Source organism: Schistocerca serialis, chromosome 2, assembly GCF_023864345.2.
Source record: "Schistocerca serialis cubense isolate TAMUIC-IGC-003099 chromosome 2, iqSchSeri2.2, whole genome shotgun sequence".
Lineage (NCBI taxonomy): Eukaryota > Metazoa > Arthropoda > Insecta > Orthoptera > Acrididae > Schistocerca > Schistocerca serialis.
Window position 1 is genome coordinate 315,050,093 of NC_064639.1, and position 72,089 is coordinate 315,122,181.

At 39.3% G+C, this 72,089-nt stretch overlaps 1 pseudogene; it reads left to right on the top strand.

Annotated features, from left to right (window-relative positions):
* The first annotated feature begins 31,276 nt into the window (after positions 1-31,276).
* Positions 31,277-31,394, top strand: LOC126458878 (5S ribosomal RNA; annotated as a pseudogene).
* Positions 31,395-72,089: the final 40,695 nt, after the last annotated feature.

Sequence of the window (72,089 nt, forward strand, 5' to 3'; positions counted from 1 at the left end):
AAATGTTTGGCGTTTAGGGATCTGCTTGATCATTGTACCCAATTCTTTTAAGTCTCCTCACACAGTTATTGTGGTAGTTAGACTGCTAGTAGCACTCTGAAACTCAAAAGTGAATCCTTCTTCTGATTTCATGAGATTTTCTACAATCACTCATGATCCTTGACAGTCCCTGTCCATCAGTACATGAGGTCTGCCTGGTCTTGATTTAGCTATGGTTGCTCCTTTGCTTTTCCACATCACATCATATCATGAACAGTCAACATTGGCTGTCCTGGATGGATTTGTTGCTCAGGTAACATTCAAACACTAGTACACATTTGAGTCAGTGAGCTCTTCTGACCAATCCATTCTGCTGTTATTGCTTCTCTACTGCCGGGTCTGTGTCTTGTAGCACCAAGTGGTCAATTCTGCATTACATAGGAGTGTCTGGATACCTTTGATCAGATAGTGTATATGGCCATCAGTAAGTTGGAGTACAGTCAAAGCTTTATGGATATACTTGGAGAGTAATTCCCATAAAAACATCTTTTCCATTTCGTTGGCTGACTGGCACAGAATCTGTTACAAGCTACTTCTAAAACAAAACATTCTTGACAGGAAAATAATGATTATTTAATAATGTGTTTCACTCTCTTGGAGTATCAGTAGATTATCTGCAATGAATGGTAAAAAGGAAGATATTAATAATGAATGGAGCATCATCCTATCATGCACCTCTACTATCTATCTACCTAATTATCGCTTGAGCCTTGTCCCATGGTTATGCAGGCTCGGCCATGGTTAATTGGATTCAGCATGTTAATGTTAAGGGGTGGCCGGATGCCCTTCCTGCCACCACCGCGTACTCCCTGGTACGGAAGTATTGTACCCCAACTGTCTGCGTCTAGTGTAATCCGTGGAATAGTGCGAATGTGTTCAGATGTCAGCGAGCCATGTAACTGAGGCAGAATGTGCGGACCAGCCTGGTATTCACCTAGTAGGTTGTGGAAAACTGCCTAAAAACCACACTGAGGCTAGCCGGCACACCGGCCCTTATCGTCCACCGGGCAGATTTGATCGGGGCCAGTGCACCTACCCGAGTCCAGGAAGCACTGCAGGTATCATGCACCTCTGCAAGGAGGAAATAAGTAATTGAAATAAATGTTGTAAAGGAAAATTTAGGTAGTATTCTGCAAATAAGCAGCCATGCAAGATAGGGCATGGACCTGTGGGATGAATGTAGTAGTAAGAAAGTGTGAAAGTAATAGGTAAAATGGGCAAAGAGTACAAAGAAGCCAGAGCACCAACTGTAAGCTTTACTTTAAATACACCAGTAGCCACAGATGTAGAACTGCAGAAATAGGACCATGCTTACGTATCTATACAAATGTGGCATCATCTGTAGATTAGTAGTTTCATCTAAGCAGACATGTAAACATATCCACTGAACTGGAGGAGAGACTGTACACCATGTGAAGTTTAGTAAGGGAAAACTTCACTTAGGTGGCACAGATATATGTAACATAGAAATTACAGCTTTTAACATACAGTCAACCGTTATAATAAAGAACAACAATGAAAATCATAAATTTTTAAAAGAATTTTCTAACAATTTAAAGGAATTACAAATATACTGAAGGGCAATTTGGATACATAGAAAGAGTGTTGATGTAGAATTAGTAATGGACAGTGCATGTACTGACATGAACCATCAGATAAGATAGGTATAATTATCTGGTAGGAAAATAATTGTAATTAGGATTACAGTAAATAAAAAAAGTGCAAAATTCAGAATTAAAATACAAAGCCCACAACATGGGTGGACAAGTAAGCAAGAAAACAGCACTCAGCCAAGTTGCTAATAATATAAATCCGTACCACTTCAGGCAGGGGAGTTACCTTCATAGTCTTGGATGTCATTGAATTTTTAAAAATGATGTATCTCTGGAACAGTTCTAGGTATTTTGTTGGTTTTTTTATCTGAAAGATAGTTGCTTTATGATTACAAAGAAATCCTCCATTTGAACTTATTCATTAAAGTCCTTTTACCATAGCAATCTGAACTTTTTTTTATAATTTATGGAATTTTCTTTTCTTTTTTTTTAAAAAAATACCTATCCATAAAATTTGGATTTTTTTTCTGTTGATTAATACCATATAGTTCCACATTCCCTGAAAAGGAGAGCTTCCACTTTTAAGTTGGACAGGTTTTATTTTAAAAATAATTTTTTTAACTCTCAAGGGTAATGTATGTCTTCACTGAAGTTGTTTCGTACTAATTTCTTTGTTATAATGTGTATCCTATTGTCTTTGTTGCAGTTGTTTTTTTTTCACTTTCATTGTTGTAGATATTTCGTACACTTTGATGTAGTTTCTTGGTAGTTTCTTTGTCGTGGTTGTTCATTGCAGGTTTCTGTATTGTAGTTGTTCAGTGCTAATTTGTTTACTGAAGAGGCTTCTAAGAAATCTGAGACCATCCAGGGAGTTCTGTGTTTTCATGAGAAATTTGCCAGTTGACACAGGTGTAGTGTGTTTTGCAAAAAGATCTATTTGAAATGTCTTCTGACTGGGGCCACAGGAGAGTGAAACGTGCTGACTATTTGCATATCCAAAAAAGAGTGATATATAAGACAAACAAAAAAACAGACTTCGTACATGTTGGGAGTAAGTGTTCCCATTTGAAGACTCTGTTTGAAAGTGAAGATGTTTCCAATGACGACTTTTTGTGTTTTGATACAATAACAACAATGATAGTATCTGAACAAGGTGAGGCCTCCCATGGTGCAGATAATGCAGATTTTGCATCAATAGAGGAAAAATTAAATACCCTGAATCAGCCACCTACTGGGGTAGGCGTTGGTCCTGTTAAGAAACCATGGTCAGTGAAGTCGAGTCATAAGCTCTATGCATCAAGAAAGCACAGAGAAATTGCTAAAGCTATGTATGAATACACTACAGAAAAACTGATCACACTATTCAAAGTAGAAATTCCATCTTCAGAAGAAAATGAACCAAAGCACTCTTGCACCTCTTGCCAGGAATTTTTCACAGATATCAATTCAGATGTTTAATATTGTACATCCTACAGCGAAAATGTGCAAGTTTTAACTACTATTCAAGAGACATTTTCAAAGAAAACAATTTTGAACCATTTTCCATCAGTGTCAAAGTACATGGTAGACAAATCAAGAAATGTGAGGTCTGTAAAAGGACTCTTTAGAAGACCAGATCCCTATTATGGCCATGATGTAGAAGCAGCTCAAGTTCAAATAGTGCAGTCATTTTATCTAGAAGATAAATGGGACTGTTCTTGCCAGAGTGCCAGCAAAAAAGACACTATAACTGTAATAGTTGAATGTCAAAAAGTTGTGAAAGTGAAGAGGTACACGAATCGCAGTATCAATGAAATTTTTGCAATTTATAAGAGCAACTATACAACTTCACATATTGGAAAATCAAAATTTTATGCACTACGAACTAAGTGGGTAGCTTCACACCCACCTAGAGATGTCTGTTTATGTGTGTACTGTGCGAATTGTGAACTTTGTGTGGTAACTCTGAAGAACTTATTGGAGCACGTGACATATGACACCTTGGTTGGGCATCTGAAGTCGTTAGTAGTCTGTGACATAAAGCAAGAGACTTGTTTGTCTCAAGAATGTGGTGACTGCCCAGGAAAGGGAGGACTGTCTTTACAGACACTTGGCCTGGAAGACATAGCAGATAACTCTGCAGAAATTACATATGTGACATGGGAGGAAAATAAACTAATTAAGAAAATTGTTGTCATTGACAGCTTCCTTAATGAACTTGGTAAATGGTCGGTGAAAGCAGTAACACACCAGCATCTGAAGAAATTGCAACAGCAACACATTGCAGAAGTGAAATGTTGTGTACAGGCTGAAGAACTATGTTTAGTGTTTCACTGTGATTTTGCTGAGAACTGCTCTGTAATTCTCCCACAAGAAGGAGAAGGGCATCATTGGAGTAATGACCAGGCTTCAATTTTTACAGGAGTGGCATATTTTCAAATCAAGACCATAAGTGCTGCAGTTATAAGTGATTACACAGGGCATGACCCAGCACATGCTTTGCTAGCAATGCGCAAAATTCTTCAACTGCAAACAAGGACAGAGAAGGTCATCATTATTTCTGATAGTGCTCCTAGTCATTTTAAAAATCGTTACCAGCTGTTTGAATTGAGTAAGTTGCTTGTGCCAACTGACTGGGCATACAGCGTTACTGATCACAGGAAGCGACCTTGTGATGATGTAGGTGGCCTGCTGAAGCACCATGCTATAAAACATAATCTTTCCAGACCAAAAACAGCTGCAATTCAGAATGCTGAGGATTTTATGAGAGTTGTGAAATCTTACACATCCACAGCCCTCATTCTTTTGTCCAAAGAGGAAATCGAAGAATTCCATGAGCAAGAAAAAGAAGAATGGTCCAAACAAACTACTCCTGTTAATGGATTTCAGAAGACACATTTTTTGACTCAGAGTGATGGGTGATCTCATATTGCATGCACTTTAAAGAGCAAGAAAGAAGAAATTTCATTTGTTCGGCCAACACCTCAGAAACAACAGGATAATATTCAGATTCACAGCCTGAGAAGGGGGATGTTTGTGGTTTGTGTGTATGACTGTGACTGGTGGATTGCTGAGGTTATAACACCAGTTATGAGTTAAACGAAATTGTAGTGAACTTTGTGCTACCACATGGACCAGCTGCTGGATATAAATTTCTGGCTGAAGGACAGAAACAACATCATCAGTGCTCACTTCCTGTTCATAATGTTTTGAAGATTGTGCTCCAGTTCCTATTGGTTGAACAGGAAGGCATCACTCTATATCAAAGGAAGATAATGAAGCAGTGGAACAAATTTTTAGTTCACTAACTGGCTAATTTCAGTACAAAACAGAGTGCACAGAAGTTTTATAAATGGAAAACTTTAAGTCTTTGGACCTTTCATATACATTTTGGAACCATTTAAAATGCTTGAAAAATGAGTTTCTTACTCATCTTGCAAAACTAAAATTATGTTAAGTAAGTCTAAGTTTTGATTTTCGTTTGCCTGTTATGTGATAATGTGGTAATGAAACAGTTTTTATGTATAGCAAAAATTTCAATTGTTTATAAAACCTGTTTAACCTAAAAGTGGAAGCCCTCCTTTCCAGGTAATGTAGAACTATAGGTTGCCAATCAGTAGAAAAAAAAATCAAAATTTTATGGATTGGCATTTTTGCAAAAAAATTTTTTTCCATACATTATAAAAAAAATTCTGAATGCTATAGTAAAAGTACTTCGACAGGCAAGTCCAAATGTAGGATTTCTTTGTAATCATAAAGCAACTATCTTTCAAATAAAAATACCCCAAAAAATCTAGAACGGTTCCAGAGATACAGCATTTTAAAATTTTTTTCAAAATTCGCATCTTCAAAATGTTATGGGCAGTCATCTTTGGAGGGCTATATCTCAGAACAGAAATTATTTTAGAGAAAACAAAAAGATACATGTTCCTTACTTAGTCCTTGATTTTAACATATGCTAAATTCAATAACATCCGAGACTATGAAGGTACGATTTTTTTCCTAGCCTGCCTGAATAGATGTGTACTATGCCTATACTAAACGAAAAATTTAAGAAAAACAACAGTAAAAAACAGAAGTTCATTGTGGCAATCAAAGAGTAGTCAAAAGCCATAAAATAAAAGGAAGGCAAATGTAGCTAAGTGAACATTTTAAAAACTGACAATATTGAGTGATGGTGGGATTCACTTTTCCTGATCAACTGATTGTTGAAAAGCAGTTCTTTTATGGTATGTGAATGTTTAACTACTTTAATTTCTTCAAGGAAACTTAGTTTTTTGTCTTTATGAGTGTAGTGTAAGATCCACAGATTGTCAAGTGTAATAGGTTAATGCCCATCAATCTTGAGGTGCTCAGCAAAAGCAAACTGCCATTGGACCTGAGCTATCCTTGTTAGTAAATGTTCATAAAACCTAGTTCTGAATATTCTACTGGTTTGTTCATATGAGTCATTTGACCATCATTACATCCTAATTTATAGACACCAGGACACACATGTTCCCGTGTCTGAGAAAGACATTCCCAAGATGGCAATAATTACACCTTTTGGCAATAATTACACCTTTTGGTTTATGTGAGAGACCTTTGATCTCAGGAATTCTGCACAAACCTGGCAGAGATTCACTGATGCTGTACTATGAGGATTGCCACATTGCTTCATTTACCTTGATGGTATCCTCATCTTCTCAGAAATGCCAGTATTACACCAGCAGCACCTTACTCAGGTTTTTGAACATCTTGCTACTTATGGCATCATCCTAAACATGTCAAAGGACATGTTTGGACAACTGGAGGTGACTTTCTTGTAAGACATCACATTTCATTAGAAGGCTCTTGCCCACTACTGAAGAAAGCTGAGGCCATGTTAAACATCCCATGATCAGCTACAGCAAAAGAGTTGTGCAGATTCCTTCACATGCTCAATTTTTATTGATGCCATCCACAACATGCCGCTGAAGTTCAGGAACAACTCACAGCTGTGCTGTCAGGTCCCAAGCTGAAGGGCAAAGCATTACTGCAAAGGACCCCAACAATGAGAAACACATCTGAGGAAGCCAAGAAGACTCTTGCCGATGCTGCACTCCTCGCACACACTACCACATATGTGCCCCTGGCATTAGTTGTAGACGCCAGTCAAACAGAAATAGGAGCAGCACTTCAGCAAGATGTCAGTGACAAATGGCAACCTCTTGCCTTCTTTATGCATAAACTGGCACCAGCACAGCGAAGATAGAGTGTATATAATTGTGAGCTGTTAACCATGTATGCAACAGTACGGGACTTCCACACCCAATTGGAAGCAAGAACCTTCACCATGTACAGGGTGTTACAAAAAGGTATGGCCAAACTTTCAGGAAACATTCCTCACACACAAAGAAAGAAAATATGTTATGTGGACATGTGTCCGGAAACGCTTACTTTCCATGTTAGAGCTCCTTTTATTACTTCTCTTCAAATCACATTAATCATGGAATGGAAACACACAGCAACAGAATGTACCAGCGTGACTTCAAACACTTTGTTAAAGGAAATGTTCAAAATGTCCTCCGTTAGCGAGGATACATGCATCCACCCTCCGTCGCATGGAATCCCTGATGCGCTGATGCAGCCCTGGAGAATGGCGTACTGTATCGCAGCCATCCACAATACGAGCACAAAGAGTCTCTACATTTGGTACCGGGGTTGCGTAGACAAGAGCTTTCAAATGCCCCCATAAATGAAAGTCAAGAGGGTTGAGGTCAGGAGAGCGTGGAGGTCATGGAATTGGTCCGCCTCTACCAATCCATCGGCCACCGAATCTGTTGTTGAGAAGCGTACGAACACTTCGACTGAAATGTGCAGGAACTCCATTGCGCATGAACCACATGTTGTGTTGTACTTGTAAAGGCACGTGTTCCAGCAGCACAGGTAGAGTATCCCGTATCAAATCATGGCAGTGAATCGAGGAAGTACAGTACATATTGACAAAACTAAAATGAGCTCTAACATGGAAATTAAGCGTTTCCAGACACATGTCCACATAACATCTTTTCTTTATTTGTGTGTGAGGAATGTTTCCTGAAGTTTTGCCGTACCTTTTTGTAACACCCTGTATACTAATCAGAAGCTGCTCACATATGCCTTCTGGTAAAACAATGACAAGTGTTCACCAAGGCAATTTAGCCAGCTGGAATACGTAACACAATTCTTGACCAACATGCAATATGTCACAGGCCTCAATAATGTGGTGACTGACTCCTTGAACAGGTTAATGCAGTCACAGAGACTGTTGATCTTTCACACCTATGCGACATTCAACATACCGATCAGGAGCTCTGTAAGCTTCTGCATGTTTCATAGACTGGCCTGCAGCTCAAACTTGTCACTGTACCTGAAGCAAACAAGAGACTATTGTGAGACTTCTGTGGGAAGGAACCACCCATATGTGCCAGCGGGACAACACAAATTGATTCTCCATGGCCTACACGGCCTCTGCCACCCAGGCATCAGAGCATCGATGAAACTCATTGCCTCCTGTTATGTTTGGCCAGGTATCCAAATGGACTGACAGCAGTGAGCCTGCTCTCGCATAGCATGCCAATGAAGCAAGGTTGTTACACGTCACATGCATGTGCCCTTTGGCAACTTTGTGTAGGTCACTGAGAGATTTGCGCACATTCAGTTGGACGTTGTGGGACCCCTGCCACCATAAGGAGGACAGTGATACCTATTAACAATTACTGATAAACTCACGCATGGGCCTGAAGCAATCTTGGTTAATAATACCTCTGCTGAGACACTGGCAGCAGCATTTATGGCACAATGAATTGCACAATTTGATTGTCCACTACACATAATAAGTGATAGAGGGCAATAGTTTGAATCTGAACTCTTTGAGCAGGTAGGCAAATTATGTGATGCAAGACAGCATCTGACTACAAGCTAGCACCCAATGAGCAATGGGATGGTGGAGCACTGGCACTGCTCCTTCAAAGCAGCACTCATGTGCTAGGATATGAATTGGACCACAACCTTACCCTTTGTACTTCTCGGCCTACGAACAATACACAAGCCAGAACTGGATGCATCACTGGTGGAGCTTGGTTATGGAGAGACATTGTGTCTATCAGGGGAAATTGTTGAGCCAAGAGCATCGTCAGGAGACCTTTTCCATCAACCAGAATTAATAACTCGACTCAGAGAATGCGACCTCAACCAGCATCACACCATGAGTCACGTCCTCTATTTGTGCATGAAGAATTAACAGACAGCACTCACGTCATACTTCGACAAGATGGAGTTGAAGCACATCTCGCACTGCCATATACCAGACCTCATCATGTACCTCCCTCTACAGCTAAAACAATGGACATCCTTCTAAAGAACAAATGTAGTGCCATCTCCATTGATAGTGTCAAGCCCGTATTCGTGTTTGATGACTCTTTTGACACAGCTGTGCCTTCTACAACCAGCCAACCACCTTCCTTGTCTTCTACGATCAAACCACAATCTGTTGAACCACCAGTGCCTCAGCTGTCTCGCCACATGTGGTCGGGCCAGCACATCAATTTTTCATCGAGATTTCTTGACAGTATCGGGGCTGATGGAGGCAGACTATGCCCTGCTTCTGTGAAGGGGGCTGATGTGGTGATGATGGAGATCACATGTTCTGCAGTGCGATCAGCTGATCACCAAATTACGTCAAAGAAGTTGGCATGCTCACTGCCTGGGGTACTGATGTGTGTGCTTATTCCATGCCCAAGAAGAGAGACTATTGAACTTTTTTATACTATTATTCCATTGTTATCTGTGTTAGTGACAAGGTTACTTATCCTTTCCTTATCAGTTCCAATAACTGTTCCTGTTCTCAACGTAGCGACTTTCTTTTACGTAGTTGAGAGTGGAGAGTTTTTTAAACATGGAAGAAAGAATAACGTGCCCATTTGCTGCGTGCTATACCATGGCATCTTGTAGCCCTACAAGATAAGCTTAAGGTATTATTCAATTGATATTTAAGCAGTATAATGCTCCTCCTTTTATGCTCCAGTTGTTTACAGTGCTGGAGAATTGCAGAGCAAACCCGTTCATTGCTCAAATTAGGTTTGTGTCTTCATTTTTACTAAGAAATGAGTTGTAGTAGCAGTGAAGCAGGAAGCATTGGAAGCATACAGATCAATCCTATGTGTTGTTCTGTCCCATTTCACAGAACAAATATTTGTTCAATGCAGGATTTTCCATTTTGGAAGCCAGCCTGTTCTTCTCATAGCCAACAGTCTGCTGCTTCTTATATCCTTTTAAGAATAACAAGGCAAAATACCTTGTCTGACACTGAGAGAAGCATGATACCTCTCCAGTTTGTACATTTGGTTATATTTCCTTTCCTTGGTAGTTTAACAATGATACCATGTCTCCAGTCTTCTGAAACTTCCCTTGTTCGCCAACACATATTGCTCAGCTTAGTAAAAAGGTGATGAATTAAGTCCGGATCTCAATGTTTCAGAATTTTGGTTGAGATTTCATCCAAACCACGCTACTTAAATATTTTAAGTGTTATGATTGCTGTGCCCGTTGCTGCTTTTGCGATATGACCTGTTTTTATGATAGCTTTTGTGTTTTTGGTTCTCTTGTTGTAAGCATTGTGTGGGTTGAGCAGGTTTAAGGTTTCTTTAAAGTACATCAGGTAACTTGTTCATCTCTTTTTGTGAGCAAAAGTGTACCATTTTTATCCTTCATGAGGCCTTAAGAAAAACTAGTTCTCAAACAACATGGTATAATTTCATAGTGTCATTTTGAGAGACAGCATTGTGCAGCTCTCTGGTAGAACTGTTGTACTCCGTATTTCAAGTGAGTAGGTTCCAAAATGTGCTTCACTCATCATTTAAATGTAAAAATCAGCATAAATGTGCACTTTTACTGCATATGTGGATTTTAGCTACTGATAAGCATCAAAGGAGTGCTACATATGTAGACATCTAAAATACCACAAGGTGCAGCTTAGATGTGCACATTTTTACTTGGAACAAACCTGTTTGTAATTTTATTTTTGGCAAACCTGTGTGGAATGCACATCATACTCTCCACTAAGATGTTAACATGGGATAAGTAATAAATACACAATGGAACATGATATACAACCAAAAAAGTTTTCAAAGATTTGAAGAAGATAGTCTTATCTGTTGAAATCAGTCAATAAAAACAATTTTGGACACAATCTTGGATATAAAAATTTCTTTAGAGAAAATAGATGAAAGCTGATTTAAATAAATTTTTTTTCATAAAAGATGAGTAGAAATGGAGTGCTACATTCTCTAACCAACAATTTGTAGTGTTTATCATTGACATCTAAAAAGCATTAGCATAATCATACCTTCTTTCATAAGGGAAAAAATGGATACTGTACTCACTTGTGTCTACAAGCACAATTTCCACAAGGTCACCCAAATCAAATTCGATAACATATGGGCAGTTACAGAATTCATCATAACAGTCACTACTCTCAGCTTGTATATTTGGGCAGAACATTTCAGAAGATATCAAGTTTCTCTGGGTCAGCAAAGGCACTGATGGATATTTGAATGTAACGTTGTTTACTTGAGGATATGGGCCTGGTATTTCCAATGAATCTGTAAAATTAAGTAATATAAATAATGGCAATTCCATGGCACAAAATATACATTTACATAATACATCCACAGTTTAATGAGGTGGATTTAAGTTGCTCAACAGTCAACAGAAGCATAGTACCTTATGCCCACAAGTGTAAAATAGGCAACAGTGAGTAAGTTTCATAATGGATTTGAAGTTTTAGGCAACCAAAGCACAAAAAGTAGAATTATTATTACCTCAAAATTAAACAATAAGTATAATGTTACATTATTTATATTTTGATTAATAACAATATAATAATTTCAGTACTAAATATGAAAACATGTATATTCCAGTTGGTTGATCCAGCTTTCCCAGTCAGTGACATAAGGCAAAATAATTTCTTAATATGTGATCCACTGTTCAGTTTCCCTCAGATATTTTGTAAATCCTGTCTCTGTTTATCAGACTAGTACTCTGTCATTCATTGATTATTGGCATGGTGCTCCTGTGAGAGAGATACCAGAGCATGTTTTTAATACTTATAAATTAAAAGATCAATGTAGAACAATAATGGGAATTCCTGGAAATATTCGAAAGAGGGTGTTGCCGCAAGTGCAGGGAGTAGCACAGCACTACGTAGTGTGGTGGGAATATTAAGGAATAAGGAATGGACAATGGGTTCTAGATAAGTAAAAAGAGACCAAAAGTAAAAGGGTATGGGAGACCCAAAATATTGAAAAAGGAGGTGTCACTGCAAGAGCAGGGAAATGTAGCGCAGCCCTGTTTAGTGTGTTGGACCATTACTACAGCTGATATTCAAATTGCACAAGGATCAATGTAGATTGTAATGATCCTGATCCATTTGAGAAGTGAAGAATATTTTTCTTAATTTTGTATGTATGATGAACGATTGCACCATATGGTGATACTAAGGATAATCTTTGTTGTGACAGTGGAAAGCCAAAGAGGGAAAACATTTTGAGGAAGCCCAATGATTGGTGCAAGTGGTGAATAGGGGAACTCAAGCTTTAGAAGTCAAGTTCACACAAATTACAAAAAGGGTATGAAAGAATCAAACCAAAAAGACATTTAGAAAGATATGGTAAAATTAGCCCAAATAAGTGTTTGTAAAGAGATTTCAACAGTACAGAACAAAATCTATAGAAGGAAAGCTACAGAATAGAGACAGGGCCACAGAATTCAACAGCCAAAAGACAGGTGCCATGTGATGTCGTTAATGCAAGCAGTTACATGCTCAACAGAGAGATGAGGATGGCACACAGTGAGGGTCAGACATGCATAAATTGGCGCTGGTGTTTAGACTTTGGTAAATTCTACCGAATACCAAAGAACAAAGTGATACATCTGCAATAATTCTTGGAAATGTTGGCAACAATCTTTCTTAAACCTGTGACAAATTGCTATGCCGTGAAGCATGAATGACAAGCAACGAGTTGGGGCTGTGTATGCTGATGCAGAGTGGCAAAAGCGAAAATGATGACTATCTTGATCAAGAACAAATTTGAGTGATTTCAACATTGACTGTGGTTAGTACTCCAACTGTGATTAATAGCAAATATTCATGAAACCACATGCACTGGAAACAATACGGAGCTTGCCACATTATGTCTGTCATTCAACAGAGATTGGTTCTGTATTGATGGTAAACAGTACCAAGCCAGCTTGCTCCATCATGTAATTTGATCTCTGTTCTGTATTGATGGTAAACTGTACCAAGAAATCAGTATAATTGATTCAAGATGTTTAAACTGTGTCTTTGTTGCCATAAACGTTAGTCCAGTGTTGTTCAAGAATATTCAAAGGTTTTTCAATCCCCAAAACTGCTAAGAACCCTTTCTAATACACAGATCAGCAATGAAAGCTACAAATTCTGAGTGATGCCAACTGCTGTCACTGTCAACACAGTGTGATGCTGACTGTGATATCTTAAAGCTGCGATTACCCACTAAATGAATGTCCAGTGCCAGTGAGACTATACTGAGAACATTAGCTTCTGGAGGAGGAATAGTAAAAACTAATTAACTTAACATTGACAACTGCAGGTAGTTTAACAAACCAGTAGTCACTGAAAACATTGACAACTGCAGGTAGTTTAACAAACCAGTAGTCACTGAACTTCATACAGTGTCTAATATAAAAGCCATCTCTAATCCTGCTACTTTTGAAAGCCCCTGACCACTGTGACATCCTGCAGTTTGTTTTAACATAAACATTGTAATATAGTTGTGCACCTATGGGCCCAAACTCTCTGAGCTTGGGAATTGAAATTTTGGCATTGGGAATGCTAAGGTGAATGCAGACACAAAGTAGAGCATGGTGACAGTGCTGTTTGACTGCTGGAGTTACTAACTTTTTGATGGTCAAAATATCCCAGAGAGTTCGCTGGACTCACATGTGATGTGTGTATTGGAGTTAGGTAAGGGCTCATGGAGAAGGAAAATTAAATTGGAGCCATAAACACTCAGGCAAGAGATATACTCACAACAGGGGCTGGCCTGGGCAAGGGTGACCACACTGATGGAACAAACACAGAGTCATATGTTCATGCAAAAAGAATCAACACAAGTGACAACATATCAATTACTTGATTGATTCATTTCATAGCATTTTCTAGTTAGTTCAGAATGTGGTGCATTGCACATTATGTGATCTGACAGGACAAAACGTTTGTCTCTTGCTCATCTTGGTTTTCACTGAATGAAGTATGATACACAAGGAATAATTAGTGTACAGCCACAGGAGGTGTTACAAGTAACGACTTATGCAGCACGAGGGTCTAGTAGTTATACGGCTTATGTGCATCAACATTTTCAGATTAAAACATATCTATAGATAGGAGGCCAATGTAAATACTAAACAGCAGAAATCTATTGATCATAGGGCTGTAAGTGAAGAACAAGGGGCAGATGATTCAGTACAAACAAAAGACGAATCTACAGGGTGGAGAAAAGTCGTGTCACAAAATTTTAACCCTGGATAGCTGATGCCATTAGGAACCAAAATTACCAATGTTTTGTAGGTTGACAAAGCACCATTTTTTAACTATGGAAACTTTGCACCACACGCTCCAGTTGCCTGTGGGATTGCCCTGTTGCCATTTGGTAGCTGACGGGCAGCGCTATGGTTGGCGGTTCACACATACAAATGTCCCTCACCCCACCACAGCCCCAATGTGATACGAACACATGTCGAATAGGTTTTGCTGTTAGTCACCAGCTCACATAATAGGTATTCACATGTAAGCTTTGCTTAGGAGCACACACACATCACCTGCAATTTAGTTATACAGTAAGCATGGCTGCGCGGTATTCATTTGAAGAACAATGAGATATGGTTTTTGTTTATGGACTAGCCAACGGTAATGCTCATGAAGCTTGAGGGTTGTAAGAGGAATGGTACCCAACAACATACCACCCACACCCATAAACATTTACAGTAACTGAACCCAAAACTTGGTGAAACAGTCTTGTTAGTGGGTTATCATGGGGATGCTGGAAGACCTCGAGCATGACGGGATGCTGCATATGAAGAGGGTGTTCTTGAGCGCTTGAAGGAAGCACCTACGGCAAGTACTTGAGCGATTGGACATGACATGTGGGTCACTCATCAGTTAGTCTGGGAGGCTTTGGGGAATGAAGGCCAGCATCCATTTAGTTTCCACCCTGTCCGAGACCTAAATCCTGTGGCGGATATGAGTACAGGCTAGGGTTTTGCCTGTGGTTTTTACGACATGTTGCATGAAATCCTGACTTCTCTGCCTTTGCATTGTTTACTGACAAGTGCACCTTCCACCAGGATGACCTTTACAATGCTCGAAACGTTCATTACTGGACAAGGGGAAATCCTCACAATACTCTACCCGGCTTGCTGTAAGATGTTCCCCTGGACATATGACTATGCATGTGGTTGCAGCATGATGGGGCACCTGCACATAGCAGTCATGCTGCACGCAGATATTTAAATGAACTCTTCGACAGCTGGGTAATTGGCAGAGGTGCTCATAGGACATGGCCCCCGTGATCACCAGACCTCATGCCGCCAGACTTTTTCCTGTGCGGACTCTTTAAGGTTCTAGTTCACCTACCTGCATGCAAACCACCCATAAATGAAGATGAACTAATGGATCACATTCAGCATGCCACCAGTCACATCAGGGCAATGCCAGGAATCTTTCAAAGAGTTCTGCAAAACACTGTTTGACATCACAAAGCTTGTGTCGTGTCAGAGGGTTGCCAGTTCAAGCACCTGCTTTAAGTAAAAATGTCCTAGTTATAAAAAAAGGCCCTTTTCAGGGCTGACACAATTTGTAAAAGACTAACAGCTGTTGATGGGTTTGTTCCCGGTACATCTTATCATGAAACTACAATGGATGTGTCGGGACCCCAGCGGATTCGCCTCCAGACCCCCAGAGTGGAAGACTGGCGTGCTACCAGTGAGTGTGCTGGCCGCCAAGGATACATCATGATCCCTGGCAGGCAAAGCATTCACAGTCATGCATTATCCAGAGCATCCAGCAACAGGGCAATCCCGCAGCCAATCAGAGCACATGGTGCAGCCAATCGGAGCACATGGTGCCAAGTTTCAGTCTCAAGCAACTGAAACAAGTAGCAGTGGCAGTGTGGTTTCAGTTGCCTGAGCCTGCAGTCATGTGTGAGTTGCGTTTGCATAAGTGTGTGTTTGTGTTTGCGTGGCTATTGTTGACAAAGGCCATTGGCCGAAATCTTTAATTGCGAAAATCCTTTTGTTGTGTCTATCTGCGACTCAGCATCTTTGCTATATGGTGAGTAGCAACTTTCCTTCTCATGATATTGTTACATTACATCCTGGATTTTCCATTGTTCAATGTTAGTAATTTTGGTTCCTACTAGCATCAGCTATCCAGGGTTAAAATTTCATGACTCAATTTTTCTCCACTCTGTGTACTAGGATACAAAGACAATTCATTTTTTAACATTGTTACCAAAAACCTCAAAAAGTTCTTGACTGAGTTACATCAGTTTTTTTCATGGTATGGTCATAAATGTTTGGATGGACATAGTCTCCACATTTCCTTAATGTATACAGTATATAAATATAAATAAACTATGTGGAGGGGAAAGACTGTTAGCAAAAAATATCAGAAAGTTCTTGACCAATTTACTTCAGATGTGTACAAGATACTCTAATAAATTCTCAGACAGACATATGCTAAACATTTCCTTAATGTATATGGTGTATAAATATATATGTACTATATAAAGAGGAAATGTTGTTAGCAAAAATCTCAGAAAGTTCTAGGCTGAGCTACAACAAATTTTTAGACAATACTCCAATAAACATTTGGACAGTCATAGACTATATATTTCTTTAACATATGTGATGCATAAATATGTATACATCATATAAAAGGAAAATGTTGTTAGTAAAAATCTCAAAAAGTTCTTGAGTGATTTACTTCAAATATTCACATGATACTCCAACAAAAATTCAGACATATAAGGGCTATGAACGTCTTTAGAACACCTTCATATGGTATATAAATATGTATCTACCATGTACAGTGGCTATGCTTCTCCAAAAATTTCAAAAGTTCTTGACACATTTACATTAAATTTTTACATGACACTCTAATAAAATTTCAGATAAACACAGGCTACAATTTTTGCTGTGCACAGTTTTTTATTATGCTGTGCTGTAAAAATGCATGGTTTCATCTTTTTTCCCACAGTCAATTTTAACTACAAAAGCATCATCATTGAACATTAGACATATTTTTGTCCAGTACATATTTTTATTTTTATATACAATTTTAAACATAAATTGTACACACAATGTGCTGTTTTGTTGTCTTCTTTTCATAATCTGCTTCAATAGGAGAGAGAAAAGTTGTATTTATGGCTTATTGGTTTACACCTAGAATACTGAATCTAAATCATCAGAAAATTTGTAATCCTACCAATTCACATGTTACAACTATGCGATATAATATCATTGAAACTACTATCCCCACAGATGAAGAAGCAAGGGAGGTCTTTTATATCCCATATACAATTTACCCATTGATTTTAAGTGACTTGAATTCCAAATCAAGTGCATCCTTGCTATAACAATAAACAAAGCTCACAGTCAGAGAGAGAGGAGAAGATGAAATGGACAGAGAGAGAGGGAAAAGGAGATAAGGATATACAGGGTGAGTCACCTAACATTACTGCAGGATATATTTCGTAAACCACATCAAATACTGACGAATCGATTCCACAGACCGAACGTGAGGAGAGGGGCTAGTGTAATTGGTTAATACAAACCATAAAAAAATGCACAGAAGTATGTTTTTTAACACAAACCTATGTTTTTTAAAATGGAACCCTGTTAGTTTTGTTAGCACATCTGAACATATAAACAAATACGTAATCAGTGCCGTTTTTTGCATTGTAAAATGTTAATTACATCCGGAGATATTGTAACCTAAAGTTGACGCTTGAGTACCACTCCTCCGCTGTTCGATCATGTGAATTGGAGAGCACTGAATTACGTAGGGATCCAAAGGGAACGGTGATGGACCTTAGGTACAGAAGAGGCTGGAACAGCACATTACGTCAAAATGCTAACACCTTTTTATTGGTCTTTTTCACTGACGCACATGTACATTACCATGAGGGGTGAGGTACACGTTCGACGGGCGTTTCATAGGACGTGGAGGATGCATAAATTGGCCAGCCCATTCTCCTGATCTTACACCTCTGGACTTCTTTCTGTGTGGTACGTTAAAGGAGAATGTGTACCGTGATGTGCCTACAACCCCAGAGGATATGAAACAACGTATTGTGGCAGCCTGCGGCGACATTACACCAGATGTACTGCGGCGTGTACGACATTCATTACGCCAGAGATTGCAATTGTGTGCAGTAAATGATGGCCACCACATTGAACATCTATTGGCCTGACATGTCGGGACACACTCTATTCCACTCCGTAATTGAAAACGGAAACCACGTGTGTACGTGTACCTCACCCCTCATGGTAATGTACATGTGCGTCAGTGAAAAAGACCAATAAAAAGGTGTTAGCATGTGGACGTAATGTGCTGTTCCAGTCTCTTCTGTAGCTAAGGTCCATCACCGTTCCCTTTGAATCCCTACGTAATTCGGTGCTCTCCGATACATACGATCAAACAGCGGAGGAGTGGTACTCAAACGTCAACTTTAGGTTACAATATCTCCGGATGTAATTAACATTTTACAATGCAACAAACGGCACTGATTACGTATTTGTTTATATGTTCCGGTGTGCTAACAAAACTAACGGGGTCCCATTTAAAAAAACGTAGGTTTGTGTTAAAAAACATACTTCTGTGCATTTTTTTATGGTTTGTATTAACCAATTACACTAGCCCCTCTCCTCACGTTCGGTCTGTGGAATCGATTCGCCAGTATTTGATGTGGTTTACGAAATATATCCAGCGGTAACGTTAGGTGACTCACCCATTATATACAATTCCCAATTCTCACACATATTTATCAGATGTGAAACATTGATGGATTTGCTAGTAGAATTATATGGATGAAAGCCAGGGGGAAATAGCAGGAGAATCTGGCAAAACAAAAAAGAAACTAGATGAGGGAAGAGAATTTTAGTATGCTAACCCAAGAAGGAAGGTAAGTAGAAAAACAGGCATGTTGACGTTATTTCAATGCTTTACACAGCTGAAATCAGAAATAAGTCCATAGACATGATACTCAGATTCTCTGAGATCACAAATGATAATCATCTCAGAATCTCTTAAATCAGAAATAGGTTTGTTGCAAGCAAGCTGAGAATTCTTGGGCATCAAAACTGCAAATAAAGACAGAATCTTTGAAATTAGAAATGATGTTCTAAATACTGGCTTATATTCCCTGAAGAAGGACCCATGAGCCACGCAAACAGATTTGGATTCTGAAATAATGTTAATTGTGAAGGAAATTAATCCTAATGTGGGGGAGACGGATTAATGTATCAGTTCATTAGTAACTGAAACAAACAAAGTTAGAAAATGACTATCAAGAGCAAGTGGTAGAAAAGGAACATGAATACTATGCCATAATAGTACAGGAAACTGGCAAGAACAGAATGAGATAGACAGTGATTATGACACTCGAAATGAGTCAGATGAGATAGACTCAGATGAGAATTCTAATGATGATTATGGGAAGAGTATAGTATTGTTGGGAATGCAGCAAATGAAGAAGTACCAATATTAAACAGCAAAAAAAAAAAAAAAAAAATAAATAAATAAATAAAAAATAAAAAAAAAAAAATAAAAAAAAATGCAATAACAGAGGTCATTAGTTCAAATGAGGAAGATAAGATTAATATCCTTTATAAAAGGTAGGATATAGTGGTGTATAGCAAGACTTCAATAACAATATGGGGATAAAGAGTCTTTGAGAATATTATCAAGAACAGAAACGTGCTAAATTAATTGTTATGAAGGAAAGGATGCCACAAAGTAAAGAGTTAACAATGATGTTAGTGGTTGATCCCAATAAGCATAAAGGATGATGATGATGATGATGATATGATGAAGTTTGGTTTGTGGGGCACTCAATTGCGCAGTCATCAGCACCTGCACAAAGTCCCATGTTTTACACAATCCAATCTAGCCACTCTCAGAAATGATGATGACGATGATGGTGATGATAAAATGATGAGGACAACACAAACACCCAGTCCCCAGGCAGAGAAAATCCCCAACTCAGCCAGGAATCAAACCCGGGACACAATAATCCAGAGGCAGCAATGTTAGTCACTAGACCAAGAGCTGCGGACGAGTATAAAGGAAAACAGCTCTGTGAGTTCACTGCTTAAGTGAACATGTATGTGGTATACACGGCTTCCCAAGGAGATTGCAGTTTTATTTCATCTTGGTTATCTGAACAGCAAGCTCTTTTCTTTCACTGTAGAATCTATGTCTAAAAATGACATATGAGCAACCGAGAGGAGAGTAACAGCAATCAAGAAAATCTAATGGGTCTTAACAGAGGGAGGAGAAGACAAAAAAGGTGGTTTGGTTAAAGAGCTAAAGTTTGCAACATCTGGAATAGAAGAGGAAGAAGTTGAGACAGAAAGGGTAAGGTTTAATAGTTATGTTAGAAAATTGCTGCATAAACAAAGAAAGCTTCATCACAGTCAAGGGAAGTCATAACCTAGCAGACAAGCAAAAGATAAACAAAACAAAAGTGAATGCAAGAAGAGCAATGATAGAAATAGAAGAGTACAGTTACCTTGAAAGTAAATTTTGTCAACTAATCTAACTAAAAACCCTAAGAGGTTTTTGTTTTATGTAAAATCAGTAAGTGTTCAAAATCATCTATTCATTTACTCAGTGAGCATACAGGTACCCAAATCGAAGATAACAGAGATATGGCAAAAATACAGTATTCAGTCCTTTGCATATGTTTCCTTGTGAAACTCAGCTCACTTTGTTCCCCCATGAGATCCATAGCACTGTAGACAACAGTGCACAGTTTGATGCCATGCTCCTTGACTTCAGGAAGGCATCTGAAAGCATCCTGCACTGTCTTTTAGTGAAAAAATATGAGCTTACTGAGTATTGTATCTGATTTGTGGCTAGATTCAAGACATCCTTGCAGATATAACTCAACACGTCACTCTAAATGGAATAAAACTGACAGTTGTAAAGGTAATTTCTTGAGTACCAAAGGAAGTGTGATAGTACTGTTACTGTTTACAATGTATATAATGATCTAATAGAAAGCACTGGAAGCTCTTTAAGACTGTTTGCAGATGATGTAGTTGCCTCTAAGAAAGTAGCAATTCCAGAAGATAGTATGATTTGCAGAATGACCTACAGAGGAGTGACGAGTGGTGCAAGCTCTGTCAGTTAACCCTGAATGTAAACATATGTAACATACTGCACATACATAGAAAATAATCTACTACCGCAAAGTTTACTGTTGATGACAAATTACTGGAAACAGTATCTACCACAAAATATCTAGAAGTAACTATCCAGAGTGACCTTCGGTGGAATGACCTTGTAAAACAAATAATAGGGAAAGCAGATACCAGACTGAGAGCCATAGGAAGAATCTTAAGAAAATGTAGCTCATCCATGAAAGAAATGGCCTATAATCCATACCAATTCTTGAGTATTGTTCATCAATTTATGACCTTGCACAGGTAGAACTGATAGAAGGGATAGAGAAGATCCAACGAAGTGCCATGCATTTCACCATGGGATCTAGTCAGCACAAGAGTGTTACAGATGCTCAATCAACTCCAGTGGCAGACACAAAAACAGAGGCAGTGTCTTTCACGGAGAGATTTACTTTTGAAATTTTAAGCTGGTACCTTCAGGAAGGCCAGACAACATGTAACTTCCTCTCACATACATTTCTTGAATGAACACAATGAGAACATTTGAGAAATTAGAGCTGATACAGAGGCTTGCTGACAGTCATTCTTCCCAAGCACTGTTTGCATGTGGATCAGAAAAGATGGGATCAGTTAGTGGTATCAGAGGTACCCTCTGCCACACACCATGAGGTGTTCTGGAGTACTGATGTAGAAGTAGATGTGGAAAATGATCACATAATGACTAGGTGGTTTCAAGTGAGAAAAGAAATAATTAAACATCAATAAAAAGGAGAGAAGATTAGAATTTAACATCCTATCGACAGCCTGGACACTAGAGGTTGAGCATGAAAGGATAGAGAAGGAAATCAGCCATAACCTTTTTAAAGAGACCATTCCAGCATTTGCTTGGAGAAATTTAGGGAAATCATGAGAAACCTAAAACTGGATGGCTGGCCTGGAATTTGAAGCATTATCCTCCTGAACGAAAGTCCAGAGTGCTAATCATTGCACCACCTCACTCAGTGACATCAGTAAGAAAAGGAAATGGTATTTTTATGTTATGAAAGGATAAAAGAGGAACCTTATTAATAAATGAGATCTCAAAGAATATTAGAAATGAAATATGTGGATTAATGTCAATATTAAGATGGAGAAAAAAAAATGCACTGGGAAAAGACAGAGGAACTTAAGAAATAAAGATATAATAATGAAGTGTAAAAGGAAGCTATAGAGGAGAATAATGTAGCAAAATGATGAAACAAAGGAACAGATGAAGTCTGAAGAATAAAGAAGAGTTAAAAGAGTAAGTTCACAGCTAAAAAAGGAATAGGGAATTGTGTAGTAATGACGATGGCATCCATGAAGATGTCAGAAAATAATCACAGAAGAGAACTAACATGCATAGAAAAAAGAGGGAAGGAATAATAGAGGTTCAACAAATGAAAAGAAGGGAGAGTTGTAAGGAGAACCTTTCGGGATGTGGGTACAAAGGGAAGTACAAAATGGGAACCATGGAGGGGATCATTATGGAGAGCAGCCATTGGGTAGTTAGAGCATAATAAGGATAACAGGTAGAAATAGAAAGTTAACTGAAATACAGAAAACCAAAGTAACAGAAAGTAAAGAATGAAGGCTAACCCATAGTGCAGACTGACAGCATGACCAGGTTAAAGTACATTAAATGACAGTTAATATCCAAAAGTAAGTGAGCCCCTATCAACCGAAAGTAGCATAACATTCAAAGAATATGAACAGGATCAGTAGAGTAAGTATAATTGCATAGTGGAGGGCTAAAAATAGCAGTTTAGTGGGAGAATATATGTTGTAAGTAACTGTGGTGAAAATTCCATTCTGTTAACGGCAGGATTATTGGTCATTACATGAAATGAAGACTTTAGGCAAGAGAAGTACAACTTCAATGAACTCATTTGCTTCTTCTGTTCAAGAACGTGTGTTTTGGGTTTAATTAGTACATTGTTACTGTTTATCTGGGTCTAATTAATATCTATCCTTTTCTATTTTTTCTTGTTGTTGTTGTGGTCTTCAGTCCTGAGACTGGTTTGATGCAGCTCTCCATGCTACTCTATCCTGCGCAAACTTCTTCATCTCCCAGTACGTACTGCAACCCACATCCTTCTGAATCTGCTTGGTGTATTCATTTCTTTTTCTCCCTCTACGATTTTTACCCTCCACGCTGCCCTCCAATACTAAATTGGTGATCCCTTGATGCCTCAGAACATGTCCTACCAATCGATCTCTTCTTCTAGTCAAGTTGTGCCACAAACTCCTCTTCTCCTCAATCATATACAATACCTCGTCATTAGTTATGTGCTCTACCCACCTAATCTTCAGCATTCTTCTGTAGCACCACATTTCGAAAACTTCTATTCTCTTCTTGTCTAAACTATTTATCGTCCATGTTTCACTTCCATACATGGCTGCACTCCATACAAATACTTTCAGAAACGACTTCCTGACACTTAAATCTATACTTGATGTTAACAAATTTCTCTTCATCAGAAACGCTTTCCTTGCCATTGCCAGTCCACATTTTATATCCTCTCTACTTTGTCCATCATCAGTTATTTTGCTCCCCAAATAGCAAAACTCCTTTACTACTTTAAGTGTCTCATTTCCTAATCTAATTCCCTCAGCAACGCCCAAGTTAATTCGACTACATTCCATTATCCTCGTTTTGCTTTTGTTGATGTTCATCTTATATGCTCCCTTCAAGACACTGTCCATTCCGTTCAACTGCTCTTCCAAGTCCTTTGCTGTCTCTGACAGAATTACAATGTCATCGGCGAACCTCAAAGTTTTTATTTCTTCTCCATGGATTTTAATACCTACTACGAATTTTTCTTTTGTTTCCTTTGCTACTTGCTCAATATACAGATTGAATAACATCGGGGAGAGGCTACAACCCTGCCTCACTCCCATCCCAACCACTGCTTCCCTTTCATGTCCCTCGACTCTTATAACTGCCATCTGGTTTCTATACAAATTGTAAATAGCCTTTCGCTCCCTGTATTTTACCCCTGCCACCTTCAGAATTTGAAAGGGATTATTCCAGTCAACATTGTCAAAAGCTTTCTCTAAGTCTATAAATGCTAGAAACGTAGATTTGCCTTTCATTAATCTAGCTTCTAAGATAAGTCATAGGGTCAGTGTTGCCTCAAGTGCTCCAATATTTCTACGGAATCCAAACTGATCTTCGCCGAGGTCGGCTTCTACTAGTTTTTCCATTCGTCTGTAAAGAATTCGCTTTAGTATTTTGCAGCCGTGACTTATTAAACTGATAGTTTGATAATTTTCACATCTGTCAACACCTGCTTACTTTGGGATTTGAATTATTATATTCTTCTTGAAGTCTGAGGGTACTTCGCCTGTCTCATACATCTTGCTCACCAGATGGAAGAGTTTTGTCAGGACTGGCTCTCTCAAGGCTGTCAGTAGTTCTAATGGAATGTTGTCTACTCCCGGGGCCTGGTTTCGACTCAGGTCTTTCAGTGCTCTGTCAAACTCTTCACGCAGTATCGTATCTCCCATTTCATCTTCATCTACATCCTCTTCCACTTCCATAATATTGTCCTCAAATACATCACCTTGTATAGACTCTCTATATACTCCTTCCACCTTTCTGCTTTCCCTTCTTTGCTTAGAACTGGGTTTCCATCTGAGCTCTTGATATTCGTACAAGTGGTTCCCTTTTCTCCAAAGGTCTCTTTAATTTTCCTCTTGTTGTTGTGTCTTCAGTCCTGAGACTGGTTTGATGCAGCTCTCCATGCTACTCTATACTGTGCAAGCTTCTTCATCTCCCAATACATGCTGCGGCCTACATCCTTCTGAATCTGTTTAGTGTATTCATCTCTTGGCCTCCCTCTACGATTTTTACCCTCCACACTGCCCTCCAATACTAAATTGGTGATCCCTTGATGCCTCAGAACATGTCCTACCAACCGATCCCTTATTCTTGTCACGTTGTGCCACAAACACCTCTTCTCCCCAATCTTATTCAATACTTCCTCATTAGTTACGTGATCTACCCATCTAATCTTCAGCATTCTTCTGTAGCACCACATTTCAAAGGCTTCTATTCTCTTCTTGTCCAAACTATTTATCGTCCGTGTTTCACTTCCATACATGGCTACACTCCATACAAATACTTTCAGAAACGACTTCCTGACATTTAAATCTATACTCGATGTTAACAATTTCTCTTCATCAGAAATGCTTTCCTTACCATTGCCAGTCTACATTTTATATCCTCTCTACTTCGACCATCATCAGCTACTTTGCTCCTCAAATAGCAAAACTCCTTTACTACTTTAAGTGTCTCATTTCCTAATCTAATTCCCTCAGCATCGCCTGACTTAATTCGACTACATTCCATTATCCTCATTTTGCTTTTGATGATGTTCATCTTATATCCTCCCTTCAAGACACTGTCCATTCCGTTCAACTGCTCTTCCAAGTCCTTTGCTGTCTCTGACAGAATTACAGTGTCATCAGCGAACCTCAAAGTTTTTATTTCTTCTCCATGGATTTTAATACCTACTCCGAATTTTTCTTTTGTTGCCTTTACTGCTTGCTCAATATACAGATTGAATAACATCGGGGAGAGGCTACAACCCTGCCTCACTCCGTTCCCAACCACTGCTTCCCTTTCATGTCCCTCGACTCTTATAACTGCAATCTGGTTTCTATACAAATTGTAAATAGCCTTTCGCTCCCTGTATTTTACCCCCGCCACCTTCAGAATTTGAAAGAGATTATTCCAGCCAACATTGTCAAAAGCTTTCTCCAAGTCTACAAATGCTAGAAATGTAGGTTTGCCTTTTATTAATGTAGCTTCTAAGATAAGTCGTAGGGTCAGTATTGCCTCGTGTGTTCCCTTATTTCTACGGAATCCAAACTGATCTTCCGCGAGGTCACCTTCTACCAGTTTTTCCATTTGTCTGTACAGAATTTGCGTTAGTATTTTGCAGCCGTGACTTATTAAACTGACAGTTCGGTAATTTTCACATCTGTCAACGCCTGCTTTCTTTGGGATTGGAATTATTATATTCTTCTTGAAGTCTGAGGGTATTTCACCTGTCTCATACATTTTGCTCACCAGATGGTAGAGTTTTGTCAGGACTGGCTCTCCCAAGGCTGTCAGTAGTTCTAATGGAATGTTGTCTACTCCTGGGGACTTGTTTCAACTTAGGTCTTTCAGTGCTCTGTCAAACTCTTCACGCAGTATCGTATCTCCCATTTCATCTTCATCTACATCCTCTTCCACTTCCATAATATTGTCCTCAAATACATCACCTTGTATAGACTCTCTATATACTCCTTCCACCTTTCTGCTTTCCCTTCTTTGCTTAGAACTGGGTTTCCATCTGAGCTCTTGATATTCGTACAAGTGGTTCCCTTTTCTCCAAAGGTCTCTTTAATTTTCCTCTTGTTGTTGTGTCTTCAGTCCTGAGACTGGTTTGATGCAGCTCTCCATGCTACTCTATACTGTGCAAGCTTCTTCATCTCCCAATACATGCTGCGGCCTACATCCTTCTGAATCTGTTTAGTGTATTCATCTCTTGGCCTCCCTCTACGATTTTTACCCTCCACACTGCCCTCCAATACTAAATTGGTGATCCCTTGATGCCTCAGAACATGTCCTACCAACCGATCCCTTATTCTTGTCACGTTGTGCCACAAACACCTCTTCTCCCCAATCTTATTCAATACTTCCTCATTAGTTACGTGATCTACCCATCTAATCTTCAGCATTCTTCTGTAGCACCACATTTCAAAGGCTTCTATTCTCTTCTTGTCCAAACTATTTATCGTCCGTGTTTCACTTCCATACATGGCTACACTCCATACAAATACTTTCAGAAACGACTTCCTGACATTTAAATCTATACTCGATGTTAACAATTTCTCTTCATCAGAAATGCTTTCCTTACCATTGCCAGTCTACATTTTATATCCTCTCTACTTCGACCATCATCAGCTACTTTGCTCCTCAAATAGCAAAACTCCTTTACTACTTTAAGTGTCTCATTTCCTAATCTAATTCCCTCAGCATCGCCTGACTTAATTCAACTACATTCCATTATCCTCATTTTGCTTTTGATGATGTTCATCTTATATCCTCCCTTCAAGACACTGTCCATTCCGTTCAACTGCTCTTCCAAGTCCTTTGCTGTCTCTGACAGAATTACAGTGTCATCAGCGAACCTCAAAGTTTTTATTTCTTCTCCATGGATTTTAATACCTACTCCGAATTTTTCTTTTGTTGCCTTTACTGCTTGCTCAATATACAGATTGAATAACATCGGGAAGAGGCTACAACCCTGCCTCACTCCGTTCCCAACCACTGCTTCCCTTTCATGTCCCTCGACTCTTATAACTGCAATCTGGTTTCTATACAAATTGTAAATAGCCTTTCGCTCCCTGTATTTTACCCCTGCCACCTTCAGAATTTGAAAGAGATTATTCCAGCCAACATTGTCAAAAGCTTTCTCCAAGTCTACAAATGCTAGAAATGTAGGTTTGCCTTTTATTAATGTAGCTTCTAAGATAAGTCGTAGGGTCAGTATTGCCTCGTGTGTTCCCTTATTTCTACGGAATCCAAACTGATCTTCCGCGAGGTCACCTTCTACCAGTTTTTCCATTTGTCTGTACAGAATTTGCGTTAGTATTTTGCAGCCGTGACTTATTAAACTGACAGTTCGGTAATTTTCACATCTGTCAACGCCTGCTTTCTTTGGGATTGGAATTATTATATTCTTCTTGAAGTCTGAGGGTATTTCACCTGTCTCATACATTTTGCTCACCAGATGGTAGAGTTTTGTCAGGACTGGCTCTCCCAAGGCTGTCAGTAGTTCTAATGGAATGTTGTCTACTCCTGGGGCCTTGTTTCAACTTAGGTCTTTCAGTGCTCTATCAAATTCTTCATGCAGTATCATATCTCCCATTTCATCTTCATCTACATCCTCTTCCATTTCCATAATATTGTCCTCAAGAACATTGCCCTTGTATAGTCCCTCTATATACTCCTTCCACCTTTCTGCTTTCCCTCCTTTGCTTAGAACTGGGTTTTTCATCTGAGCCCTTGATATTCATACAAGTGGTTCTCTTCTCTCCAAAGGTCTCTTTAATTTTCCTGTAGGCAGTATCTATCTCACCCCTAGTGAGGTAAGCATCTACATCCTTACATTTGTCCTCTAGCCATGCCTGCTTAGCCATTTTGCTCTTCCTGTCGATCTCATTTTTGAGACGTTTGTATTCCTTTTTGCCTGCTTCATTTACTGCATTTTTATATTTTCTCCTTTCATCAGTTAAATTCAATATTTCTTCTGTCACCTAAGGATTTCTACTAGCCCTCGTCTTTTTACCTGCTTGATCCTCTGCTGCCTTCACCACTTCATCCCTCAAAGCTATCCATTCTTCTTCTGCTGTATTTCTTTCCCCCATTCTTGTCAATTGTTCCTTTATGCTCTTCCTGAAACTCTCTACAATCTCTGGTTCTTTTGGTTTATCCAGGTCCCATCTCCTCAAATTCCCAACTTTTTGCAGTTTCTTCAGTTTTAATCTACAGTTCATAACCAATAGTTTGTGGTCAGAGTCCACATCTGCCCCTGGAAATGTCTTACAATTTAAAACCTGGTTCCTAAATCTCTGTCTTACCATTATATAATCTATCTGATATCTTCTAGTATCTCCATGGTTCTTCCATGTATACAATCTTATTTCATGATTCTTGAACCAAGTGTTAGCTATGATTAAGTTATGCCCCGCGCAAAATTCTACCAGGCAGCTTCCTCTTTCATTTCTTACCCCCAATCCATATTCACCTACTATGTTTCCTTCTCTCCCTTTTCCTACTACCTAATTCCAATCACCCATGACTATTAAATTTTCATCTCCCTTCACCACCTGAATAATTTCTTTTATCTCATCATACATTTCATCAATTTCTTTGTCATCTGCTGAGCTAGTTGGCATATAGACTTGTATTAGTGTTGTAGGCATGGGCTTCATGTCTATCTTGGCCACAATAATGCATTCACTATGTTGTTTGTAGTAGCTTACCCGAACTCCTATTTTTTTATTCATTATTAAACCTACTCCTGCATTACCCCTATTTTACTTTGTATTTATAACCCTGTATTCACCTGACCAAATGTCTTGTTCCTCCTGCCACCAAACTTCGCTAATTCCCACTATATCTAACTTTAACCTATACATTTCTCTTTTTAAATTTTCTAATCTACCTGCCCGATTAAGGGATCTGACATTCCACGCTCCGATCTATAGAACGCCAGTTTTGTTTGTCCTGATAACGACGTCCCCCTGAGTAGTCCCCGCCCGGAGATCCGAATGTGGGACTATTTTACCTCTGGAATATTTTACCCAAGAGGGCACCATCATCATTTATCCATACAGTAAAGCTGCATGCCCTCGGGAAAAATTACGGCTGTAGTTTCCCCTTGCTTTCAGCCGTTCTCAGTACCAGCACAGCAAGGCCGTTTTGGATAATGTTACAATGCCAGATCAGTCAAGCATCCAGACTGTTGCCCCGGCAACTACTGAAAAGGCTGCTGCCCCTCTTCAGGAATCATACATTTGTCTGGCCTCTCAACAGATACCCCTCCGTTGCGGTAGCACCTACGGTACGGTTATCTGTGTCGCTGAGGCACGCAAGCCTCCCCACCAATGGCAAGGTCTATGGTTCATGGGGGGAATTTTCCTGTAGGCAGTATCTATCTTACCGCTAGTGAGGTAAGCCTCTACATCCTTACATTTGTTCTCTAGCCATCTCTGCTTAGCAATTTTGCACTTCCTGTCAATCTCATTTTTGAGACGTTTGTATTCCTTTCTGCCTGCTTCATTTACTGCATTTTTATATTTTCTCCTTTCATCAATTAAATTCAGTATTTCTTCTGTTACCCAAGGATTTCTACTAGCCCTCATCTTTTTACCTACTTGATCCTCTGCTGCCTTCACTACTTCATCCCTCAAAGCTACCCATTCTTCTTCTACTGTATTTCTTTCCCCCATTCCTGTCAATTGTTCCCTTATGCTCTCCCTCAAACTCTGTACAACCTCTGGTTTAGTCAGTTTATCCAGGTCCCATGTCCTTAAATTCCCACCTTTTTGCAGTTTCTTCAGTTTTAATCTACAGTTCGTAACCAATAGATTGTGGTCAGAATCCACATCTGCCCTTGGAAATGTCTTACAATTTAAAATCTGGTTCCTAAATCTCTGTCTTACCATTATATAATCTATCTGAAACCTGTCAGTATCTCCAGGCTTCTTCCATGTATACAACCTTCTTTTATGATTCTTGAACCAAGTGTTAGCTATGATTAAGTTGTGCTCTGTGCAAAATTCTACCAGGCGGCTTCCTCTTTCATTTCTTACCCCCAATCCATATTCACCTACTACATTTCCTTCTCTCCCTTTTCCTACTACCTAATTCCAGTCACCCATGACTATTAAATTTTCGTCTCCCTTCACTATCTGAATAATTTCTTTTATTTCATCATACATTTTTTCAATTTCTTCATCACCTGCTGAGCTAGTTGGCATATAAACTTGTACGACTGTAGCAGGAGTGGGCTTCGTGTCTATCTTGGCCACAATAATGCGTTCACCATGCTGTTTGTAGTAGCTTACCTGCATTCCTATTTTTTTATTCATTATTAAACCTACTCCTGCATTACCCCTATTTGACTTTGTATTTATAACCCTGTATTCGCCTGACCAAAAGTGTTGTTCCTCCTGCCACCGAACTTCACTAATTCCCACTATATCTAACTTTGACCTATCCATTTCCCTTTTTAAATTTTCTAACCTACCTGCCCGATTAAGGGATCTGAAATTCCACGCTCTGATCCGTAGAATGCCAGTTTTCTTTCTCCTGATAAAAACATCCTCCTGAGTAGTCCCCGCCCGCCCTGAGATCCGAATGGGGGACTTTTTTACCTCCGGAATATTTTACTCAAGAGGACACCATCATCATTAACCATACAGTAAAGCTGCATGCCCTCGGGAAAAATTATGGCTGTAGTTTCCCCTTGCTTTCAACCGTTTCTATTTTTTATCAGATGTAATTAATACCTAGGTTTTGTCAGTGCTTTTGTGTTTATAGTAAAAGCAGACCGTCAATAGCTTGTGGGTTTCATTAACACCCATCTTGATAGTTTTTCTTGAATCTAATCAATACCTGTTGTATTTTATGTCTACATTGTATTGGGTCTAATTAACACCCAGCTTTAGAATTTTTGGGCAATGGCCTTGCCACAGTGGATACACCGGTTCCCATCAGATCACCGAAGTTAAGCGCTGTCGGGTGTGGCTGACACTTAGATGGGTGACCATCTGGACTGCCCAGCGCTGTTGCCGTTTTCTGGGTGCACTCAGACTCGTGATACCAATTGAGGAGCTACTTGACCGAATAGTAGTGGCTCCGGTCACAGGAAACCATTGTATCGACTGGGAGAGTGGTGTGCTGACCACACACCCCTCCTACCTGTATCATTAGCTGAGGATGACATAGCGTTCAGATGGTTCCGATGGGCCACTTGTGGCCTGAAGATGGAGTGCTTTTAGACATTTTTGGGTTTAATTAATACCTGATTTTTTTTCAAATAACTTGTATCGGAAGTTTAAGTAATAATCAGAAATTAATAGTGTGATTTTAGGTGATCTGTCGATTTGTTGTTTCCATTTTTTGCACAATATTTCAATGACCAACCCAGCTATCTTCTTCAGGTGCTGCAAGTTTCACTGTTATGTATACTCACAGCATCTGTAAAAGACAGCTGGGTCAGTCAGTGAAGTATTGTACAGAAAATAGAAACAACTTGGCAGAACATCCAGAACCACACAATCAATCATGCCAAGGAAACTTGAGAGTTCAAGTAGTTAGAAAGTTCAAAATTTTGGAAGGACTTCTAAATCAAGAAGATTAGCCTAAATGTATTATACTGTTGGAAACTGAGTTTTCTGAATATTACTTTGAGAGAGTGTCTTAAGGCAGATAAGTAAGACAGTTTGATGGCTTAATGTTTATTGTTTTGTTGAAACCAGGAAGGACAGGCTGTATAAATTAACCTAAATACATTACCTCTTGTTATTATGAGAAATAATTAAATGAAGAAATGTGGGGCCATATGCAACAATGATGCTTCATTTGAGAGGTTACAAAAATTCTTAATTTTATGTGAATGAGGAATGATTGCTCCATACGATGGCATAGAGGCCAATCTTTGTTGTGGCTTCAGTGGAAAGCTCAAGTTGGACAACATTTTGAGGAATCCAACTGACTGGTAGAGATCAGTTCAAAATGTAAAAGTGAAGTTCACATAAATTATAAAAATGGCATAAGAAATCAAACCAAAATAGCAGTTGTGAAGAGATGGTAAAATTAGATTACAAGTACAAAGTGCAAAGAAGGTTCTGGACAGTACAGATGAAAATCTATTGAAGAAAATGCGTAGAAACAAGTAACAGCCACAGAATTGAATAGTCAAAAGCCAGGTGCCATATGGTGTTGCAAACAGGAGTGGTGACATAGGTCTCAACACAGGCAATGACAGGACATTGTGAGTGTCAGACGTGTTGCCTCATGGGTGCAAAAACTAGTTCTGTAACATAATATTTAGTAAATTCTACTGAATACTGATGTATGAAGTAATACAAGTGCAGTAATTATTACAAGTGTACATAACAAACTTTCTTTAACTTGCAAAATCACTGTAAGCTGCAAAGTATGGATGACAAACAGTAAATCAGCAATGAACACATTTGACATGGAGCAGTAAAAATGAGAATAATTAATATCCTCACTGAGATCAATTTTGAGAGATTTCAATATTAACTGGGCTGGCATCGCAACTGTGGCCAATAGAAAACATTGACGTTGGGATGTATTGAGAACAATCTGCTCACATTGGTCAGGATCACATGACTGTCACACAAGTACAGAACTTATGAGTTCAGGAGTGCTATATTCAGTGGCTCACAGGACATCAGTGACCCCATGTACAAGCACTCAAAGAAACAGACGTATTGTTAACTTGGCTACACAGACTCATACAGCTATATTACTTAGCTTAAATTAGGAAACAGGCTTCTTTGCCAAAATACAGGTGTTTACATAGACAATGCAACAGGAACTGGACCGCCACTATCAACAGGACAACCATTTTTAAGACTCTCTTGGCATGGAGACAGAGAGAGAAGTGTTGAAAGTGGTATACCTAACAACAACATTAGACACAGGACTGGCACAATATCACTTTTTCCACATGATTCCACATTTTGCATACAGCATCAAGATGGAAACATCTGTGTGTGGAGGCTCTGAGGAGAATGAATGTTGCCAAATTACATTCATCTGCATATAGGTTCAGCACATGGTTTGGTGGTGTGAGAAGCCACTGGTAACCCATCACAGTCACCTATGGTTCACATACCAAATAACTTGGAAAGCACCCATTATATTTTTCATGAGTTAATGCACGTGGTTGTGCCACATTTTCTAGATCCTCCTGACGCTATCTTTCAACAAGATAATGAAAGCCAACATGCTGGGCATGCTGTTCTGATCTACCAGAATACAGAGGGTGTTTGACTATTTGTGCTGACCAGTGTGTTCTCTAGATATCTTACCCACTAAAAATATCTGGTCATGGGTTCCTAAGAGACTAGCAATTTGCCACTTACCAAACACAGTGATCAAATTTGGAATACATTTGAACCAGCATGGAATGACATACATGTATGAGGGCTATTCAGAAAGTAGGGAACATTTTGGCATTAAAAAAGACTAAATACAAGGAATACATTTTATTATATACATCTGAAAGAGCAACTGACGTACTACTTTTCCACATAGTCACCAAACACATTGAGGTGCTTATCATAGCAGTGGACAAGCTTTGAAAGACCTTTGTCGTAAAATTCTGCTGCCTGAGACTTCAGACAGTGAGTCACACCCACCTGGAGTTCTGCGTCGTCATCAAAGTGCTGCATTGCAACCCAGTTCTTCATCTTGGGAAACAAGTGGAAGTTGCTTGCTGTAAGATCGGGGCTGTAGGGCGGATGAAGGAAAATTTCCCATCTGAATGAATTAAGGAGCTCTTTAGTGTGGTTTGCCATGTGAGGTCGAGCATTGTAGTGCAAAAACAAAATTTTGGATTTCAGCTTTCCTTGGTGTTTATTTTGAACTGCTCTTCTAAGGCTGTGTAAAGTTTGACAGTACTGGGGAGAATGTATGGTTGCTCCATATTTGAGAAAATTAATGAGAAGCATACCTTGCCTATCCAAAAACACTGTCGCCACCAGCTTCCTTGCTGACAAGGTTTGCAAACATTTTCTTGGTTTTTGGGGGGACCTTGTGTGCCTCCACTTCGTGGACTATAAGTTTTTCTTGCAATTAATGTGTTTCACCCAAGTCTCATCACCGGTTATGATTTGATCCAGTAATGAATCACCATGTTTGTGGTAGGTCTGCAGAAATGACAAAGTTGCCCCCATTCACTGTTCTTTATGGTACTCTGTAAGCATTTTGGGCATCCATTGCGCACAAAATTTGTGGTAGCCTAGCTTTTGAGTGATGGTTGTGAAGGGACGGTTTTCAGGAATTGTTTCATCAACTTTAGCAACAAGATAATCAGTCACAAATCTTGAGGGTCCACTTTTCTCTTCATCATGAATGTTGGTTTGGCCATTTTAAAACCGAATGCACCATTTCTGGACAGAACATTCACTCAATACAGTGTTTCTGTACACTTCGCACAGTTCACAATTAATTTCTATAGGTTTTAGGTGTTTTGTCAAGAAATACCTCATCACAGACTGCACCTCACAACTGGTGGTATTCTAGATTGCAGCGCACATTTTGAATTTGAATATCGAAAAAACCAGATGCACAGAGACATTCCCGCTGTCACGGATGGATGCCGACTGAGCTGCTGAGCACGCACATACACCAAAATATACGCAATAGGCGTGCTCCTAGTAGTGTCAGATGGAAATGTTTCCTACTTTCTGAATAGCCCTTGTATGTGTCATCCAAGTGCAGTTTGACTAGATGCTCAGCTGGGCTAGAGCTGTTGTTGCTGCCAGCAGTATGGACTAAATTTCACATTCTGAAGACACCCAAATAACCTAAACATTTATTAATATATTTTCTGACTATACTGTAAATGCAAAATAAGTAAAATTTTGTTATTTGTTATCCTTTCCAGTGTTTCAGTTTTAGTAGACAGCAGTGTAAATGTTTTACTGAACAATTGAATGTGTATGGAATAGCTTGAGAGATTACATGATGGCGTCAGCAGGGTAAGCAAAGTCTTTTTGCTGTAAAACAACTGCCAAGATGTTGGAATGGTTGGTTCAAAAGTGTGATGTTCAATTTTTGATTAACTGAAAGTAGTGCAGATTTATGTCTGTGTTATACATTACCAATGGTGACTGATTTGTTACTGGAAACAAGAAGAGCTTCATCAATGATTTTTCCAACCATGCTGCAGATGGAACTAAAGATTACAACAGAGGTTCTCAGATACCTTGTAAATATTGATAAAATATGATTAAAATGCTTGTTTTAGCAGTCAAAATGCTTATGCAGAAGGTATTTTCCATCAATTTAATAAGGCAGAAGCAAATTCTGCCTAAACATCAATTAAGAAGCACGTGCAGGTGGAAAATTTAAGCTCACTATTGAGAAGAAGTGGGATGCTTGATGTATTTGGCACTAGCACACATTCAAACATTGGTAAAAGTTACACACTGGACATCCCCTTGCATTTTTCAATATGATGTGGACATAAACATTAGGCTTCACTACTGGTAAATTTGTTACCACAACCAGATTTTCTGCTTTCAAATTCGTTTGCTTCACTAACAATCAAATTGTCATCTTCTAACCTAACCATGGCCTCAGACAGTGCTAAGATCAGTCTTTCACCAAAACCAAGATTTCAGTGTGTGTCCATTATGTAACTTAGCCCAAACATCCATCTTTCTGTAAATTATGTTTAAGTAAAAACCAGAAGACACTCACTGGTTAATGGTTAAAAATATTTTTAAATATGTCAAATGGATGTTGTAACCTGGACTTAGGTAGAGAGCTGCTGAACTGTCAAGAGAGCTCAAAGTATTTATTAGTGCTAATTATGTCACTGAATCACCCACTTGCCATCCAGTCAGTGGAATTCTCTTCACAAACAGCTCTGGAACAGAAAGCTGGACCAGTAGGCAACAAGACTCTGTGTCCCAATTAAAATTGAAGCTGAGTTTCTTGCTTTCAGTGAAGCTGTAAAAGAAGTCATATGGCTAGATCATCTTCTCAGTGAATTTTGAAAATTGAAAACTGTGTCCATACTTTGAATGCACAAAGAAAGTGCAAGTCAGTTGGCCATAAATAGTAAGTTTCACAGATACTCAAAGCATATAGATGTATGTTTCCACTGTATATGAGATATATTTCAGAAAGGTAAATTGCACACTGAACCAAAAGAACACTGAGCATCACACATTATTATAAATCCATTCAAGTGTGTGACTTATCAACATTTACAAAAAGGATCGTTGCTACTCACCATATAACGGAGATGCCGAGTCACAGGTAGGCAAAACAAAAAGACAGTCAAAAAGTGGTCTTTTGCCAACAAGGCTTTTGTCGAATAGAGACATCATACACAAACACTAATCCAAACGCAACTCACACACGCATGATACAGTCTCTGGCAGCTAAAGCCAGACTGCAAGCAGCAGCACCTGATGGCAGAGGTAACCAGGTGGCGGTAGGGAGGAGGCTGGGGCATGGAGGGGGGAGGGATAGCAGGGTGTGTGTGTGGGGGGGGGGGGGGGAGGGGGGGTTACAGTAAAGTGCTGCTAGCGGGAGTGTGCAGGGACAAGGTTGCGAGAGGGTAGGGCTGTTAGGTGCAGTTGGGAGATTAGGTGGAGGGCGCGGTTGGAGGGTGGGGGGGGGGGGGGGCAGAAAAGGAGAGAAGTAAAAGGAGTTGGTGTGTTGGTGGAACACAGGGCTGTGGAGTGCTGGAATGGGAACAATGAAAGGGCCAGATGTGTAAAGGTTCAGACCAAGATGGTTATAGGAACGTAGGATATAGTGTAGGGAGAGCTCCCACCTGCGCATTTCAGAAGAATGGTGTTGGTGGGAAGGATCCAGATGGCACAGGCTGTGAAGTAGTGATTGAAATGAAGAATGTCATGTTGGGCAGCATGCTCAGCTACAGGGTGGTCTATTTGTTTCTTGGATGGAGTTTGTCAGTGACCATTCAGATGGACAGACAGTTTGTTGGTTGTCACGCCCATGTAGAATGCAGCACAGTGGTTGCAGCTTAGCTTGTAAATCACATGGCTGGTTTCATAGGTAGCCCTGCCTTTGATTGTATAGGTGATGTTTGTAACCAGACTGAAGTAGCTGGTGTTGGAAAGATGTGTGGGACATGTCTTGCATCTAGGTCTATTACAGGTATATGAGCCATGAGGCAACGGGTTGGGATCAGGGGTTGTGTAGGGATGGACTTATCTAGGTTTGGTGGGCAGTGGAATACCACTGTGGGAGGGTACCTCCCAACCTTCTCCAAAAACAGCTCCCACCAACTGGCCACAGAGGATCATTCCCCTCATGACTCAGTACCACCCAGGACTGGAGCAACTGAATTGCATTCTCCACCAGGGTTTCAACTATGACCTAAAATGAGAAATGCCCTGCCCACTCTTGTTCCCATCCCACAGTGGTATTCTGCCATCCACCAAACCTACACAATATCTTCATCCATCCCTATGTGATCCCTGCTCCAAACCCCTTGCCTCATGGCTCATATTCCTATATTAGAACCTTGGTGTAAAGGTAGCACCTTTGAGTAGTAATCAAAATGCCATCAGCTTAAATTTTGATTAATAATCAACATTGGAGACTGAAGACTTCCGGCATAAGAAGCCACCCTTATTCTGGCAATGGCCTTGTCAAAGAGGGTGGAGCAGCGGATAGAGGTTCAGGGCATTCTCTTGTCCTTGGCATGGGAAATTTCCCCTAAAGGTGGAAGAGTCCGTAACGATCAATGGTATGAGGATGCAGAAGACAATGGAAACCACTGCATTAAAGATACATAACACATATCCACAGGACATGTGGCCAGTAACTGAAGAAGTGTCATGATGATCTCTGCATTGCCAAAAGATACCAGAATAGTCCCCCATTCGGATGTCTGGGAGGGGACTGCCAATGGGGAGGTGATGATGAGTAAAAGATTGAATAACCAATGAAAGGATAATGTTCTACAAGTAGGGTCATGGAATCTCAGAAGCTTGAACATGTTAAGGAAGTTACGAGATCTGAAAAGGGAAATTCAAAGGCTCAAGCTAGATATAGTAGGGTTCAGTGAAGTGGAATGGAAAGAAGGAAAGGATTTCTAGTCTGACAAGTATAGGGTGATATCAACAGCAGCAGAAAATGGTATAATGGGAGTTGTTGTTGTTGTTGTGGTCTTCAGTCCTGAGACTGATTTGATGCAGCTATCCATGCTACTCTATCCTGTGCAAGCTTCTTCATCTCCCAGTACCTACTGCAGCCTACATCCTTCTGAATTTGCTTAGTGTATTCATCTCTTGGTCTCCCTCTACGATTTTTACCCTTCACGCTGCCCTCCAGTGCTAAATTTGTGATCCCTTGATGTCTCAAAACATGTCCTACCAACCGATCCCTTCTTCTAGTCAAGTTGTGCCACAAACTTCTCTTCTCCCCAATCCTATTCAATACCTCCTCATTAGTTACGTGATCTACCCACCTTATCTTCAGCATTCTTCTGTAGCACCACATTTCGAAAGCTTCTATTCTCTTCTTGTCCAAACTAGTTATCGTCGATGTTTCACTTCCATACACGGCTACACTCCATACAAATACTTTCAGAAACGACTTCCTGACACTTAAATCTATACTCGATGTTAACAAATTTCTCTTCTTCAGAAACGATTTCCTTGCCATTGCCAGTCTACATTTTATATCCTCTCTACTTCGACCATCATCAGTTATTTTACTCCCTAAATAGCAAAACTCCTTTGCTACTTTAAGTGTCTCATTTCCTAATCTAATCCCCTCAGCATCACCCGATTTAATTTGACTACATTCCATTATCCTCGTTTTGCTTTTGTTGATGTTCATCTTATATCCTCCTTTCAAGACACTGTCCATTCCGTTCAACTGCTCTTCCAAGTCCTTTGCTGTCTCTGACAGAATTACAATGTCATCGGCGAACCTCAAAGTTTTTATTTCTTCTCCATGGATTTTAATACCTACTCCGAATTTTTCTTTTGTTTCTTTTACTGCTTGCTCAATATACAGATTGAATAACATTGGGGAGAGGCTACAACCCTGTCTCACTCCTTTCCCAACCACTGCTTCCCTTTCATGCCCCTCGACTCTTATAACTGCAATCTGGTTTCTGTACAAATTGTAAATAGCCTTTCGCTCCCTGTATTTTACCCCTGCCACTTTCAGAATTTGAAAGAGAGTATTCCAGTTAACGTTGTCAAAAGCTTTCTCTAAGTCTACAAATGCTAGAAACGTAGGTTTGCCTTTTCTTAATCTTTCTTCTAAGATAAGTCGTAAGGTTAGTATTGCCTCACATGTTCCAACATTTCTATGGAATCCAAACTGATCTTCCCCGAGGTCCGTTTCTACCAGTTTTTCCATTCGTCTGTAAAGAATTCACGTTAGTATTTTGCAGCTGTGACTTATTAAACTGATAGTTCGGTAATTTTCACATCTGTCAACACCTGCTTTCTTTGGGATTGGAATTATTATAATAATGGGAGTAGGATTTATTATTAGCAGGAAGGTAAGGCAGAGAGTGTGTTACTGTGAACAGTTCAATGATAAGGTCATTCTTATCAGAATCTACAGCAAATGAAAACTGACAATGATAGTTCAGGTATACATGCAGATGTTGCAAGATAAGGTTGAGGAGATAGAGAAAGCATATGAGGATATTGAAAGGGTAGTACAGTATGTAATGGGAGATGAAAATCTAATAGTCAATGGGGGACTGGAATGCAGTTGTAGGGGAAGGAGTAGAAGAAAAGGTTACAGGAGAATATGGACTTGGGACAAGGAAGGAGAGAGGAGAAAGACTAATTGAGTTATGTAATAAATTTCATCAAGTAATAGTGAATACACTGTTCAAGAATCACAAGAGGAGGAGGTATACTTGGAAAAGGCCAGGTGCTACAGAAAGATTTCAGTTAGATTACATCGTGGTCAGACAGAGATTCCAAAATAAGATGCTGGATTGTAAGGCTTACCTAGGAGCAGATATAGACTCAGATCACAATGTAGTAGTGATGAAGAGAGGGCTGAAGTTTAAGAGATTAGTCTGCGAGAACCAACATGCAAAGAAGTGGGATATGGAAGTACTAAGGAATGATGAGATATAGTTGAAGTTCTCTAAGACTGTAGATACAGCAATAAGAAATAGCACAGTATGCAATACAGTTGAAAAGGAATGGACATCTCTAAAAAGGGCAATCACAGAAGTTGGAAAGAAAAACATAGGTACAAAGAAGGTAACTGCAAAGAAACCATGGGTAACAGAAGAAATACTTTAGTTGATCAATGAAAGAAGGAACTACAGAAATGTTCAGGGGAATTCAAGAATACAGAAATACAAGTTGACAAGGAATGAAATAAATAGGAAGTGGAAGGAAGACAAAATGTAATGGCTGCATTAAAAATGTGAATAAATAAAAAAAGAAATGGTTGTGGGAAGGACTGACTCAGCATATATGAAAGTCAAAACAACCTTCGATGAGATTAAAATGAAGTGTGGTAACATTAAGAGTGCAACGGGAATTCCACTGTTAAATGCAGAGCAGAGAGTGGATAGGTGGAAAGAGTACATTGAAGGCCTCTATGAGGGAGAAGATTTGTCTGATGTGGTAGAAGAAGAAACAGGAGTCGATTGAGAAGAGATGAGGGATCCAGTATTAGAATCAGAATATAAGAGAGCTTTGGAGGACTTAAGATCAAATAAGACAGAAGGGCCAGATAACATTCCATCATAATTTCTAACATCTTTGGGGAAAGTGGCAAGAAACCAACTACTCAAGTGTAAAATGTATGAGTCTGGCAACATACCGTCTGGCTTTTGAAGAAATATCATCCCCACAATTCTGAAGATTGCAAGATCTGGCAAGTGTGAGAACTATCACACAATCAGCTTAACAGCCCATGTATTGAAGTTGCCGACAAGAATAATATACAGAGGAATGGAAAAGAAAATTGAGAATGTGTTACATGATGATCAATTTGGCCTTCGGAAAGATAAAGGTATGAGAGAGAATTCTGACTTTATGGTTGATAATGGAAGCAAGACTAAAGAAAATTCACAGGATTTGTTGACCTGGAAAAGGCATTTGACGATGTAAAATGGAGCAAGATGTTCGAAATTCTGAGAAAATAGGGGTAAGCTATAGGGAGAGATAGGTAATATACAATATGTACAAGAGCCAAGAGGGAATAATAAGAGTGGATGACCAAGAATGAAGTGCTCAGATTACAAATGGTGTAAGACAGTGATGTAGTCTTTTGCCTCTACTGCTCAATCTGTACTCTGAAGAAGCAATGATGGCAATGAAAGGAAGGTTCATGAGTGGAAATAAATTAAAGGAGAAAGGATATCAATGATACAATTCACTGATGACATTGCTATGCTGAGTGAAAGTGAAGAATTACATGATCTGCTGAATGGAATGAACAGTCCAATGAGTACAGAACGTGGATTGAGAGTAAATTGGAGAAAGATGAAAGTACTGAGAAGTAGCAGAAATGTGAGCAGCAAGAAATGTCACATCAGGATTGATGTTCATGAAGTAGATTAAGATAAAGAATTGTATCTAGGCAGCAAAATAATCAATGAGAGGTGGAGCAAGGAGGACATTGAAAGCAGACTAGCCGTGGCAACAAGGGCATTCCTGGTTGGGAAAAGTCTACTAGTATCAACATGGCCCTTGATTTCAGGAATAAATGTCTGAGAATGTACATTTGGAGCACAGCATTGTATGGCAGTGGCCGGCTGGAGTGGCCGAGCGGTTCTAGGCGCTACAGTCTGGAACCGCGAGACCGCTACGGTTGCAGTTTCGAACCCTGCCTCGGGTATGGATGTGTGTGATGTCCTTAGGTTAGTTAGGTTTAAGTAGTTCTAAGTTCTAGGGGGCTGATGACCTCAGAAGTTGAGTCCCATAGTGCTCAGAGCCATTTGAACCATTTGTATGGCAGTGAAACGTGGACTCTGGAAAACCAGAACAGAAGAGAATCGAAGCATTTGAGATGTGGTTCTACAGACAAATGTTGAAAATTAGGTGGGCTGATAAGGTAAGGAATGAGGAGGTTCTGCACAGAATGCGGGAAACACTGGCAAGGAGAAGGGACATGATGATAGGACATCTGTTAAGACATCAGGGAATGGCTTCCATGGTACTAGATGGAGCTGAAGAGTGCAAAAGCTCTAGAGGAAAACGGAGATTGGAATAAATTCAGCAAATAACTGAGGATGCAGGTCCAGTCTGGTCACAAACATCACCTATCCTACCAAAGCCAGGGCTACCTGTGAAACCAGTCATGTGATCTACAAGCTAAACTGCAACCACTGTGCTGCATTCTACGTGGGCATGACAACCAATAAGCTATCTGTCCCTATGAATGGCCACTGATGAACTGTGGGCAAGAAACAACTGGACCACTCTGTTGCTGAGCATGCTGCTCAACATGAGGTTCTTCTTTTCAATGACTGCTTCACAGCCTGTGCCATCTGGATCCTTCCCAACAAAATCAGTTTTTCTGAATTGCAAAGGTGGGAACTCTCCATGCAGTGTATTCTATGTTCCTGTAAACCTCCTGGCCTTGACCTCCATTAGCCATTGTCCTTACCCATCTAGCCCCTTCCCTATTCCCATTCCAGCATTTCGCAGCCCTCTATTCCATCATCACATCCAGTCTTCTTACTTCTGTCCTTCTCCTCTATTCCCTCTCCTCCACACTCTTGTCTAACCTCCCAACTGCACCTAGCTGCCTTACCCTCTCGCCACCTAATCTTACTGCCCCCTTCCCACCTGGCCTATCCTGCTACCCTTCCATCTCCACACTCCATCCTCCTCCTTACCCACACCCGGTTGCCTCTCCCATCCTGCACTGCTGCTCGCAGTCTGGCTTCAGCTGGCAGAGACTGTGATCATGTTTGTGTGAGTTGCATTTTCATGTGTGTGTGTGTGTGTGTGTGTGTGTGTGTGTGTGTGTGTGTTGCCTATTTTCGACAACTGCCTTGTTGGCCTAAAGCTCATTTTCTGACAGTCTTTTTGTTGTGTCCATCTCTACTATATGCTGAGTAGCAGCTATCCTTTTCATAATATTGTTACATTCCACCCTGGATTTTCCATTGTTTGACTTATGAACATTTACATTATTTACTCAGCTTGGTATAGCATGGTATAGGGTCAAACATTTGTGGTACCAATAGTCAGAAGTTTTAGGCAAAGTGTTAAGAGTACCATTTGTATGTATCAAAAGGAAATTTCTCTTGAGAAAACTGTAAAACTGTGAGACAGAATTACTGGTCAGTATTTACCTTCAAAACAAATGTCAGTAATGCTGATAGACACATGTAAAATTACATACATTGCCCTAGTTTCCTTCCTTGGGAAGAAGATAGGGACAGGTTGGGGAAGGTTAATAAAGAAAGGCTGGTCACTCAGACCCTGCAATTAGAGGAAGCTACCTTCGTGGGACTCTCTCAATATGGGTCATGATTGGCCTGTATTTCCTTTCTAACCTTCTCCAATCCATCCTTGTTCTTCCCCTGGGAAAGGAACTACAGTACCTTATCAAAAATATCTTGACACATCTATATAATGTGGAATTGACCACTAGATGATATGAGAAGAGGATCCACTGGTACAAAAGTAGGTAGAAAGCAGGCAGAAAGTATTGTGTTGTCAGTAGTGATGCATCAACAGCAAGAATGGGTTGGTCAGGACAGCTCAGTGTCTTCGAACCTTATCTAGTCACTGGATTCCATCTGAGTAATAAATTTATAAGTGACATTTCAGCTCTTCTAAAACTGCCCTATTTGAGTGCTGATGAAATGTAAATGTAAAGGAATGACCACACTACTCAAGACCAGGCAGATCTTATGTATTGATGGACAGGGACTGTGAAGCACTGTAGAGGGTGGGTGAAAACAGTCACATGAAATCAGTGGAAGGAATCACTCATGAGTTCGACAATGATAACAGCAATCCAGCTAGCACAATGACTGTGCATAGGAAATTACAAAGAATGGGGTACAATGGGTGAGCAACTCCTCATAAGCCACATGTTTCTGTAGTCAGTGCTAAAGCAACATTTGAGGTGGTGTAAAGTGCAATGCCACTGAATAGTGGATGACTAGAAACAAGTGATTTGGAGTAAAAAATCATGCTGTACCCTGTGACAGTCCAATGGAAGGGTTTTGATTTGGCAAATGCCTGGAGAACATTATGTGCCGTCATGTGTAGTGCTGACAGTGAAGTATCAGGGGGGAGGTGTTATGGTAAAGAGGTGTTATCATGATTAGGGTGTGGTACTTTTATTGCACTTAAGTAAACACTACATCTGGAAGGATGTAAACACATTTTACAGCACTGTCTACCGAATTACAGTAGAGGAACAGCTCGGGGTCAATGATTATCTCTATCAACATGATAGTACATCCTATCATAGAGTAACACCTGTGAGGCAATGGTTTGTGGACAGTAACATTCCTGGAATGGACTTGTGTGCCCAGAGTTCCAACCTGAATCCAGTGGACCACCTTGTGGTGAGTTACAATGTTGAATTCTCCAGACTCAAGCATCCAAAATCACTCCCATCTCTGGTTTTGGTTCTTGAGGAATAATGGGCTGTATCACAGATCGTTAACATAAATCAGTCTCCATATGCTGATTTTTTCCACTATATACTAGTAATCAGCTGAAGTCTGCCATCTGCTCTACCTATATCTGAACCTAAGTGACTGTTCCATTTCATATCCCTGACAATTATTACACTCACACATTTGTACAACTTAATCATTTCCAGTCGTGACTCATTGATACCCAGTCATCGGATATTAAATCTTTTTGTTTTGTGAAGTGCAAAATTTTAAATCTTTTAACATTTAAAGGAAATTGCCAATTATTGTACCACTTTGAAATATTATCAAGACTTGACTGCACATTCATACACTTTTTTTTCAGATAGTACTTTATTTTAGGTAACTACATCATCTGTTAAGACTTTGAGATTACTATTAGTATTGTCAGCTGAGTCACTAATATACAGCATGAACAGAAATGGTCCAACACTCTTCACTGGAGAATGTGTGAAGTTACATCTATATCTACTGAGAAATCTCTGTCAAAGATAACATGCTGTGTCCTCCCTAACAAGAAATCCTCAACTCAGCCACATATTTTGTTTGATGTCCACATGGCACAGTTTCATTAATGCATAGTGGTGTGGTACTGAGTCAAATGCTTTTTGAAAATAAATAAATACTGCATCTACCCGGTTGCCTTCAGCCACAAATTTCAGCATTTCCTGTGAAGAAAATGTGGTTGTTGTTTTAATCAATGGGCGGAACACAGTAACACATAACAGAAAACAGCATTCACGCTAGCTTTCAAGCACACCAGCTCTTTTCATATTTATAGTACACACATTCACAAGTTCAACCAGACAGCTGCACAAATGTTGACTCTTATGGCTACAGCAAGACTAATTACTGATACTCATCTGCTGAAATGGGAGGTGTGGAGAGGGTAGGAAAGGATACAAGAATGTGACAGTGGGAAAGGTCTTTGGACAGATGACTTCATGGCTGTACAACATGTCAAAAAGAACATGTGTAGGAAGAGGGAGAGGGGGAAAATTGAGGGGGGGGGGAGGGAGGATAGAAAGTTGCAGATGAAGAGGGGGGAAAGGGAGGAGAGACAGAAGAGAGAGGGGTTGAAAAAGGGGAGAAGAGAGAGGGGGGAAGGAGATGGAGAATGTCTGCATCGAGGGAGGGGGGGGGGGGGGGGGGTAAGAGTGGCAGGAGAAGGCAGGCATTATCTGAATAGAGAAGGAGTGGTGTGGATAGAATAGAGAAGGGAAAAGGCAAGGTGAGGCAGTGGGAACAGGGTAGTGGAAATTTATGCTCAGGGCATTGCGAGAGCACAGGATGTATTGGAAAGACAATTCCCATCTGCAAGGTTCAGAGAAATCTGTGTTTGAAGGGAGCATAAAAATGGCCCACATAGTGAGTGAATCAGCTGTTGATGTCACTTGTGTTGTGGCATGCAGCATGTTTTGCAACTGGATGGTCAAGTTTGTGATTGCCGCAGTTTGGTGGTGGCCATTCATGCAAGAAGACAGTTGGTTACTAGTCATGCCCATATAGAATGCTTTACAGTGATTGCACCATAGCTGATATATACCATGGCTGCTTTCATACATGGCCCTGCCTGTTATTGGTAGGAAATGCTTGTGACTGGACAGTTGTGGAAGGTGGTGAATGGGTGTATGGGCAGGTCTTGCACCTCGGCCAATCACAAGGGAATGACCCATAACGTGCATGATTGGGAGTAACTGGAAAAGGAATGGATAAGAATATTCTGTAGGTAGGATGGGTGGGCAAGTGAGTAGGATTTTGGGTGGATATCCCTCATCCCAGGACATGCCAGAAAGTAGTTGAAGCCCTGATGGAGGATGCAATTGATCTTTTCAAGCCCCAGGTGATCAGAAGAGTGCTGATTAGTGGTTGGTTAACAGGTTTACTGTTGTCAGAGGAGCATATTGCGTGGGTGACTTGTTTATAGATGAGCTGGATAGGATACTGTCCATCAGTAAAGGCTCTGGTAAGATTATTGGTATATTTCAATGTATCCTGCTTTTCACAGCACATGTGGCATGCATGCATGACAAGGTTATAAGTAAAGACTTTTTGACATGGAATGGGTGACAGCTGTCAGAGTTTTGGTACTGTTGGTGGTTGATGTTCTTGAAATGGACAGATGTATTTACGGAGCCATCTGAGAGGTGGAGATCAACATCCAGGATGGTGGCTCAGTGAGTTGAGAAGGACCAGTTGAAACAGATTTGAGGATAGGTGATGAGGTTACAGAGGAAAGAGCAAAGGTTGTCCTCATTTTTTTGAGCTCAGACCATGAAAATGTCATCAATGAATCTGAACCAGACAGAGGTTTGAGGTGTTAGCTGGACAAGAAGGATAATTTCATATGGCCCATAAATAAGTTAGCATAGAATGGTGCCATGTTAGCACCCATGGAAGTATCATAGATTTGTTAGTAGATCTGGCATTCAAAAGTGAAATTATTTTGAGTCAGGATGTGGTTGGCATGAGGATTTGAAAGAAATGGTGAGTCTGATAACAGGAGGATGTTAGGAAAGGTAGTGTTCCATGGCCACAAGGCCTTGGGCAAGGGGGATGTTGATGTACAATGATATCACATACACAGTGACGAAGTTGAATGTGACATCCTTGTACACCAACAGCCCCCGTGCCCCTGGTCTTACCGTCATGAGCCACTACGTTTCCCAACGTCCTCTTGATACCAAACTCAACACCAGTTTCAATTGATAAGCCATATGATCATACATTAATAAGCATTGGTATTTTACTGAGTCAAATGCTTTTCAGAAGTCAAGAAATAATGCTCCTACCTATTTACCTCACTCCATGGCTTTCAGGATGTTGTGTGAGAAAAGTGCAAGTCGGGTTTCCCATAACCTATGTGTTTGGAATCCATAATGGTTGGCATGAAGGGAGTGATTCTGATCGAAATACCTCATTGCATTTGAGTTCAGAATATGTTTCAAGACTTCACAATGGGTGGATATCAAAGAGATGGTATTTGTCTTGCATCACTTGTGCTACCCTTCTTAACTACTATATATAGTTTTTCTTTGTGTGTGTTATAGAAACCTATGATATAATATGGTTAAATGAGGAGCAAACTCAGCCACAAATTCTGTATAGAATGTGGTATGAATTATCAGGTCCTGGAGTTCTGTTCAATTTTAGCAATTTCAGCTGTTTCTCAATGCCATTCAGCTAATATTTACACCAGTCACCATTGTATAGTGGAAGATTTAAACTGAGGCACTACTCATGGACTATGCATCATAAGGACTCTCAATTTGGGGTATAAAGATTTTTAAATAATAACCTACATGAACAAATAAATATCATGAATTTTATTTCATATTTTACATTGTAATAACATAATAGCAGCAACAACAATAAAAATGGAAATCACAGTCACTTTAATAACATAATACAATGCTCAAGTGCCCATTATCTGCCACAATACACATTGCTGTCACTTGTACAAGGGCATATAGGCAGAAAACTGTGACAACAATGCAATCTTTTAATGGTTTGGAGTCTGCAGAAACTGTGCATAGAGTTTATCTTTGAAATTATTCCAGTGAAAAGAATTCCAATCAGGTTAACTTTGGCAAATATGTAACATACTTTACAATGTTACAGATGGTGGCCACAGTAAATGTTCACAATGTGCCATTGCAAAAAATTGTGTATTGGGCAGTGAAAAAGCATATGTGTACAAAGTGTAAAGATGAAATTATGAAGCTGAAAGAATGTTTTCAAGTATGTAATGTGTTATTGGTGAATGAAAAATGGGTATCTCAAAACTCCAGGAAGAAAAAATTTTGTTGCTATCAAAGCAAGACTCAGCAAATTTTCTGCAAAATAGTTCAAACAAGTGAGAATGGTGGACAAAAGTGTCGTATAAAAACAACAGGCACAAAGTAAAAACTGTTAAAGACAGTGTAGTACATAAAAATTTAGTGAATCCCAGTCACTTTCAAATAATTTCTAATATGGACTGCACAAAGCTGTGAACAGTCTGTCACCACTTGGCAAGATTGAAGATGGTGCAAAACAACATAAGATAGGAAAGCACTTTACTATGGAAAAATAACCAATGTAACATGAATGTGAACGGTATTCATTTACTGACTATTAGAAATTTTCCTCAGGTATCATCATCTCTTGTTGATGAAAATAATGACTTAGGAAATGTGGAACAATACACCACTGGTACCTGTAGTGATTACAGACCAAATAATAGAGAACTTCCTGTAACAAGTTAATATAAAATTAAAAGTTATGCTGATAGTCGAGGGTGAGTAATTGCTCTGAATTGCGAAGTATATGCAGACATGAGATCAACAGCGTGATAAAACCAGGTCCAAATTTATGGCAGCAACTGCAGTCAGTCTCGAAAAAATTTCAGGTCCAAACAGTTTTGATATTTCCATCTTTCTTGTTGGGGCAAACAATGCAGCAAAGAGGAATGCAAAATATTTCATGCTTTCCCTTAAACAGAGGTTTCACAAATTCCGAAATACGAATTTGATCATTTTCTCTGTACACCATCATCATGACCTACATAACTGGTCCTCTGTGAATAAAGAATTAGAAAAGAGGAGTAAGACTGTGCAAAATTTATGGAAGGAATTTAAAAATGAAACAAATGTTGATATAAGCACACTAGGGATATGATTTCATACAGCACAGGGTTTCAACATCAACAGACTGGGAAATGCTATTTGTTAGTTGCAATTCTGAGATAAAGTTTATATGAAATTAAACATGAAGTGGGGTGTTAAGCAAGTTATACCTTTGAAAGACAAAAGTGATGTGTGTCTAGAATTTAGCTTGCAATATGATGAAACAGTAGTGTGTTTTTTTTTTTTTTTTTTTTTTTTTATAGCAGAAGTGAACATTCCAGCAGTTCCAGCTTAGACAATTACAGTGTGTGTAATTTTTATAGGACTATGCCACATGCAGATGAGTACTTGCTTGAGAAAAAAAACAGTGATAAAATATTTACATTGCTGCAAGTCAGTGCTGTTGTATAAGAAATAAACTATTAGAATTGGATTATTTTTGTAGAATTAAGTATTTAGATGTAATATGTGTGTTGAAATACTGGATAACAGAAAATCAAATTGATAGTTTTGTTCCTCAAGGATATGTTGTAGCTGACATAATATATAGGGACAAAAGAAAAAAATGTGGTGCTGGAATTTATGGCAAACACAGTCAAAAATTTTCAAAATTATGACTGCACCATATTGTTCAGAAATAAATGCTGAGTTCAGTTGTCAAAGATCGACTGAAGAAAATATAATAATCATTAACCTGTATAGGTCTCCAAATGGAGATATGAATGTATTTTTTGAACAGTTAGTGGTTATGAGATTTATTAAGTTTAAAACAAAAGTTGTTATCTATGGATATTTTAATATTGAAATGGGAACTTCAAAACAACAGGACTTCAGAACATTCTTTTAATATTTTAAGATCCTTAAACTTAAATTTCATGAATAAGTGTCCTAATAATAATGCATGTCTAGGCAATGTTATTGTTTATTTACACAAAGAGGAATCTATGGCTAACCTGGCTGACGAAGTTTTTTCAGGTTGTGTTCCATTGCTTTTAACACTTTATCATAAGCAACCAGTCTATCTCAATGAAATTAGTGTGGCATTGGTTAGAAGTCAGAGGTGAGCACATCATGTTATTTACTGAACGCAAATTGGGAGTCTGTACATGAGGTCCTTTTTCTTTTAAAAGTAAAAAGAAGAGCTGAAAGCAATTTTGGTGATTTTTTTTTAAATATGGAAGCTTATGGTATTCACATCCCTAATTAATATAAGTTAGCTCCTTCAGTAAATATAAAAATACAAAAAATTACTGGTATAGAAAAGAATTGAGAGAAATTAGAGAAAACATCCTCATACCATAGGGAACGTACGCACTGATGCATAGAAGTCATGGGACAGTGATATGCATATATACAGTTGGTGGTAGTGTCACATACATGAGATATAAAAGGGCAATGCATTGGTGGAGCTGCATTTGTACTCGCGTGATTCATGTGAAAAAGTTTCTGACATGGTTATGGCCACACAAAGGGAATTAACAGACTTGGAATGTGGAGTCAGATATTCAATTATGAAAATCATTAGGGAATTCAATATTCCAAGATCCACATTGTCAAGAGTGTGCCAAGAATACCAGATTTCACACATTGCTTCTCACCATGGACAACGCAGTGGCCAATGGCCTCCACTTGACAACCAAGAGCAGCGGTGTTTGTGTAGGATTGACAGTGCTAACAGACAAGCTACAGTGTGTGAAATAGCAGCAGAATTCAATGTGGGATGTACAACGAACATATCCATTAGGACAGTGTAGTGAAATATGGTGTTAACGGGCTACGGCAGCAGACGACCAATGCGAGTGCATTTGCTAACAGCACAACATTACCTGCAGTGCCTCTCTGGGCTTGTGACCATATTGTTTGGACCATTTATGACTGGAAACCCATGGCCTGGCCAGATGAGTCCCAGAATTCAGTCTGTAAGAGCTACTTGTAGGTTTTGAGTGTGATGCAGATCTTAGGAAGCCATGGACCCAAACCGTCAACTAGGCACAGTGCAAACTTTGTGAGCAGTGTTCACATGGAATGGACTGGATCATCTGGTCCAAGTGAACTAATCATTGATGGAAATGATTATGTTTGGCTACTTGAAGACCATTTGCAGCCGTTCATGGACTTCTTGTCCCCAAACAATGATGGAATTTTTATGGATCACAATTCACCCTACCATGGGGCCAAAATTGTTCGCGATTAGTTTGAAAACCATTCAGGACAATTCAAGTGAATGATTTGGCTACCCATATTGTTCAACATGAATCCCATTGAACATTTATAGGACATAATCAAGAGGTCACTTCATGCACAAAATCATGCACCGGTAACACTTTTGCAGTTATAGACAACTGTAGAGGCAGTGTGGCTCAATATTCCTGCAAGGGCTTCCAATTACTTGTTGAGTCCATGCCACATCAAGTTTATTTGTAATAAATGTATAGAGCGTAGAGTTTCTCCAGATTTCCTCACAAGTTATCCCTGTATTCCAAAAAGATGATAAACAGCTCTCCCAGAACTACTACCATGTTTCTGTTGTGGCAATAGTAGCAAAAATATTTGAATAATTCATATACTTATAAATAAATAATTATTTTGAAAACCGTGACCTCCTTGGCAACAATCAGTATGGATTTTGGCCAGGTAAAAATATTGTTGCAGCTGTTCTGAAAATTGTTGATCAGACTTTAATAGCTTTAAAAAATAAGAAGATGTAATCACTTGGATTATGTGATTTAAGTAAAGCATTTGACTGCATCCCTTTTAACATATTACCAATAAAACTGGAATATTATGATGTACACAAATCTACATTGAAACTTCCTGGCAGATTAAAACCGTGTGCCGGACCGAGACTCAAACTTGGGATCTTTGCCTTTCGCGGGCAAGTGCTCTACCATCTGAGCTATCCTAGCATGACTCATGACCCATCCTCACAGCTTCAGTTCTGCCAGTGTCTTGTCTCCTACCTTCCAAACTTCACAGAAGCTCTTCTACAAATCTACATTATCAGTAATTGCTTCCTAGCTGAACAACAGAAGGCAGTTTGTTTCAATTAGAAACAGACATTCCTCCTCAGTAGAAACTGGTAGATGTGTTCCACACGACTCTGCTCTTGGCTCTTCTTTTTTGTTGTGGCTATCAATGACCTGCCCCACTGTGTATCACAGTCTGTGATCTGCCATGCTGATGATACATGTTTAGTTACTTTGCAACACAGCATTCCAACTCTTGATAATTTTACCCAAGAAACTCTTGACCCTGTGTTAAATTAGTTTGCAGCCAATAAACTTGTTTGGAATTCAGACAAAACCCAAAATCTTATGTTAGTGTTGTTAAAGAGTGTAAAAAATAAACATGCCAAACTCCTAGGAATACATACTGATGCCAAACTCAGTTGGGAAGAGCATATCAGGCAAGTCTGTAAAGATATATCACCTGGAAACTGTGAGATATGGTCAGTAATAATTGTCCCAACATGGGATATTTCACACTCCTTCAATTGCATATTGTATGGCCTGCTCATATGGGGACATTCTTCTCAAATCAGTAACATATTTTGAGTACAAAAAAACACTATCTGTATAATATGAGAAGCTGGTCCTGTAGACTGTAACAAAGCTGGTGGATCCTTTCCAGGTGTGTGTGTGTGTGTGTGTGGGGGGGGGGGGGGGGGGGTGGATGTGTGGCTGGGTGGGTGTGTGGGTGTTCATTTATATGACATGTATACAGCACCTAAAAATTTTGAATACTGACTTAGGGTTTGTCCAACTTACATTTATTACATATTACCTTTTGTTATCAGGAGATAATGAGCTAGCTAGTGTGTCTAGAAACTGTGGTAATTACAAAATATCATTGTTCAAATGCAAACATGTAGCTGATTTCCAAACTTTTGATAACATAGATGACAAAGCTATGTAAATAACTGTATACAACCAATGATGAAAATATTATAGAAATGTTTGCACTCATTTAGTTTTAGAATAATTAAGACACTTAGTAGGAACATTGTTACTGAAATGGAATCCCATACTTGGACAAACTAGCCAGCATAATTCAACAGAAATTATTGTTTTATCTTATTGTCATTGTCAAAATTAATATTCCTCCAGTGTTTAGTAATTCAGAAACGTATAGTTTTAATTGAAATTTATGAAAATATAGTAAATACCAATAGCTAACTGCAGTTTTAATTGTTGCAAAATTATAGAAGAAAGTTGTTGTGAGCCATTTTAAGTCAGTCTTCATTGAGTTTATAAGGAGCAAGACCTATGCTCTTAAATGTGGGACAATGTACTGCAGAAAATGTAGAGTACATTACAAGTAAGAAAATGTACTTTATGTTATATCTAAAGTTTGTACCCATGAGTTTAATCCCTGATTCAGGACTGTTTTTAATGGTTGACTGTGAACTTGAAATTAGTTTCATCTACAGCATAAAACTTCAACAATAGTTAATGCAGATGGTAACATTAAGATAAAACTGTGAACTATGTTTTTTTTTTATTTTTATTTTTATTTTTTTTATTAAAATGATAATTCCTGTACACATTATCCCCATACTACTTGAATGTTGGTTCTAAAAGACAGTGATTTAATAATTTTAATTTGTGACTGTGAATTATTTCTTTGCCTCACACAAACTTTTGTGAATAATTACTTCAGTATTAGGTTACTGCACTCAAAAAACAGTAGTTTGTCCAATGTCTAAGTGCAAGTAAAGAATCTGAATTGCAAATTTTCTGTGTGGACTACATTACTAGTTGTATATTGTCCTCACCATCAGTGTTTCACAAAGTTTCAATGGATGTGTATCTAGTGAGGACATCCTTGTACAGGTAATGGATAGACTACAAGAGTACTCTCACCCTGTTTTTACTAAGCTTAGGATACTAACAATTGTGAATCTGTATATCTGTGAGTTTGTACTCTTTGTCAGGAAGCATTAAAGAATGTGTTAGCAGGGAAACAATTCACAAACATGATACTCAGATTAAGGTGCAAATTAACATGCCAAAGCTCAGGCAAGCATTAACAGGAAATTTCCATAAAGTGAATGTCCACAAAATTTTTCATAAGGTTTCTCTTGTTGTTATTTAAAACATTCAAAATAAAACTATATGACCGGTTGACAAAAAAACAATGTTAGAATATAAAAGAGTTCCAGGATATGGATGATACTGACATTAATATTTAAGATTATAGCTGTATACAAGAAATTTTAATTGTACATGTAACGTGAACATCAATTTTAATATCCAGATTACGACTTTAAGTTTCTATCACTGAGAAGGCCTATTCCACTGTATTTCATCAATGACAAACAAATAATCTGAATGCCTCCTTATCCTATCCAGAGAGTAGCGCAGTGCTAGATGAGCAGTGAACTGGGCACCCAGTGTACTAGTATCACACACATCTTTATACACTGAAGTACCAAAGAAACTGGTATAGGCATGCATATTCAAATACAGAGATATGTAAACATTCAGAATACAGTGCTGTGGTTGGGAACACTATATAAGACAACAAGTTTTCTAGTGCAGTTGTTAGATCAGTTACTGCTGCTACAATGGCAGGTTATCAAGATTTAAGTGAGTTTGAACATAGTGTTATAGTTGGTGCATGAGCGATGGAACATAGCATCTTCGAGGTAGTGATGAAGTTGGGATTTTTGATATGACCACTTCACAAGTGTACAGTGAATATCAGGAATCCAATAAAACATCAAATCTTCAACATCACTGTTGCCAGAAAAAGATCCTACAAGAACAGGACCAATGACGACTGAAGAGAACCATTCAGCATGACAGAAGTGCAACCCTTCTGCAAATTGCTGCAGATTTCAATACTGGGCCATCAGCAAGTGTCAGCATGTGAACCATTCAACGAAATGTCATCGACATTGGCTTTTGGAGCTGAAGGCCCACACACGTATCCTTGATGACTGCATGACACAAAGCATTATGCCTTTCCTGGGCCCCTCAACACCGACATTGTGCTATTGATGACTGGAAACATGTTGCCTGGTCAGACGAGTCTCATTTCAAATTGTATTGAGCAGGTGGACATGTATGGGTATGGAGACAACTGTATAAATCCATGGACCCTGCATGTCAGTAGGGGACTATTCAAGCTGGTGGAGGATCTGTAATGATGTGTGGCATGTGCAGTGGGAGTGATATGGGACCCCTGATACATCTAGATGTGACTCTGAGAGGTAACACATATGTAAGCATCCTGTCTGATCAGCTGCATCCATTCATGTCCATTGTGCATTCTGATGGACTTGGGCAAGTCCAGCAGGACAATGCAACACCCCACTCACCCAGAATTGTTACAAAATGCCTCCAGGAACACTCTTCTGAGTTTCTACACTTCCGATGGCCACCAAACTCTCCAGACATGAACATTATTGAGCTTATCTGGGATGCCTTGTAATGTGATGTTGAGATCTCCACCCCCTCATACTCTTACAGATTTGTGGACAGCCCTGCATGATTCATGGGGTCCATTCCCTCCAGCACTACTTCTGACATTAGTTGAGTCCATGGCATGTCATGTTGTGGCAGTGTTTGTGCTTGCAGGGGCCCTTCAAAATATCAGGAAGGTGTACCAGTTTCTTTGGCTCTTCTGTGTATTTCAAGTGGTACCATCTCTAGGGAAGTAAGTACTGTTCTGGTAAGAAATTGTGTACATCTGTTAATGCTGAGTTTGCCTCATTGAAGTGAAACCCAACTGCATAGTCTAATATTCCACTGCAAATGTTCACACTAAACAGCCTCTGATGTTTAACCTGACTCAGCCAGTGCAGTGACATGTGATAAGGATGGAATTTGTTTGTCAACGAAATGTGGATGAGACTTATTTCAGAATATCTCACAACTTCTCTGGAACTAGTGCGTGGATTTAGAGAAAACACAGCTATAATATCTACTTGCTTTATTTTGCTCAGTGCAGAATTCTTCTGACAAGTTGTTGTTTGTGACAATAATTCAGACTGCCATCCAGGTTCCTCTCACCAATACCAGTTTTTCTCAATTGCACAGGTAGGAACTCTCCCTGCAACACATCCTTCCGTCCAGTAACCTTCCCCATGTCAACTTTCACTATCGGCTATTCACCACATTCCTCTTACCTTCACTGCTCCCACTCCAGCCCTGATAGTCATTTCCCCTTCTCTACTTTTGGCCCCTTCTCTCTGCACCTAGTGGCCTATTATCCCATCTGCACACACTCCCTCTTCCCTGCCCCACACCTCTTCTCTATCCCACTACACATTCCAGTTAAAATCACTGATCACCTCAGACACAGTTGCAGTCAGATGTTAGCACCTGAAGATGACTATGGCCATGTGTGTGTAAGTTGCAGTTGTGGTTGCACTTTGTTTTGCCTACATCTGATGAAGGACTTTGTCCAATAGCTAAATATTATCTAGAAATCTTTTTTCAGTGTGCCTGTCTGTCATTCAGTGCCTCCTGTATATGGTCAGTAGCCATCTGCCCTTTTACATTGTGATAAATATTCATCTAAAGCATTTCAGGAAATCGGATGTCAAAAGCTTTCACTAGCCTACATCAGAAATGAATCCAACACAGATTCCTTTAATTCATGACTGTGAAAGGGTCTAAATGAGAAGATATGATTAGAATTATTTTGGATTTCTGACAAAATATGGCACTCTTCATATCTACGTTGCTGTAATAGAAATAGATAACTGAAACTCACCATAAGATTTGAAGTCAAAGCCCAAGTATACTATTTTATCTGGATCTCCACTAACATTCATTGCAGAATCAGTATCAATGTTTGTAAGATCAGAAACTCTAATAATAGTTCTGTTTGCAAGGTAATCAGGCTTAGTTTCCTGAACTGGGTTGAAAAGCTGAAAAATTTAAAATAAATAAGTCTTGATCCTTAAGGAGTTACTTAAATATTATTCATAAGGCTGCCATATGAAATTGTTTTTTAGTTCACTATGGAGATTTAGACTCAACCATATCTATTAAAATATGTTACTATAGACTGAAACATGGTAGTATATTGATTTAGACAAATAAAAGCCTAACATTTAACTGTGTAATTATGGATTTAAATGAGCTACATGTAAAATCAAATTTTGAGTCTTTAGCTGTACTGTAGTTGTGATTCTTCAAGTTTTTCTGGCTTAATAAGTATTGCATGAGGTTTAAGGACTGCAGCCAGATTATATTAACATCTTGCATAATGTAGGTGTCATCTGCCTGCAGTCCTAAACTCTTATGATGTACTGCATTTTCACTCATTATTGCCTTCTCAACAGTAATAAACATTTGTTCATTTAGGCCCTGACAACGTGTAATGTTCTTTTTGTAGATAACAACACCTTACTAATAATGTATGTTAATCTAATGTTCACTGCACAGCAGTATAATAGAAAATGAAACTTTTAGGTAAACATAAGACAATCTTACAGAGTTAAACTAGTATTTTTGATCACAAAGAGCTGTTTTTCAGGACACCTCTAAACAATAAGACAGAAACTGAGTAATTTAGCTGATCAGGGAAGAGTTACTTGGTTCACTAATGAACAAAAGCTAAACCAACTAAAATCCAGATTAAACTAATAGACTGAAATGAATCAGTCACACATGCTGTGACAGCTAATTAGTCAACCCATCAATTCTTAAATGTGCTAACTGAAATCTTTGGAAAAATATGTCATAAATGCTATAAGAAATACAGCAATCAGAACCCTTCTTCCACATCAGAAAGTCTAAAATTCACGCACTTGCTGCAGATAAAAATACACACATCAAAATAAGTTTTGCATCACCCTAGTTCCCAGAACTCCTGAAAACAGACATTGACTGTAGATATTGTATCACAGACGCAGTGCCTTTGACTGTTCAGCAATGTCACTAAACCCACCCAAAAGATGGATACAACTATGTATGAGCAGCACCTATTAGATGGAGGGGGGCCGACAGCCAATCAGTTCCAGTCATTCCACCAGGAAGGAGGTACATGGCTCATGTTGTCTGGTAGTACAACCATGCCTAGATGATCAATACCATGATTCGATAGCATCCACATTGTTACTTTCTGCCAGGAAGGGCTCTCAACAAGGGAAGTGAGATGTCTCAGAGCGAACCAAAGTGGTGTTTCCAGCATGAGATTTGGACTCTACAGCAGAGTGTGCACTGATGTGAAACTTCCTGGCAGATTAAAACTGTGTGCTGGACCGAGACTTGAACTCGGGACCTTAGCCTTTCACGGGCAAGTGCTCTACCAGTTTGAGTCTCGGTCCGGCAAACAGTTTTAATCTGCCAGGAAGTTTCACATCAGCGCACACTTCGCTGCAGTTTGAAAATCTCATTCTCAAAACATTCCCCAGACTGTGGCAATATCCTTTCTTTCAGGAGTGCTAATTCTGCAAGGCTCGCAGGAGAGCTTCTGTAAAGTTTGGAAGGTAGGAGACAAGGTACTGGCAGAAGTAAAGTTGTGAGGACACGGCGTGAATTGTGCTTGGGTAGCTCAGACGGTAGAGCACTTGCCCATGAAAGGCAAAGGTCCCGAGTTCGAGTCTCGGTCTGGCACACAGTTTTAATCTGCCAGTAAGTTTCACATCAGCGCACACTCTGCTGCAGAATGAAAATCTCATTCTGGAAACATTCCCCAGGCTGTGGCTAAGCCATGTCTCCGCAACATTGTTTTTTTCAGGAGTGCTAATTCTGCAAGGTTCGCAGGAGAGCTTCTGTAAAGTTTGGAAGGTAGGAGGCAAGATACTGGCAGAAATAAAGCTGTGAGGATGGGGCATGAGTTGTGCTTGGGTAGCTCAGATGGTAGAGCACTTGCCCATGAAAGGCAAAGATCCCGTGTTCGAGTCTCGGTCTGGCACACAGTTTTAATCTGCCAGGAAGTTTCAAAGTGATGTTGTTCAAACATGGAGGAGATACAGAGAGACTGGAACTGTCGATGACATGCCTCGCTCAGGGTGCCCAAGGGCTATTACTGCAGTGGATGACCACTACCTACGGAACCCCGACAGCAGTGCCACCATGTTGAATAATGCTTTTCATGCAGCTACAGGACGTCGTGTTATGACTCAAACTGTGTGCAATAGGCTGCATGATAAGCATCTTCACTCCCGACGTCCATGGCAAGGTCCATCTGTGCAACCACGACACCATGCAGCACAACACAGATGGGCCCAACGACATGCCAAATGGTTCGCTCAGGATTCGCATCACATTCTCTTCACTGATGAGTGTCACATATGCCTTCAACCAGACAATCTTCAGAGACGTGTTTGGAGGCAACCCGGCCAGGCTAAACACTTTAGACACACTATCCAGCAAGTGCAGCAAGGTGGAGTTTCCCTGCTGTTTTGTGGTGGCATTATGTGGGGCCAATGTATACCGCTGGTGGTCATGGAAGGTGCCATAATGGCTGTATGATATGTGAATGCCATCCTCTGACCGACGGTGCAACCATATTGGCAGCATATTGGCGGGGCATTTCTCTTCATGAATGAAAATTCGCACCCCCGTCATGCACATCTTCTAAATGACTTCCTTCGGAATAACTTCATCGCTTCACTAGAGTGCCAGCATGTTCTCCAGACATGAACCCTATCGAACATTCCTGGGATAGATTGAAAAGGGCTGTTTATGGATGACGTGACCCATCAACCACTCTGAGGGATCTACACTAAATCGCCATTGAGTAGTAAGACAATCTGGACCAACAATGCCTTGATGAACTTGCGGATAATATGTCATGACAAATACAGGTATGCATCAATGCAAGAGGACATGCTACTGGGTATTATAGGTACCGGTGTGTACAGCAATCTGGACCACCACCTCTGGAGGTCTCTCTGTATGGCGGTACAACATGCAATGTGTGGTTTTCATGAGCAATAAAAAGGATGGAAATGGTGTTTATGTTGATCTCTATTCCAATTTTTTGTACAAGTTTTGGAACTTAGGTGATGCAAAACTTTTTTTGATGTGTGTAGTACAGGAATCTTAACCCTCATATAGTGTGATAGGCTACATCATGGTTAAGTGGATAAAGACATTCACATACTTTTTAAAAATAATTATAAATTTGCAATTAAGAAAGCTAAGTGCATATCTGATGTCGAATACATTCTTAATTTGTTAAATAAATATAAAACAGCATGGGAAATCATCAGAACAGAGATAAATTACTAGCATATTGTAAGGGAAATTCTGGCAGAAGGTAAATAATTTAGGAGTAACGGAGACTGCTCATCGTGTAGCATAAACATTGAGTCATCAACACTTTTGCGCAAAAGAGAAAGAAGGCAGGAGGTTTTATGATAAGAAATGCAGGAAGAAGTAGTGGTAGGTGCACAGGCTAGGCACATGACATGTAGATAGTGGAGCTGGTGAGGAGCAGCACACAATCATGTTACTGTGGAGGCATGGATTGGGAGAGTGTGACAAGGCATAGGAAGGGGAAACTGTTGCACAGAGGGTGTGGGGACAGTAGAGTAGTGGAGGCTGAGGCCAGGATGACTGGGGGAGCAAAGCACTAGTTCAAAGGATCCCTCTCATCTGTGTGCTTCAGAAAAGCTGGTGCCAAAGGGAAACACCAGATGGCATGGGTTGGGAAGCAGCCATTGAACTTGAGCATGTTCAGCTGAAGAACTCCTAAAGAAGAAGCTGATGGTAGTAGGAACAAATATCTACCACTACAAGAAAATTTTCCAATTCGAAAGCAGTCATAGAAAAAAATTCTTGCTGATGGCCAAACAAACATCAGCAACCAAAAATTACTAAAGAAGCAAAACATCTAATGGATAAATAGTAACCTCCCTCCAGCCATCATAAGAACATTATCGCCTAAACCTGGCAGACATACCCACTAACAACCATCTACTCCACTACCATCGTAGATTAGCAGTTGCTACAGCCACAAATACAAAACAAAAGATGATCGCATTCTGTGCAGTCGAAGCAACGTACATTTAACCACAAAGTGAATGTGGATGTATAAAAGGATGCAAAAAAGAAAATATTGTATCTATTGTAGTGTAGTGTGTTAAAAATCAGGTGCCTATGTATAAGAGATCACATGAAATAATGTAGGAGGGGAGAGGAGAAGGGACTAGTTACTAAATAAGTAATTTTCAACATGAGAACTGTTAGTGATCTCATTAAACTGATTTGTAAATGAAATCTCAATTTTTACAGTGAATACTGATGGTCGCTCCCCTTTCCTATCCCAAACCTGTCCTCACCATTTCCTTTTCCTGTCATTCCCTGGTATATGTACAAAAGGGCAGAAAGACCTCTATAGGCGTGGAGAAGCCAATCTTTCTACGGGAGAAAACCCTGAATGAAAAATCCTGGTCCTCCAGGTTGGGGGTTGGTGACGAGCTACCAACCCGTCCTGGAAAAAATAATCACCAGTACTAGCATCACAAAAGAGCCTCGGATAGGACTGATTTCTGTAAAACGACCAAAGCAAGAACAAGGACTATGGAAGGAAATACAACTAGGGACCTGGAATGTCAGAAGCCTATACCAACCTGGGTCAGCAAAATGTGTAGTAAGGGAGGCAGATAAGTATTAAATTGATCTATTGGCCCTGCAAGAAACAAGGTGGACAGAAACCGGAGCTACAGAAATGGAAAACTATGTCATATTCCATGGAGTCTCAGAAACAAACCACTCACTAGGGACTGGTTTTGCAGTGAAGAAATCACTCTGTACCACTCTCATAGATTTGAAATCAATCAACCCCAGAATCTCACTCCTAACCATAGACACGGGAAAACACAAACTCACATATATAAATTGTCATGCCCCAACCGAAGAAAGCAATGACATCAAAAAAGATATTTTCTACAAGGAATTAGAAACGGATTTAGACAATGTACCAAGTGAACATTACAAAATTATCCTTGGAGATTTTAATGCGAAAATAGGGAAAGAAGCAGCCTTCATGGGGACCATCAGAAAGCACAGTTTACATGATGTGAGCAGTGATAATGGCACTAGGCTGGTTAGCTGTGCGACTGCAAAAGGCTTGTTTATAAGTAGTACTGATTTCGACAGGAAGAGAATATATAAAGGAACCTGGGTGTCTCCAGATGGGAAAACAGTGAACCAAATTGACCACCTAATTGTAGAGAAGAGAATAAAGAAGTGGATACAAAATGTTAGAACGGCAAGAGGTGCAGAATGTGGATCAGACCACTTCCTTGTCAGAGGAAGGATGAAAACAATATGGAGAGCCAGGAAGCACAAAAGAATGCAAAGAGTCACTCGATATGACCATGAGAGTCTGACTGAAGATAATATAAGAAGAACTTTCAAGATAGCACTAACAAACCGTTTTGAGGCTTTGAATGAAGAGGAAGGAGATACTGTGGTAGATCAGAACTGGAAGGCGATTGCAGAGACCATTAAAGAAACAGCCCAAGAAGTAATCCCAAAGCGAACTAGGGGAAAAAGAGTGTGGTTCAATGAGGAGTGTGAGGGAGCTATCAGGGAGAGACAATGGGCCAAACTACTGTGGATACAAAGCAATATGCAAGAAGAAGAAAAATCGAAGTTTGAAGAAACATGACAGCAGACCCAAGCCACATTGAGGAAAGCAAAGAGAATATATGTTAAAAGTATCATGGAGGAAGCTGAACAAGACTTTCATGGAAATAGGTATAAAGAACTTTATAGAAAAGTGAAAAGTTTTAAAGGAGGGACATACCATCAACACAGATCCATAAAAGATGCCAATGGAAGAATGTTAACAGAAGATCAAAAAATTGGAAGAAGATGGATGGAATACTTCAGAGAATTACTAAACTCAGATGAACCAGCCGAACTACTTGAGTTTGATGAACCATTAACAGTAGACCCAGAATATCCTCCACCCACCATTGAAGAGATAAGGAACCAGATTAAAAACCTTAAGAATGGTAAAAGTCCAGGTGAGGACAGTATTCCTGCTGAACTTCTCAAGGCTGGAGACGAAATCCTCTGTTTCAAAATCCACAAGCTAATCAAGCAAATTTGGGTAAAACATGAAATACCAGAGGAATGGAAGGTAGCTGTGATATGTCCCATATATAAAAAGAAAGACAAATCCGTATGTGACAACTACAGGGGCATAGCGCTACTGAACACCTGTTATAAGATCTTCTCCAACTGCCTATTAGAACGAAAAAAACCTATAGCAACAGACATAATTGGAGAATACCAAGGAGGTTTCCAGGCAAGGCGATCAACCACGGACCAGATTTTTGTCCTAAAACAGATCTGTGAAAAAATGTACGAATATGGACGAGAGATACATCTCCTGTTTGTAGACTTCAAGAAGGCTTACGACAGTATACATAGACCTAGCCTGATTAGAACTATGACAGAGTTTGGTATACCAAAGAAGTTGGTCAAACTGGTAGAGGTATGCCTAAATGACACAAAACTTAAGGTTAAGGTAGGCAATCAAATGACAGAAAGCTTCCAAGTTGTAACAGGATTATGCCAAGGAGATGGGCTATCACCTGTCCTCCTCAACCTGGCACTTGAGAAGGTAATGCGGGATTTCAACAAAGAAAACATCAAGGGCATTCAAATTGGTAATGAACACATTACATATCTGGCCTATGCAGATGACATTGCACTATTAGCATGCACACAAGAAGATCTGAAGAGAAGTATCCAGACCTTGGAGTTATTGGCAGCTAGGATCGGTCTACAAATTAGCTCTGAAAAGACAGAGTATGTGACCATAGGAAGAAAGATCCAGAACTCTCAAGATTTAATTGTGAACAACACCAGGTATAAACATGTGAAAGAGTTCAAATACCTTGGATCATTTTTTACAGAAGTAACATCAACTGAAGCAGAGATAAAAGCACGACTGCAGGCAGGAAACAGATGCTATCACTCTTTAGACCCTATATTAAAATGTAGATGTGTCTCACAACAACTAAAGCTACGGTTGTATAAGACGTTAATAATGCCAGTAGTACTTTATGGTTCTCAAACTTGGAGCACTCGAAAACAAGACCTTAAGCGACTGCTACCATTTGAAAGGAAAGTCCTCAGGAAAATATTTGGACCAGTCAGAGATCAGACTACTGGAGAATGGAGAAGACGCCATAACACTGAATTAGAAGAGCTGTACAAGGAGCCTAACATCTTGGGAGTGATGAGAAGCAAAAGACTGCGATGGGCTGGACATGTTGTTAGAATGGAGGCAACAAGATGGCCCAAAATCACAATGGACTGGATCCCGTCAGGCAGCAGACCAGTGGGAAGACCTAGAAAGAGGTGGATCGATGGAGTGAGAGAAGACCTGTTGCAGCTGGGAGTCACGGAAAACTGGAGACAGATAGCAGAAGACAGAGACGGATGGAGAGCTCTAACTGTGGTGGCGCGCGGTCCTCTGGGCCTGGTCGCGTGAAGAGAGAGAGAGAGAGAGAGAATACTGATGGTCATTTAAATAAAGCAATTCATTTATAGTACAAATAAGACTTTATATAACTGCTGTGACTGTGAAAGAGAGACTTCAAAAACAAAAAAGCAAGATGTATTCTCAGTCTTGTTTATGAGCTACTTGTTGGCTCAATGCTTTTATTATTCTGTGAGTAGTTATCTTTACTCCTGAAGCAATTGACACTCATATTCTTCCCATTTTATCATAATTTCACTTTTGTTATTTTTCCTAAACAGCTGCCAGATGAGGAGCAACAACACTGTGTTAGTGCTTTCCCAACTTCTAGAGACAAATATGCAGCTTTGTAACATATCAGATGTATACAGTTCTCATTGTCATTTGAAAGAATCCAAACAAAATGGAAATTAAGGCAGATATAGTCACGAGTGTATTTTAAGAGCATATTTTTTTAATGTAAGCATTAATTTTTTCTTGTTCAGCAAGAATAATGATGCTGATAATGCTAACGATGATGCTGTTGATAAAGGAAACTAACCACTCCAGAGGCATAGCCTTCTTCATAAGTAGGAATTCCATCAGGTAGTGTTGTGTTCACAGCTGCATCGTCATAATGTAGTACAGCCTCTGCATGAGCTTCTACCGCCTTGCCAGAAGATTCTTCAGTTTTATGGCAATCTCCCATTCCACGGAATCTCATCCAGTAGTTTCCTGGTGCCTGATTAGCCTCAATCACAAAATCATAACGCTCACCACCATTTATTATAAAAGAGTCCACTGCAACAAACAAAAGAATCATTAGTGACAGCAGTAATATAGTACATCATATTATGTTGCAGAAAGTACATACTGGAGTGTAAAAATCACTGTGTGTGTGTGTGTGTGTGTGTGTGTGTGTGTGTGTGTGTGTGTGTGTGTGTTTGTGTTTAAAGTTCTTTTGAAGTTAATCTTAACAAGTTAACACTTGCCGTGACAGATACGTAACACATAACAGGATGTGAGGCCAAATTATATGTCAAGTGGAAAGAAAATCACATCACAAGAAAGACAAAGCAATAAAAACAAAGAAAGTCAACAATTCACATATAGCTCAGTGATGTGTTACACAAAACAACATGTAAAAGCACAGAGATGTTACTACCTTCTGAGTACACCTCTTTATCTTGTGTAAGTACATTTTCACATACACACAACAAGACAGACACCAAAATGTATCCACCCAGCAATTCATATACAATCAGTGTTACTGTCATCATTGGTGGATACATTTAGGTATGTTTGAATATCTGTGTTATTGGGTGTGAGGGTGTGTACATACATTCACAAAAGCTAGTATGATCTTCGTGCTGTTACATGTTATATGAACAACCCCTCAATCAGCTACAGGTGAATGGTTGCCTTCCTTCATTTTTGTTTGTTTCTATCTTAAAATTTCCTCTACGATAGCAGGACAAGGTGTACTTTTGTGTTAGTTTGCTGAGAAAATTAATCACATTCACTCTAAGCATATTACTACCATAAGATGTTGTAATGCTTGAAAAGTAGCTGCTCCTTAAAAGCTATACATTAATTACAAATGTTTATCAGTAATATCAGAGAACAGTTATTTTTTTCTGTCATAACACAATGAAATGATGCCTTCTAAGCATAATGATGTAGCACTTGTGTTATGGGGCATTATGTTATGCATGGACTATAAACAGTTTAAATATAGTGGGGTGGGGGTGCAGGAAGTGGAGCTGTAGGGTAGAATAACTGCACCTGCCATTAGTTGTTAGTCCACTCTTCAAATAATATTTTTCCTTTCTTTTTTCAGTTATAAACTTAATGCATACACGAGTACATGAACTTTGTGTGCTCAGTTTCACTAAACTTAATTATCCATTGCAGAGTTAAAAGATCACTGAGTATAAGAGTATAGTTAGCGTCAAGGAACTATTTTCTTTATAAATTATTTGAAATTCATGATTTGCTAAAATGATGAGCTATTCAGAATTCAAACCCACTAACAACAGATTGCTTCAAGACTGACTGTCTTACCTGAAAGCCCTCTTTCAACACTTGCCAATGATTATCTCACTTACAACAAAAACTGCTTATTTAAAAAGTTGTATTTATTCAAAATTGTTATAGTTCAGATGTTCAAATTTAAAAATGCAGTCTTGTTAGAATTCCACAGTTATAGTTTTGAAGCCCTGATTTTTCTGATTGAAAGAATATTTAGGTTGCCTAAATTAACATGAAGTTTGTAAAATATTTCAATTAGAAAATTGAAGTTTCCAGAAAATTCTTGGTGGGCTTTTGATATCCCAGTGCACATTAAAACCTCTGCTTCTTGTGCAGCAGCTTTTGTAATCATATTGAGCATATAATTTCATGGCTGACAATGAGCCTTGCTTTCCAAGAAGGAACCATAGTATCTACTATGGACCATCAGTTGCTTCCTTAGACATTCAAAGACAAACAACTAAAATGTATCACTTAAATGTTGAACATGGTATTCAAGAATGGCAAAGTCATAGTGTCTGGATCCAAAATCATTAGAGGGCTAAAGCCTCATGGTAAAGAATGGTTAAAAATTAGGGAGATGGATGTTCCTGAAATAGATTACAAACTGTGCAGAGCAAAAGCCATTAATTACTGTGTCTAGAGGATCACACTTTAGCAAAAAAGTGGCAATCGTTGGACATTAGCAAATACTTCACACATAACTATGGAGAAGCCTAAAAAAAAAAAAAAAAAAACTTGCAAATCCACAATTTATATGCGTTAGTATAGACCATATAGTTTAGGTATTTCCATACACGTTTGTGTGTGGACAGGAACTGTAACAATATATATGTATATTGAGCACTGCTTATTAATTATTTGCATCCTTTAGAACTATTAGTATTGATATAATTCTAATAGTGTACAATGACCCACCAGGTTAGCCAAGAGCGCTAATGCGCTGCTTCCTTGACCCGGGTAGGCGCACTGTTCCCGGATCGAATCCGCACAGCAGATTACCAACGTCGGTTGGCATGTCGGCTGGCCTGGATGTGGTTTTTAGGCGGTTTTCCACATCCCACTAGGTGAATACCGGGCTGGTCCCCATGTTCCGCCTCAGTTACACGACTCGCAGACACCTGAACGCGTTCGCACTACTCCATGAATTACAATAGACGCAGACAGCAGGGGTACATTAATTCCATCCCAGGGGGGTACGGAGTGGTGGCCGGAGGGCATCCGGCCACCCCTTTCCACTAACCTAGCCACATCCGTTCCTAACAATGCCGACCCTGCATCAGCATGGGACATGGCACCAGTGAAAGAAAGAATCCTTATAGTGTACAATAGTTCTAGCAAGCTTTACTAATAGTTACTGTCACAATTCATTAGATTATCATTCTAGACGGTTTAAGATCCTCTTAAATATTCTTAAAATTCAAATTAGATTTTATTTCTAATAAAATATAAATAGGGACTGTGTAGGCTGTTTACAGAGACAGAGAGAATTAGCAATAGAGCACAAACAGGTAAAAGCTATGTTGGCTGGAGTTGCAATTTAAAACAAAAGATCAAAGTAAACAAAAACAAAATTGTCCTCTTAATTTAAGGCTGCAGTAGGTATGCATTGTTTCTGTGATTAGTTGGCAATATGTTGGTTGCTATTGAAAAAAAGTATTAAGTCAGTAATTTCTTGTAGTCTTGTGATTTAATGTACTATTTTAAGTAAAAGAAAATTCCCAGATTTTATGAGTTATCTTGACTGTTTATGGGTGCAGTAGAGCTGGGAATCTGGAGAAGTAAAAAAGTGGTAATTCGCGAGTGTGAAAAGACAGCCTTTCCTGTATTAGATATGTGTATCATATGTTTCAGTATGGCTTCATCAGCAGTACACCAGCTGCTGTGGCCGAGCAGTTCCAGGCACTTCAGTCTGGAACTGTACAGCTGCTACAGTCACAGGTTCGAATCCTGCCTCAGGCATGGATGTGTGTGATGTCCTTTGGTTAGTTAGGTTTAAGTAGTTCTGTCTAGGGGACTGATGACCTCAGATGTTAAGTTCCATAGTGCTTGGAGCCATTTCAATTTGAATCAGCAGAACATGTAGCATTAAATGGTGTGCCAAAATTAGCAGATGCTGCAAGTTTTCCATTATGGGACTTGGAAATGAATGTGATATTCATGGCCAAGGACCTCAGTGGTTATTACTGGCAATAGATATCAAGAAACCTGAAAATGTAAAAAAATCAAAGTGAGGAAAAAAGACCTACCTTCAAAACACTATATTTTGAGAACCATGGCAGTCAATATAAAAATCAATGAGGCCTGTAAAACATCTAAAGAAATGCAAAATATATTTGGAAATGCTTGTGACTCTACTAGCAAAGAGCAGAAAACTTTGGAAAACTTGAAATCACGACTTAAATCTGAAGATATAACATGAAGAAAAATATAGAAGAAATGTATGTTGTATTAAAAGCTACAGCCTACAAGAAAAAGGATCAGAATAAAAAAAATCGAGAAGTCAGTAAGGTGCTTTGGATGTGGAAGTTTGGGTCACTGTGTTATTGCATGAAAAAAGAAACTTTGTGATAACAAGAAAGAAACACAGTGCTCTACAGGTGGTAAATATCATCTGGGAGAGTTTTGGGCAGTAAAGGTACTGCCTCCATTTAAGTACCGCAAAAACACAAATTACTGATCTGAAAAATGTTACTACAAAGAGGAGCATCAGAATACAAAAATAGTACCAAAGACAGTTTTTCTTTCAGAAGTGTTATTCACAGAAAAATAAGAAAAGAATATTGATAAAATAGATACCAAGTTTGTTGTAGACATTGGAAGTAATGAGCACGTCACATGAAAGCGAAATTATGTCAAATGTGAAGAGCTGTGAAGGTACAGAAATTAAGATTGCTAATGGAAATTTTGTGTTTTCTATCTTGTTGGTGACATCAACTCACAAAAGATGTTATTGACAAATGTGTCACATGTCCTTGAACTATCAAGAAACTTATTGTCAGTAAATGTCATTAGCAAAAAAGGGAGAGCGGCCATACTTGACAAGAAAAATTTGAATGTTGTGAAAGATGGAGACATTAGTTTGGAAGGCAACCACCAGAAAATGGACTGTACATCATTGACATCAAAATGTTCTGTAAGAAAGAAAGCACTAATGACATATAAGAAGAAAACAATTCAATGACGAAACTAGGGCATCTAAGTTACAAGTATTTGAAGAAAATACCAGAACTCTATGATGGTGTGGACAAAATTGTGACAGAAGAGGACACGCCCTGTTGCAGAACAGATATTATGGTGAAGAAAATAAGAAAACCACTCAACACTGTGTGGCCTCAGAGCAACTAGACCTCTTGAGATTATTCACATTGGCGTATATGATAAAACATGCCCTCCAACTTATCTCAGTGAAGAACGTTCTTTGATGTGTCTTGTTGATTATACATATTTCTTGAAAATCTATCTTTTGCACACATCAGATGAAACAGAAGACTACCAAGTAATAAGTAAGTGAAAAGCTCACTTTACTCTGAAGACAGAAAAAATAAGATGTGACAAAGGAGGCAAGTATAGAAGTCCTTTTTTTTCAAGGAATTGTGTAAAAAGTAAAGTATAATGATTGACTACACAATTAAAGGATATTCTGAATGGTATGGTAAGAATAAATCCTACTATCATGAACACAGTAAGGGCCATGTTGTTTGATTCAGAAGTCAGAAACAAAATGTGGGGCTTTGGAGTCTTGACTACACTTACCTCATAAACAGAAGGAAGACTATTTAGTTGTTTGGTCCAAGAAATCATTGTATGTATATATGATAAAGAGCATGGGCAAATATAATTAATTTATGATTACAGTAGTCATTGTGACAACGTGTTCAACACAACAAAGTATTTAATAATATAAATTGACGTACTACATTGCTTCTTTATATCACAGCAGTAGTTATGAAGTCAGACTTTATGATCAATGCAAGGTAAATTATAGTATGAAGTGACATAAAATTTAATTAACAATATCTACATCTAGATCTACATATATACTCTGCTAGCCACGAAGAGGTGTGGGGCGGAGGGCACAATTCGTGCCAAAGCCATATTTCCCCCCCTCTGTTCCACTCGCGGATTTTGCGAGGGAAAAATGACTGTCTGAACTCCTCAGTACGAGCATTTATTTCCCTTATCTTTGAATGATGATCATTACGCGACTGGAAAGTTGGTGGTAATAATATATGCTCTACATCCTCGGTGAAGATTGGATTTCGGAATTTAGTGAGCAGCCCCTTCTGTTTAGCGCATCGTCTATCTGCAAGTCTGCCTTACTTCAAACTTTCTATGAGATTTGTAATGCTCTCGTGATGGCTAAATGTACCAGTCATGAATCTTACTGCTCTTCTTTGGAGCTTCTTAATCTCTTGAATCAGACCCAACTGGTAAGGGTCCCATACAGACAAACAGTACTCTAAGACTGGACGATTTAACATATTGTAAGCTATTTCCTTTGTTGAAGGACTGCATCGCTTCAGGATTCCACCAATAAACCACAATCTAGAGTTCGCCTTACCCGTTACTTGTGTAATCTGATCATTCTATTTGAGATCATTTCAGATAGTCACAACCAGATACTTGACTAATGTTACCGCTTCAAAAGGCTGATCATTTATTTTGTACTCATATATTAATGGGGGTTTTCACCTTGTTATACGTAGTAGGTTACACTTACTAATATTGAGAGATAACTGCCAGTCATTACAACACGCATTTATTTTCTGCAAATCCTCATTGATTTGTTCACAACTTTCATGTGATACTACTTTCCTGTAGACTACAGCATCATCGGCAAACAGTCTAAGGCTGCTTTCAATACCATCAACCAGACTGTTTATGTAAATCATAAAAGGCAGAGGACCTATTACGCTGCCCTGGGGCAGACCTGAAGTTACTCTTGTTTCTGTTGAAGTTACCCTGTTCAGGACAACATACTGCTCCCTGCCTGTTAGAAAACTTTCTATCCAACTGCATATGTCATTGGATAGCCTGTAAGTGCACACTTTTTGTAGCGACAGTGTGGAACTGAGTCGAACGCCTTTCGAAAG